The sequence below is a fragment of the Mobula birostris genome, chromosome 1 (assembly GCF_030028105.1).
Source record: "Mobula birostris isolate sMobBir1 chromosome 1, sMobBir1.hap1, whole genome shotgun sequence".
Taxonomy (NCBI): Eukaryota; Metazoa; Chordata; class Chondrichthyes; order Myliobatiformes; family Myliobatidae; genus Mobula; species Mobula birostris.
Window position 1 is genome coordinate 169027127 of NC_092370.1, and position 72089 is coordinate 169099215.

At 40.4% G+C, this 72089-nt stretch overlaps 1 protein-coding gene across 1 annotated transcript; it reads left to right on the forward strand.

Moving 5' to 3' along the window:
- The first annotated feature begins 14213 nt into the window (after positions 1-14213).
- synj2bp (synaptojanin 2 binding protein) lies at positions 14214-44265 on the forward strand. Its single transcript, XM_072265774.1, is given in 5 exon segments — positions 14214-14237; positions 14239-14380; positions 25396-25532; positions 33581-33676; positions 37383-44265. Coding segments are annotated over 5 exon segments (513 nt in total). The 3' UTR covers positions 37497-44265.
- The last annotated feature ends 27824 nt before the right edge of the window (positions 44266-72089 follow it).

A 72089-nucleotide genomic window follows, 5' to 3' on the forward strand; every position in this document is an offset into this window, starting at 1 on the left:
AGTTTTGCTATTCAAATTAAAATGTTATATCATATCCCAGAGCTGATCCACCTATTTCATTAACTGGCTTGTTGTTATTCAGTAATGCTACAACAGAAGTTCTCTAGTCTTCTGATGCCACTCTTATTGACTGAGAGGCCTGGAGAATCATTGGCAGAGCCTCTACAATGTTTTTGTTTCTTTTGACAGCCTGGGACAAATATCATCCTGAGCTAACTATTTTTGAAGAAATTACCGCCCTCATAATTCCCCTCTTATTACATTTATCCCTTCCAACATTTCACACTCTTCCCCTTAGTTACAACATTACCATTGCTGTTCTCCTCCTTTGGAAAGTGGGGGATAAAATATGCACAATCCATATAGTCCCTAATAGGCCACACTCTTCTCTAAGCTATTATCTTGCTCTTAATGTGCCTTAAAACTTCCTTTGATATTCCACACCAACATTTCTTCAGGTCCTTTGATTTCCTAATTTCCGTTTTAATTTCACTTCTATGCCTTCAGTGCTTTTTTGACCTTATGCAAATTTTGAGCTTTCATATCTATTATAAGCACTCTTTTGCATAATTCAATCCTCTCTACAATTCGTCATTTGGGGTTAGATTTGGCAAACCTTTTTTGTGAGGCTATGATTATCCAGAATGTCCTAATTTGCTTTCTGAAAGCCCCTCTCACCACTGTGATGTTATTTTTCCTGTTTCTCAACCACTTTTAATAAATCACTTCTTAGCTTTGTAATATTTGCCTTTCCTCCATTTAGAGCCTTTACTCCCATTTTATCTTTATGCTTTTCCATAATTATGCAAAACCTAACTGAATCATTCCTCCCGTAACAAAGGACATCCTGTCAACTGTCCAATTTTGTCTCCTAAAAAGTGCAGCACTAGAAATCCAAGGTGAGTTTAAACCTGTGAAATTCACATATGTGATTATTTCTGAGTGAAGGGGAGTCAATTATACTTCAAGTTGAGATACATGTTAACACATGTGAACTTTTCTTGGTGCCAAACACACAGATTTTTAAAAAATTTACTCATTTTTCAGGATCTGTACATTATTGGTAAGGCTTCTAGAACTACTACAGTTGTTTGGGTGATAGAAATTGAGGGTATAGAATGAGTGGTTGGAATATAACAGAGAAGTAAATGCTGCTCATTACCTGATTCTCCCTTATGTCCAGACATACCCATTGTTTCAGCCTGTGCTTACACCACTTTAACTCCATCCTTACTCCCCAGGCTCAGTCCCTTCTAACTTATAACCCTGTTACCTTGGACGCACTTTGCCACTTCAGCAATTTCTTGATCCCAAATGTTTCATCTTCCCTGTATACGTACAATCTTTCTCCATTCCCATACCACATTAAGTGGGTCTGATGGCCTCCTCTCCTTTCTTGAACAGAGGTAGCATCCTGGTAAACTTTTTTTGATCCCCTTCAAAACCCTCACATCCTTCCTGCAATGAGGGGAACAGAATTCAGAATCAGAATCATCGCTCTATGTCATGAAATCTGTCAACTTTTGCAGCAGCAGTACAATGCAATACATGATGAATATAGAAGAAGACTAAATTACAGGAAGTAGATATATGTACAGTATATCAAATAGTCAGTTAAAATAAGTGGTGCAAAAACAGAGAACAAAAATTCGCGAGGTACTGTTCAGGGGTTCAAGGTCCATTTAGAAATTAGATGCCAGAGAGGAAGAAGCAGTTCCCAAGTCACTGAGTGCGTGCCTTTAGCTTTCTGGACCTCTTCCTTACAGTAACAATGAGAAGGCAGCATGTCCTGGATGGTGAAGGTCCTTAATGATGGATGCCATGTTCCTGAGGCACCGCTCCTTGAAGATGTCTTGGATGCTGTGGAGGGTAGTACCCATGATGGAGCTGACTAATTTTACAACTTTCTGCAACTTACTTCAATCCTGTGCAGTAACACCTTCCCCCCATACCAGACAGTGATGCAGCCAATCAAAATGCTCTCCAGGTACATCTGTGAAAGTTTGCGTGTTTTAGATGACAAACCAAATCTCACCCTCCTAATGGAATATGGCCACTGTCTTGCTTTCTTTATAGCTGCATCAATATGCTGGTGTTCCCACCAGTAGTAGAGACCACACTTCGACCAGACGTTCTAATGTCAGAGAGTGCAAAGAGGCTCGTGGTGATAGGGGTAACAGTGCCACGGGAGACCCGATGCCAAGAGGCTCAGGAGAGGAAGTTTGTGAGGTACGAAGACCTGGTGGCGGATTGCAGACGGCAAGGCTGGCAGACGTGGAACTTCCCTGTCAAAGTGGAGGCAAGAGGATTTCCCGCCATGTCATGCTGGAAGATGATGGCAGCTTTAGGGATACAAGGGAGAACCAGGAAGAGAGCCGTTAACACCGTGGCCCAAGCAGCAGAGAGAGCGTCCAGTTGGCTTTGGCTGCAAAGGGACGATAGTAGTTGGATGTCTGACCATCAGGGATGGAAGACTGATCACCTTCTGCTGTCCCACCATCCCGAGGATGTTGTGGGTTTGGGGAAGAAACGTCTGAAGACGGATGGACCCGGCTAATGACTGGATGGTCCAGCAGCAGAAACATCACAGCTGTTTAAGGTAATGTTGTGACCAGATTAGCTCCTCCAAGATATTGATACCCAGGAACTTGAAATTGCTCACTCTCTCACTTCTGTTCCCTCTACAAGGATTGGTTTGTGTTCTCTCATTCTACCTTTTCTGAAGTCCACAATCAGCTCTTTGGTCTTACAGACATTGGGTGCAAGGTTGTTATTGTGACACCACTCAACTAGCTGGTATGGTTCACTCCTGTACGCTCTCTTGTCACCATCTGAGATTCTGCCAAAAACATCAGCAAATTTATAGATGGCATTTGAGCTATGCCTGGCCACACAGTCACAGGTGTAGAGAGAGTAGAGCAGTGGGCTGAACACACATCTCTGTGGTGCGCCAGTGTTGATTGTCAGTGAGGTGGAGATGTTATTTCTAATCCACATAAATTGTGGTCTTCCGATTAGGAAGTTGAGAATCCAATTGCAGAGGGAGAGACAGAGGCTCAGGTTCTTTAGCTTTTCCATCAGGACTGTATAGTGTTGAATGCTGAGCTATAGTCAATAAACAACATCCTGACATAGGTATTTGTATTGATCAGGTGATCCAAAACCACGCAGAGAGCCACTGAGATCCTGTCTGCTGTAATCTATTAGGCAATAGGCAAATTACAGTGGGTCCAGGTTTTTACTGAGACAGGAATGGATTCTAGACATGACCAACCTCTCAAAGCATTTCATCACTGTATACATGAATGCTACTGTACGATATTTGTCAAGGCAGCTCACACTGGTCTTCTTGGGCACTAGTATGCTTGTTCCTCTTTTGAAGCAGGTGGGAACTTCCGACCATAGCAATGAGACACTGAGAATGTCTTTGAATACCCCTGCTGGTTGGTCGGCACAAGTTTTCAGAGCCTTACCAGGTACTCCATTGGGACCTGCCGCTTTGCGAGCATTCACCTTCCTGAAAGACAGCTTAACATCGGCCTCTGCAAAAGAGATCACAGAATTACCGGATACTGCAGGATCCTCAGAGCTGTAGTTTTATTCTCCCTTTCAAAGCAAGCGTAAAAGGCGTTAAGCTCGTCTGGAAGTGAAGCATAGTTCTCATTTATGATGTTGGGTTCTGCTTTGCAGGAAATAATGGCCTGCAAACCCTGCCAGAGTTGACATGCATCTGATGTCACCTCTAACCGCTCTCGGAGTTGTTTCTTGAACTAGCCCTCTGCAAGACATATCTGGTTTTCTTGTATACACACGGGTCACTTCACTTAAATGCCACAGATCAAGCCCTCAGCAGACAACGAATCTCCTGGTTCATCCACAGCTTTTGGTTTGGGAATGTTCAGTAAGTTTTTGTAGGCACATGCTCATCCACACAGGTTTTAATGAAGTCAATAACAACTGCAGCATACTCATCCAGGTTCAAAGATGAATCCCTGAATACAGTACAGTGCACCAATTCAGAGCAGTCCTGTAGGCACTCCTGTGCTTCCCTTGTCCATACCTTCTTGATCCTCACTACTGGTGCTGCAGTCTTTTGTCTCAGCCTGTACTCAGGGAATAGAAGTACAGCCAGGTGATCAGACTTTCCAAATTGTGTTGTTTCCTCTGGTACTACAAGTTATCTGTTGCTAATAATTATTTAGTGACTTTATCAAGCTGGCCTGGTAAAAATCCCCCGAAATGTTGGGGAAGGCATCAGTATGTGCTGTTTCATGACTGTTGATTGAATTGTTCAGTTTGTTTAGAGCCTGTTTGACATTGGCCTGAGGTGGAATGTACACCGCTACCAAAATTATCGTTGAATTCTCCCATGGCAGATAAAATGGACAGTACTTGATTGTGAGATGTTCCAGATCTGGTGAACAGGATACCACAAGGAATTGATCATGAGGCATACACCTCCACCTCTGCTTTTGAGAGACTCAACAGGCCTATCTTGGTGGTATATGGTGAACTCGTCTATTCAAATTGTTGTGTCTGGCACGGAAGGGGTTAATCAAGATTCTGTGGAACAAGGGATGCAAGCAGTCCTAATATCTTTTTGATACAGCACCCTAGCTCCGAGATCATCAGTTTTATTTACCAGAGACTATACATTTGCCAGCTAGATAGTCAGTACTGGGAGTTGAAAATCTCATGTTTTTAAACACACCATTAGCCCAGCACGATGTCCCCATTTCCGCCGGAGGTATAAAGGAACAATATACTGACCATTGTCTGATCTATTTCCGTTGGTTTTGAACAGTCTATACTCCAAGTGCAACCTAACCAATTCTCATATAACTTTATAACAGAGTCATAGAAAAGTACAGCACAAAAACAGGCCCGTGGGCCCACCTAGTCCATGCCAAACCAATTAAACAGTCTACTCCCATCGACCTGCACCAGGACCATACCCCTCCATACACCTTTCATCCATGTACCTATCCAAACTTCTATTAAACATTGAAATCGGGCTCGTATGCACCACCTGGGCTGGCAACTTGTTCCACACTCTCACGACTCTTTAAATGAAAAAGTTTCCTCTCATGTTTCCCTTAAACTTTTCACCTTTCACCTTTAACCGAAGACCTCTAGTTGTAGTCCCACCCAACCTCAGTAGAAAAAGCCTGCTTGCACTTACCCTATTTATACCCTTTATAATATTGTATACCTTTATCAAATCTCCCTCAATCTTCTACATTCCAAGGAATAAAGTCCTAACCTATTCAATTTTTTTCTTATAACTGAGGTCCTCCAGACTTGGCAAATTCCTTGTAAATTTTCTCTGTACTCTTTCAACCTTATTTACATCTTTCCTGTAGGTAGGTGACCAAAACTGCACACAAAACTCCAAATAAGGCCTCATCAACGTGTTATACAACTTCAACACAACATTATGTCTCCTGTACTCAGTACTTTGATTTATGAAGGCTAATGTGCCAAAAGCTTTCTTTACAACCCTATCTACCTGTGATGCCACTTTCAATGAATTATGGACCTGTATTCCCAGATCCCTTTGTTCTACCACACTTCTCAGTGCCCTACCATTCTCTGTGTGAGACCTAACATGACTGGTCTTACCAAAGTGCAACACTTAACACTTGTCTATGGTAAATTCCGCTGCCATTTTATCAGCCCATTTTTCCAGCTGGTCCAGTTCCCACTGCAAGTTCTGATAGCCTTCCTGGCTGTCCACTACACCCCCAATCTTGGTGTCATCTTCAAATTTGCTGATCCAGTTAACCACATAATAATCCAGATCACTGATATAGGTAATAAACATCAATGGACTCAGCGCCAATCCCTGCGGCACTCCGCTAGTCACAGGCCTCCAGTCAGAGAGTCAACCATCTACAACCACTCTCTGGCTTCCCCCACAAAGCTAATGTCTAATCCAATTTACTATCTCATCTTGAATGACAAGCAATTGAAGATTCTTGACCAACCTCCCACGATGGGCCTTGCTAAAGTCCATGTAGACAAAATCCACGGCCTTGCCTTCATCAGCTTTCTGGTAACTTCCTCAATAAACTCTGTAAGATTGCTTAGACATGACCTACCACACACAAAGCCATGCTGAACTATCCCTAATCACTCCATGTCGATCCAAATACTCATAAATCCGGTCTCTTAGAATACCTTCCAATAATTTTGCCACTACTGATGCCAGGATGATTTAAATATCTCTGTTGGGGCCCTGCAATTTCTGCACTTGCCTCCCATAGTGTATGAGGGAACACCTCGTCAGGCCCTGGGGAACTATCCACCCTAGTTTGTCTCATGACAGCTTACACCTCCTCCTCTGTATGAGGTCTCTGCTGCTTTGTCTCACTTCTATAGACTCTGCGTCCCTCTCTTGAGTAAATACAAATGCAAAAAAAAAATCCTTTTAAAATATCCCCCATCTCTTTTGGCTTCATGCATGGATTACCATTCTGATCTTCCAGAGGACCAATTTTGTCCCTTGCAATCAGAATCAGAATCAGATTTATTATCATTGGCATATGTTGTGAGACTTGTTAACTTGGCAGCAGTAGCTCAATGCACTACATGATAATCCAGAAAGAAAACTAAATAAGTAAATCATTACAGTAAGTAATTGGACAAGGGGAGGCTTGTCAGCCTTGGACGGCAGCCCGCCAAGGAGAAGGAAAACTCTGATTTTTAATCTCCACTGCTTTGTGGCTATACCCACCCATGGGAAAGGCTTCGGGAGTAAACCCCGAGGAAGAAATCTGGAGCCGAGGTGCCTAGGTTTGATGTTTACAACTTCACTCTGGCAACCCCTGTGACGGCATTGGTGCCAAGCTGTATCGGCACTTGCCCTTCCCTTGGACTACATCAGTGAAATGGAGAGGGGGATCCCACTGCATGGGCAATAGCCAGTTCTTTAAATCTTTCCACCCAGGCTTGCATGCTGGAGTGGACACAGTCCACCAGAGGTGCAAACCCATGATCCCCTGGGATCAACGGCTGCCTGATATGTATTAAATAGATTATAAATAGTGAAAAACAGAAATAAACTATTTAAAAAGTATTCATGGGTTCAATATCCATTTAGGAATTGAAGGGGAAAAAGCTGTTCCTGAATCAGCGAGTGTGTGCCTTCAGGCTTCTGTACCTCCATCCTGATGATAACAATGGGAAGAGTGCATGTCCTGGGTGATGGAGGTCCTTAATAAGAGCAAAATCCTTGTGCTCTTAACATATCTGTAAAATCCCTTAGAATTCTACATCACCTTGTCTGCTAGGGCACATTGTGCCTTCTTTTAGCCCTCCTAATCTCTTTAAGTGTTCTCTTGCATTTCTTACACTCTATTAGTACTTCATGTGTTCCTAACTGCTTATACCTGCTATGTACCTCCTTTTCTCCTTAACCAGGGCCTCAGTATCTCTTGAAAACCAAGGCTTCCTACATCCATTACCTTTACCTTTTATTCTGAGTAGAACTATGCCATTTGCCTGCCTTACCACTCCATCAATCTGTGTAGCCAGTTTCAGGGAGCTATGGACCCCAAGCTCCCTCTGCATATTAGAACTGTTATGGGTCTAGCTTTCAATAGCCTCCTCCTCAATCACCATCAGCACAGATGCACCTCAAGGCTGTGTGCTTAGCCCCCTGCTCTACTCACTATATACGTACGACTGTGAGGTTAAGTGTGGCTCCAATGCCTTATTTAAGTTTGCTGACAACAGTGACAAATCAGCAGATAGGAAGGAGATGAAAAATCTGGCTGAATAGTGCCACAACAATAACCTTTCACCTAATGTCAGCAAAACTAAAGAGCTTATTATTGACTACAAGAGGGAGAAATTCATGAACCAGTCCTCATAAGGAGATCAGAGGTGGAAAGGGTTAGCAACTTTAAATTCCTCGGTGTTATCATTTCAGAGGATCTGTCCTGGGCGCAGCAAGTAAATGCCATTAGGAAGCAAGCAAAGCTTTTTGAGAAGTTTGCGAAGATTCAGAATGTCATCTAAAGCTTTGATCTATAGATGTGCAGTGGAGAGTATACTGACTGGCTGCATTACAGCCTTGTATGGAAACACTTGAACAGAAGAGCCTACAAAAAGTGGACACAGCCCAGTCCATTAGGAGTAAAGTCCTGCCCACAATTAAGCACATCTACATGGAACACTGTTGCAGGAAAGCAGCATCCATCATCAAGGACCCCACCACCCAGGCCATGCCCTCTTCTCACTGCTATTATCAGGAAGGAGATTCCAGACCCTCAGGTCCCGTACCACCAGGTTCTAGAACAGTTATTTCCCCACAACCATCTGGCCCTTGAACCAGAGGGGATAACTTCACTCACCTCAACAGTGAACTGATTCTACAACCTAGGAACTCACTTTCAAGGGCTCCACAACTCATGTTTTCAATATTTATTGCTTGTTTGGTTATTTTCTCTTTTTGTATTTGCAGTTTGTTGTCTTTTGTACATTGGTTGTTTGTCCGTCTTTGTTGTGTACAGCTTGTCATTGATCCTATTGTATTTCTTTATATTTACTGTAGGCGCCCACAAGAAAAAGAATCTCAGGGTGGTATATAATGACATACGAGGGGTGATTGATAAGTTCGTGGCCTAAAGTAGAAGGAGTCAATTTTAAAAATCCCAGCACATTTATTTTTCAATATAGTCCTCTCCTACATTTACACACTTAGTTCAGCGGTCGTGGAGCATATGGATCCCTTCTTTGTAGAAGTCGGCATCTTGGACCTCCAGAAAATGGTCCACAGAAGGTGTGATTGATAAGTTCATGGCCCAAGGTAGAAAGAAATGAGTTATTAACTTCAAACTTTCTGCATAATCACTCAAAGAGTTGAACTGCATGTGCATATAACGAGAGCTGTACACCTCATCTCCTTCTACATTAGGCCACGAACTTATCAATCACCCCTGATGTGGGCCACTTCTACAAAGAGGGGATCCGTATGCTCCATGACCACTGCACTAAGTGTGTAAATGTAGGAGGGGACTATGTTGAAAAATAAATGTGCCAGGTTTTCTAAAATTGACTCCTTCTACCTTAGGCCACTAACTTATCGGTCGGTCGTGGCTATCCCTCGAGGTCGAGGATGATGATCTTCATTCTGTTGATCTACTTATGGGCTCTCAAGTGGCTTATGAGTCCAATGTTGGCTTTGGAAGTTCTTCCACATTCAGGACAGGTAGTTCCAGATGGCAGATTGGGCTTTGGTTGTTGCTGCCTCTCTTTCCATTTTCTTCTCTTTTCTTCTAATTCTGCACATCTGTTGCCTTCTAAGGTTGTGTTCCTTCTCGGATGATGGCTTGCCAGAGTTTCCTGTCCTTGGCATTGGTTTCCCAATTGTTGATGTCGATGTTACATTTCTTCATGTTGGCTTTTAAAACGTGTTTGATTCTCTTCTGTTGTCTGCCTCTTTTACATTTGCCTTCTTTAGGCTGGGAGTAGAAGATTTGTTTTGGCAGACATTCGTCTTTCATCCAAGCAACATGACGGCTCCATCTTAGTTGGTTCTTGATGATGTAGGCTTCAATGTTTGTTGTTTTTGCTTCATTTAGCACACTGACATTGGTTCTTCTATGTTCCCAGCTGATATTTAAGATGTTTCGAAGACAGCATTGATGGAACTTTTCAAGTGCCTTCAGATGTCGTCGGTATGTTGTGCAGGTTTCTGATGCATACAGGAGCGTTGGGATTACCACTGCTTTGTACACTAACATTTTGGTGTCTGTTTGAATGTCACGATCATGAAAGACTCTTGTTTGCAGACGTCCAAAAGCAGTTCCAATGCATTTAAGATGATGTTGGATCTCGTCATTAAGGTCGACATTGGAGGAGAGGTGACTTCCAAGATACGGAAAGTGGTCCATGTTTTCCAGGGTTGTTTCGCCAAGTTGAATTGATGGTTCTATCCGATTTGTCTCAATTGGTGACAGTTGATAGATGATCTGACTCTTCTTGGAATTGATGGTAGGTCCAAGTTCCGTATATGCACGGTTGAAGGCAGTCAGAATCTGTTGTAGGTGGTTTTCTGAAAGAGCTGCAACACTGTTGTCATCTGCGTTTTGGAACTCGATGAGGGAACTCTTGGATGTCTTCATTTTGGATTTGAGACGGGCAATATTGAAAAGTCTGCCATCTGTTCTGCAGACAATTTCGATTCCTGGGGGTAGGTCGTCCTTGATAATGTGGGTGATTGTTGCAATGAAGGTGGTGAACAAAGTTGGGGCAATCAAGCATCCCTGTTTTACTCTTGATCTAACTTGAAAAAGCTCACAGTTACTGTTGTTGACCATGACTGTGGCAAGCATGCCATTGTGGAGGAGTCTCAGAATTTGAATGTACTTTTCAGGGCATCCATAGGTGGACAGGACTTCCCATAGGATTTCCCTTGATACTGAGTCAAAGGAACCGAGGTCGATGAATGCCATGTACAAAGGTTGAAGTTGTTCTTGACATTTTTCTTGCAGCTGTTGCATTGTGAAGATCATGTTGATTGCTCTGTGTGATGATCTAAAACCGGCTTGTGCCTCCGGAAGGATCTTCTCAGCTAAAGGCTTGAGCCGGTTATTCATGATGCAGGTGAGGATCTTTCCTGCTGTTGCTAACAGGGAAATTCCACGATAGTTTCTGCATTCGGATCGATTGCCTTTCCTTTTGTAGATGGTAATGATTGCTGAGCCTCTAAAGTCTGCTGGTACGTCTTCTTTTTTCCAGATCTTGATGAGAAGTTGATGCAGTTGATAATTAAGTGGGTTACCTCCAATTTTGTAGACCTCGGCTGGTAGTCCATCGAGTCCAGCAGCCTTATTGTTTTTCAAGGTTTTGATGGCTTCCTTGACTTCTTCAAACGTTGGTATTTTGCTTAGGGAGTCGTCAACGGGCTGTTTTGGAATGTTGTTAATCACATTCCTGTCAAATGAGACGGTTTGATTTAGAAGATCTTCAAAGTGCTCCCTCCATCTAGAATTGATGTCAGCATTGCTCTTCAGGATGGTTGAACCATCCTTGCTTTTGACAGGGGCTTGACCGTGCATGAGTGGGCCAAAAATAGCTTTAGTTGCGTTGAAAAAGCCTCGAGTGTCGTTGGCGTCTGCTAGTTGTTGGATTTCCTGAGCTTTCTTCCTCCACCATTGGTTTTTCAGATTTCGGGTGCTCTTCTGGACTGCAGCCTTGCATTCCTGATAGTGTTTCCTTTTGGTAGCCGATTGTTGGTCATTTTGTAAGGTAATGAAAGCTTTTCTTTTTTCGTCGATGAGTTGTTGGAGTAGTTTGTCATTATCATCGAACCAATCCTGATGTTTTTTTCATCTTGAACCCAACTGTTTCTTTGCAGGATGTGATGATAGTGTTCTTGAATTGATTCCAGTGTTCTTCTACAGATGGTGGGATTTGTTGAGGCAGTTGTTCTTAAAGATTTTGTAGGAACTTCTGCACATGGCTGATGTCTTGAAGGATGTCAAAGATAAATTAAATTAAAAGCGAACTTATCAATCACCCCTCGTATATGTACTTAGATAATAAATTAACTTTGAACTTTGAGACCTCCAGACAGAATTACTCCCATTGACTGTTATCCTGTCTTCTATTGGGATGGGTGTGGGGGGCAACTCTGAATCCAAACTGTCAATTCACCATTGATTCCGTGCATCTTAAGCTTCTGGATGAGTATCTCATAACAGACCTTGTTTGATGCTTTACTAAAATCCACGAGGACAACATCTGTAGCTCTATGTTCATCGCTGCCTCAAGACGCAACTTGCCCCACACAAAATTCTGCTGGCTGTCCCTAATTAGGCTATGCTTTTCCAAATACTCATAAATCCCATCCCTAAGAATCCACTTTGTAAACTTGTTACCACTGATGTGAGACTCTCTAGCTTACAGTATCCAGGATAATCCCTTTTTGAATAATTGAAAGTTAATTGCTCCCCAGTCTTATAGGACCTTGTCAATGGTAAAGGGAGGACACAAAGATCATGATCAAAGCCCCAGCAATCTCATCTCCTTCCTCTCTCAATAACCTGGGGTACATCTCCTCAGAACCTGTGGAATATCCACCTTAATGTTCTTTAAGAGACCCAACACTATCTCCTTACCTTGAAACGCCCTAGCCAATTGGAATATTTCACATTGATCCTGCATGTCCTTCTCTTCAGTAAATACTGAAACAAAGTACTCATTTAAGACCCCACCCACATTTTTGCCTCCAAGCACATTTCTGCTCCTTTATCCATGGTTATCGTCCTGCTGTTGATTTAGGTTTAGAATGCCTTGGGATTCTCTTTAAACTACTTGCCAAGGATTTTCTATGACTCTTCTTTCTATGGACTCACTTTTGTGAGCTTCAGTTATTTGCTTGCTTTTGTTGTTTGCACATTGGGTGTTTGACAATTTTTTTTTAAATGCTGTTTGATAGTCTTTTTTAAATGGGTTCTATTGTTTTTTAAAGAGAGGAATCTCAAGTTTGTATGTTGTATACATACCTTGATAATGAATGTACCTTGACTTTACTGGAACATTAATGACCTCTACTCTATGCAGTTGATCTTTGTTTAAAATTTTAGTGTGTTTTTTAATCAGTTCAACTAGTGTCAAAAATGCTTTGAAAATTACGTTTTCCCCTCAATTTCTCCTGTATGGGAGGTCTTTTGGTTCCTCAGCTGCAGGGCATGCAATATTTATGAAGCAAAGGAAATAATAGTTGTAAACCTATGTAAAGAGATCCCTTATGGCCATATGAGAATGGATCATTCAAATCCATTCTACTCTTTAATTTGATCTTAACTTATTCTTTGTCCGAATTCTATACTCCTTAACAGACTTGATTAATAAAGATGTGTAAATCTGTTCATCAATTTATCAATTGGCTTGAAACCTGGGCATTGAAGTGAGATTGGAAAGCTTCAGATATCCATTAAATTTTGAATAAACAAGGATTTTCGGAGTTTACTTTTGAACGTATGCCCTCAATATTCAGATATTCCATCAAAGGCAAGGATTTTATCTACCACTCTTTCATCATTTTAAACTCATCTTTTCATTTTCTACATTCAAGGATTTCAAGCCTAGCATATTAATTTATTTTGCTTCTTTTCAGAGCTCAAGCAATCAAGGCAGGGATGGCTTACAAGCCATTTTTAACTGGCATTAGAATACTGTATAGAGCAGCATAGCAAACTCAAGAGACACTTCAGCCTGCCAGGACTGGGCCAAACATGATACAGTACCAATTCAATCTAATCACGCACCTAGGTTACACCCCTCCACCCCCTGCCTGTTTAAGTGTCTCTCAAATGTGGCTATCATATCTGCTTCCTTGGGTATATTTAAAGTTGAGGTTCATAGGTACTTAATTAGTAAGGGTATAAAAGGTTGTGAGGAGAAGGGAGAAGAATTGAGCCGAGACGGAAAATAAATCAGCCATGATCGAATAGCAGAGCAGACTCAACGGGCTGAATGGACGAATTCCGCTCTTCTGTCTCATGGCCTCAGCTTCTGACACTCCAGAGAAAATAATACGGGGTTTTCCAACCTCTCCTTATAGCTAATACTTTCTTATTCAGCTATCCTCCTGGTGAACCTCCTCTGCACTACCCCAAAGCCTCCACGTCATTCCTGTGGTGGCGACGACCACATTGCTGGCAACACTTCAAACTGAGCATTTTCATGTCGACGTGATTCGCTAACTTTTTACACTCAATGGCCGATAAAGTCTTTACTTTATTTGCCACGTTCAGAGAACTCTGCATTTGCCGCTATTGATCTGTAGTGAGACACTCTCCTGAAATAAAGGAGGTATATTGTAGAAAGCACAGGTGTCATGTTGGTCAAATTCTATTTTATTGAGCTCCAGAAACAGAGTTCTCTCCAAGGAACGAAGTGCTTCTTTTGCCAATGTTCATCAGCCAACAAATCTGCCCTCTTCTCGCCCCTCAAAGGTATTACCGAAATCTTCATCGCAAGACAATGGGTGCGGTATTAAATTATAATGCGGACATTTCTGCTTTTCAAAACCAAATGATGCGCATTCGCAAACCACTATTGTCATGGGGTGCCGGTACGAGCCTGGACAACTGCACAGTGTAGGTACAGGTAGTCAGGAGCATGCGCGAACGGTGTTGCCGGACGGATGCTGAGTGCGCATGCGCACGTCGTGGGACTCCCTCCACCTCCAAGGACGCATGTGCGAGAAGGCTCGCTGGTTGGTTTCCGCTTGTGCGTGGCTTCGGCTCTGCGGTCGCGTTGGGTGGCTTTGCTCTTCCTGCGGGCTTTTCCTCAGGTGTCAGCATGAGCTGCACGCCTTACACCACCCTGACTGAGGAAATTAGTCTGAAGCGAGGCGCTTCAGGTAAACTCAACATTAGGGGTAATTGGCGTGTGGATGTGGGGGAAGGCAACGAGTGATGGGAAGGGGGCACTTGGAGGGCAAAGTACCTTTGTAGGGGAGGTGGATACTTAGGACGGTAGTTAATGTATTCGCCAGCAGTGAATGTGTGTCGGCAGGCAAGTGAGGATGTATGCAACTGAAAATTCATGAGGCTTGTGGGCAGTAGGTGCGTAGGTTTGGATGTGGTATGTAGATAAGAAAGGACGTGAGCATACAGGTAGTTGCTGCGGTCTTTATGGAATGGACGTCAAAAGGACGGAAGTAGTAATGCATTAAGGCTTTGATGGAACAAACTTTATGGAGTGTGATGAGGAATGAACAGGGTTCTTGCAGAGCAAGTTGCTCCTCATTTCAGATGGGACACCTACCTGAGGAGAAGGTATTAAAATAGATCTTGGAGCAGGTGCAAGCATTCCTGTTATGTCAGAAGTGCAATAAACAATCTGCAGGAGGAATTGAGTGAGTTGGGCAATATTTGTTGGGTGAGATGCAACAATATGACTGAAATGTGGAGACTCAATCCACTTAGTTCCTCATGAAGATTTTGTGGTTCTGGACTCTGGTGGTATACATTCTCTTGAGTCTTCATATCAAAAGTACATATTTGCTTCCAAAACAGAATAATAGTTGAACCTGGAGATCTACTATAAAGCAAAATGAAGATTGCAACTATTGAGGTGGTTAGGCAGCACCTTAAGAAAGACGAATAGCATTTTAGTCAATTCCCTATCACTAAAACTATGCATGTCAAGCTGAGTATTTCAAGCATTTTCTGGTTTGATTTCTCTATAACAATCTTGTCTATAATTTTATTCAGTTTAAAAAAAATAGCCTTTGATTTGGAGATCGGTGAGAAAGTTGACATAAATCACTTTTTATGAAACCTTTATATTTTTGAGGGTGCATTTTGATCTGCAGGCATTTAAACAAAAACATTGCATATTGATTCCTGGATCATCATCTGAAGCAGTTCTATCATGCTCAAAGATTTACTTTCACCGTGGTTTTGTTGGACTGAGGTTGTTGAAGATTCCTGTACATAATCTGCGACCAGTGGGATAGAAGTTGTTTAGTCTGATGGATGTGATGTTTGAGAGATGCTGTGGTCCTTTGCCAATTTACTTGGCCACCTTGTGTTCCTCCTGAAGAAATTAGAGCTGCTCAGTACTTTTCCAGATACTTCTATTTTAGAAATCCTCCAGAGTTAAGGGAGCATTTTTTTTCAAAGACACAAGCTGGAAAGCCGAGACAGCTTCTGGCTTATATAATGTAAACAATTTTTCCTTCTTGCATCTTTTCTGTCATATCCTCTGCTTCTAATAAGCTCCATGAAATTTTGGGGAAAACAATTTTTTTCTTTCCCTTGGCCTATCAGGCCACACTTCCACTGGCTCCTGTCTCATCCTCTAATTTCTTTCTTTTTTATTATTATTATATCTTCTACAATCTTGAATCTGTCTGCTACTCCTTTGTCCCCAGTCCTACTGAAATGTTGATGATCAAGTTGCCTGAACCCATAATATCTGCTAATATTGCTAATATTCCCTCTCAAAAAAATTCACCCTCCTCTATAAGTCCACCATTATCAACCACACAATAAATCTTAGCATCTTTTGTGCTTGCAGCCAACTATCCTAACTGCCACCTCCCTTTAATTTCAAGATCTTGATGGGGTTGTCATCTCCTTAAATGGATTTACAGTGTTTTTGAGATTCCCGTATCTCTCCCTCTTCGAGCAAGTTCCATCTCACTACAGCACCACTTATCAAGATGAATATGACATCCTTCATGATTACTTTGAAAATCTTCCTCTAGAGCAGGGATTCCCAACATTTTTTTATGCCATGGACCAATACCATTAAGCAAGGAGTCTTTGGACCCCACGTTGGGAATCCCTGCTCTAGAGGTTCTCCATCCTACTCTAGCCATACTAGTTGACCATCTTCTCCTCACCCAGCCCATCACGGTTGTTTAATTGTGTAGTACGAAAATATTGGAAGTCGTTGCTGCAACTAGCAAGGGGTTGGAGACAGTATGAGGTACTATGTATAAATTTTTGAGATATTTGTGGGGGAATATATCGAAGGCAGTTTGGGAAATAGTCAGAAAGAAAATCTCTGGGATGAAAAGCAACACACATCAAAGTTGCTGGTGAACGCAGCAGGCCAAGCAGCATCTGTAGGAAGAGGTGCAGTCGACGTTTCAGGCCGAGACCCTTCGTCAGGACTAACTGAAGGAAGAGTGAATAAGGGATTTGAAAGTTGGAGGGGGAAGGGGAGATCCTGTCCCATGATCCTCTCGTATCCCCTTTTGCCTATCACCTGTCCAGCTCTTGGCTCTATCCCTCCCCCTCCTGTCTTCTCCTATCATTTTGGATCTCCCCCTCCCCTCCCCCTCCCCCTCCAACTTTCAAATCCCTTACTCACTCTTCCTTCAGTTAGTCCTGATGAAGGGTCTCGGCCTGAAACGTCGACTGCACCTCTTCCTACAGATGCTGCTTGGCCTGCTGCGTTCACCAGCAACTTTGATGTGTGTTGCTTGAATTTCCAGCATCTGCAGAATTCCTGTTCTCTGGGATGAAAAGGTTGTTTTATAACAAAGGTTAAGCAGGGTGAATCTTTCCACATTTGAGTTGAAACTTTGATTTTTTTTTGGTATTCTCAAGCCCAGTTAGCTATGAAGCTCAGCCAATGTACAAATCTGAGTTTACAATTGATGAATAGTATTTTGGATGACAAGGAAATATTATTAGTTTTAGGCAAGCAGAGTTCAGAATCATGTTTATCATCAAAGGCATGTGTTGTGAAATGTCTTGTCTTAGCAGCAGCAATGCAATGCAATACATGATAATACAGAAAATAAAAATAAGTAAATCAATCACAGTAAGAATATATATGTATATTAAATAGATTAAAAATAGTGCAAAAATGGAACTAATATATATTACTAAAAAGAAGTGAGGTAGTGTTCATGGATTCAATGTCCATTTAGGAATTGTATGGCAGGGGGAAGAAGCTGTTCCTGAAGCGCTGAGTGTAAGCTTTCAGGCTTCTGTAACTGCTTCCTGATGGTAGCAATGAGAAGAGGGTATGCCCTGGGTGATGAAAGAAAGATTATCTATGGTTTTCGTGAATCACAGAACAGGCTTAAGTTCCCAAATGCAACTTTATTAGAGATGTATAAAATCTTACTTGGTTTAAAAATTATAAGTAGAGAGATGTCGTGTCGATAGGCAGATTATTTAGGAAAATGGTTCACTATTGTACTGACCATGGAATGATTGTTGTTGTCAGATGGGGTGGTTTGAAACTGCTGATGTCCTGGGATTCTCACATGGCAAAATCTCTGGAGTTTACCAAGAATGGTGTGAGAAACAGAAAGCATCAAGTGAGCAGCCAGTTCTGTGGGTGAAAATGTCTTTTTAAGAAAAATGGTAATAATAGTTTCCATATAACCCTTCTGGACCATTTCCACTGGTCCAAAATGTTGTATATAAGCCTATGTATCAACCATTGTAGGTGTTTATATCCTAATTTGTTCATGCTTGCTCCTGCCCGCAGACATAATTATCCAATCCCTATGTACTTACTTAATTTTTTCATTTTTTTTAACCCCTTTCCCAAATCTTTCCCTTTACTTGTGTTAATTCTCTATTTTCCAAAAGAAAACAAAAAAAAACAAACATTTAGACTAGGGGTACTTACGTTAGAAATAACTAATTCCATTACTTAGCCTAATAGGTTAGATTTACCACAGTACATAATTATCTATTTAAATGTTTATTTTCCTTTTATATCATCTCAATGTGTACTTAAGAATGTATAAATAATTGTAGTTTTATACATATAAAAAAATGGAAAAGGTTATATGTGTGAAAAAAGTACATGATATTTGTGAATTCCTTATCCAAATAAAAATAAAATTTAAAAAAAAAGAAGAAAATGTCTTTTTAATGTGAGAGGTCAGTGGAGAATGGCCAGGTTAGTTCAAGCTGACGGGAAGTGGCCAGTAACTCAAATAACCATGTCTTACAATAGTGGTGAGCAGAAGAGCATCTCGTAATGCACATGTTGAATCTTGAAGTAGATGGGCTACAGCAGCAGAAGACCATGATCATACACTCAATGGCCACTTTATTAGGTAAAGAACAAAGTGGCCATTCAGTGTGTATAAACAATCTGGATATGAATGTACAAAGCATGGTTAGTAAGTCTGCAGATATACTAAAATAGGTGTTTTAGATAGTGTAGAAGTCTATGAAGAATTACAGGGGATCTTGGATCAACAATGGATGTGGGCTAAGGATTGTCAAATGACTTTCAATCTAGATAAATGTGAGTTACTATATTTTGGGACCTCAAACAAGGAAAAGACTTGTACAATGATTGTAGTGCCCCGGGGACTGTTATTGAACAGAGAGATCTAGGAGTTCAGTTGCATAGTTTATTAAAAGTGGCAACACTGGTAGATAGGGTGGAAAAGAAAGTGTTTGGTACACTGTTTTCATCAATCAGGGCACTGAGTGTAACAGTTGGAAAGTAGTGATGCAGTTACATAAGATGTTGGTTAGACTGCACTTGGAGTATTATGTACAGTTTTGGTCACCCTGTTATAGGAAAGATCTTATTAAACTAGAAAGAGTGCAAAAGAGGTTTACCAGGATGTTACCTGCACATAGAGCCCTGAGTTACAAGAGGTTGCGTAGACTAGGACTTAATTCCCTGAAATGTAGGTGAACGAGGTGTGAGATGATAGAAGTACTTAAGATTACATAGTCTTTTCCCCAGGAAGGGTGTGCTTAAAAAAAAGAAAAAGAATTTCAGGATGTATATTGTATACATTTCTCTGACACTAAATGTACCTTTTGAAAACCTATTGAAAACAATTGGGTATAGTTTGAAGATCAGAGGTGAGAGATTTTAAAGAGACATCTTCACACAAAGAGCTTCCAGAAATAGTTGAGATGGGCACGTTAATGACATTTCCAAGACATATATAGATAAGTACAAATGTTTGTACATAGATAGGAGGGATTTAGAAGGTTATGGGCAGGTGGGACTAGCTCACAAAAAGGCAGTTGGCTTGGGCAGGTTGTCCAAAGGGCCTGTTTCATGACCCTGTGACTTCATGACACCAACTACTTGAGCTGTAGCAAATGATGCCTGGAAGGGATGTTTGTGCTTGCTCTCGGGTTGAGCTACGTATTCAGTTTTACCTTGCACCAAGCTTGCTTGCCTTCAACTTCGAATTTTTCTACTCTTACTTATTGTTATCAAAATCTTTATCCATGCCTTTATTGCTATCCTTTTCCCAATTTCTAATCTCTAAACTCAGACTTAACTCATGGGAATGGCCTCCCCAATTAATTAGAAACCCCAATGCAGAATCTCAGTGGAAGTTTCAGTCCTCCTAGTTTTGTTGTAAGGAACTTTTCAGAATTGGAAATCATAGTTAATATTTACCTTTTCAACAGGTCGTATTTTTTCCATAAACAAGGAATGTGTTCGAGCTAGCATTTGTAGTCTTATGACATTTTTGTACCTTATGTAAGATATGATGACCAAAGAAATATCGCTGGTTGTACAATGTATTTATAAAGCAAGTGGGAGAGAGAAGGAAAAAGCATAGGAAAAGACAAGAAAGAAAATGTTCTTCAATGTGTTTATTCTGTTTTATAAACCAAATGGAATTCACAGGCCAGGCTATATTACACATTTCATAGGCCTTTGAGCAACCTCAACTGATCCCCAATGGCTTTATGATTCTGATTCTGTTGAGTCAAATCACGTGACCTGTAAATGCTAAAATCCCCAGTAGAAAAACAGTTAGATAGTTTTCATCCTCATTCTTTAAGTACTGCTTGTAGAGTTTGCACGTAGTGTTTGTGCCACACTGACCACTGGGAAGCAAGCCAATGTATGATCAATGGCAGCCACAGTACAATAGCTTAAAAGCTGCTGTAGTTGGGAGTGGCAGTGGTTGTGCGGCAGAATGAAGGTCACAGCACTGTGCCAGTGTGAGTAGTTTTGGAGATGTAATGGTGCATTCAACAAATTGTCATCTGTCCTCCTAGAACATGGGAAACCAATAGAATTTTTTCAGAATTAGTAGTCAGTATTCACCTGTCAACATGTTGTGCTTTTTGCATGAACTTGGATTAGCATGAACATGGCTTGGATTATTCAAAGTTCAAAGTAAATTTATTATCAAAGTAAATTTCATTCATTTTCTTGCAGGCATTCACAGAACAAAGAAATACAATGGAGTCAATGATAAACAGGCAATTTGCAAAAGACCAACTGCAAATGCAAAAAAAAAAATAATACTGAGAACATGAGTTGTAGAGTCCTTGAAAGTAAGTGCGTAGGCTGTGGAATCAGTTCCGTGTTGAGGTGGTTCAGGAGCAAGAAATAGATGTTCTTTATAGCAGAATAGTCTGATGGGAAATTTAATTGAGTTAGGTTAAATTTTTCTTCTAGCAGCTTAGCATATTCAGAAGGAAAATTGAGGTAATTGCTATGGACAACTATCGCTTAGTTTTATCCTGATGGAGGAACAAATGAATGCTACTGCTACTGGTGGGATGTTCATATAACCATATAACAATTACAGCGCGGAAACAGGCCATCTAGGCCCTTCTAGTCGATGCTGAATATTCTATAGTGAAACACAGGGAGGCATTTGATTAGTCACTGACATTTTGCTTAGTTTGTCAACAGCAATTTTTGTTTCTGCCATGTATAACTGTTAATCTTAAAATGGTAAATTAAAGTGGCCTCTTCAAAAACAGTGATTTAGCAACCCTCAAAAAATGCTGGAGGCAGCATGTATAGAAATTAATAAACAGTCGATGTTTTGGGTCAAGACCCTTCTTCAGGGCCTTGACAGATGCTGTCTGATCTGCTGAATTCTTCCAGTTACTTTAGATTTCTAGCATCCGCAGAATTTTTTGTGTTTATGATTTAGCAACCCTATCATTCAGGTTCATTTTTGCATTTTTTCCTGGTGAATTAACGAACCACTAGTTGTTCCTTGGACATTTGAATCTCTAGTTTGTAAATAACTACCTCTGATCTATCACTATCTTTGGACTTTTAACTGGTTCCAGCACAGCTATCAATCACCTCATCTTCAGTAGCACAAGCAGCAAGCTTGTTGTGTGTGATTTCCCGAAATAGAAAATTTTAATTGGGGAAAGGTTGAATAGACTTGGAAAGGGGAAGACTTAATTGATGTGTGTAAGACTTATTTCCTTTAGTATCTCTTCTGGTGGTGCACTGGCATCCGCACCAGACTTTGGAGCGAGAGGTCCCGAGTTCAAGTTCGTCCAGCTCCTTGCACGAGTTCTTGCACAGTGCTGGGTTGAACAAGCAACTTGGCCTCATAAAACAGACACACAAAAAACGGCAAGGTCGCTGCCCAATGCGCCAAATTGGTGCAGGGAGAAAATGGGGTGAAAAAAACAATCATAGATTTATGGTAATTGTCTGGAATATTAAAAGGTAGATCAAGATTCTAACTATAGTGTGGAAGGGATCAATGAGCACAGCGTCCAAAAGAGTAGAAACGCTTTACCACTCTTAAAAATGCTTGGGTATACTGGAGGTATGATCTGCTGGGTTACACATAACATGCTGAAAGTTGGTATTAGCTTGAGCAGTTCTTTCAAAAGACATGGTCATATTTGCTTGAATGATCTTATTCTGTGTAGTGAAGTTTCTGATTTTATTCCATGAACATGACTGATTTTCGATCATAGTCACAAGGTTCGACACGGTGTGACTACTGTTCTGAGCTGCGTATATTTCATTGCAAGGAGTGTTGTAGGAAAGGCAGATGAGGTTTGGGCATGGATCAGCACATGAAATTATGACATTGTAGCTATTAGTGGCACTTGGTTGCAGGAGGGGCAGCACTGGCTGCTCAATGTTCTTGGAATTTATTGTTTTACATGTGATAGAGCAGAAGGGTTTAAAGGTGAAGGGATCACATTATTAGGGAAAATATCACATATTCCTCAGAAAGGGCAGGCACGAGAACTTGTACTGAGGCTATATGGGTGGAACTAAAGAATACAAAGGGGATGACCACATTAACGGAATTGTATTAAAAACCACCCAACTATCAGTGGGATTTACCTTCGTAGAAGAGCAAATTTGTAGACAGATCACAGATTGTTGCAAGAAACATGAGATTGTGATAGTAGATGCTTTTAACTTTCTACATATCGACTGGGAGTCCTATACTAATAAAGGGATGGACAGGATAGATTTTGTTTAAGTTTGTTCAAGAAAATTTCCTTTATTTAATACATAGAGAATGCAATACTAGATCTCCTATTAGGAAATGAGACAGGGCAGGTGACAGTTTTTGTGTAGGGGAACACTTTGCATCTAGTTATAATGCTATTAGTCAAGATAATTATGGAGAGGATAAGTGTAATTCTCTGGTTGAGATTCTAAATTGGGGAAAAGCCAATATTAATGGCAAGTGGGGATTGGGACAGCAAAAGTGTACTTGGTAAGTGGGAGGTCTTCAAAAGTGAAATTTTGAGAGTATGGAATTTGTATATTCCTGTCAGAATAACAAGCAAAGGTAACAGGTTTGAGGAATCTTGTTTTTTTGAGAGATATTGAGGCCCTCGTTAAGAAGAGGAAAGAGATGTATAGCAGGTATAGGCAAAATGCAAGAGAACACAAGAAAGAAATCAGGAGAGCTAAAAGAAGGCATGTGGTTGCTCTAGCAGACAAGGTGAAGGGAAATCTACAGATATCTTCTACAGATATAGTAAGAGCAAGAGGATAGCAAGAGACAAATTGGCCCTCTTGAAGATCAGAGTGGTCATTTATGCATGGAGCCGAAAGTGATGGGCAAGATTTTAAATGCTTTCTTTGTATCTGTATTTATTCGGCAGGTGGACATAGTCAATAGAAGCGAGGCAAAGCAGTAGTGAGGTCATGGGCTACATAGAGATTAAAGAGCAGGAGGTGTTTACTGTCTTGAGGCAAATTAGGGTGGATAAATCCCGAGGGCATGGTAAGGTTTCCAAAGATCCTGGGTGATGCTAGTGCAAAAATTGCAGGGATCCTAGCAGAGATACTTAAAACATGCTGAAGCATGGGTGAGGTGCTGAAAGATTGGAGGATAGCGAATGTTGTTCCTTTGTTTAAGAAAGGCTCTAAGACAGAAGTTCCCAACCTGGGGTCCATGGACCCCTCAGATAATGGTAGGGGTCCATGGCATAAAAATAGTTGGGAACTCCAGCTCTAAGAATAAGCTGGGAAATTAGAGGCTGGTGAGCCTGATATCAGTAGCGGGTCAGTTCTTGAAAGGTATTCTCAGGGACTGCATATGTAAGTATTTGGATAGGAATAGCCAACATGGCTGTTTGTATAGTAGGTTGTGTCTAACCAATCTTATAGAGTTTTTCGAGGAAGTTACCAGGAAAGTTGATGAAGGCAAAGCAATGGATGTTGTCTATAGGGACTTTAGCATGGCCTTTGACAAGATCCCGTATGGGAGGCTGGTCAAGAAGTTTTAGTTGCTTGGTATTTAGGGTGAGGAGGTAAATTGATTCCAACGTTGGCTTTGGAGGAAAAGCCAGAGAGTGGTGATAGATGGATCTCTCTCTGATTGGAGCGCTGTGACAAGTGGTGTACTAGAGGGATCAGTATGAGATGCATTGTTGTTTATCATCAGTATCAATGATCTGGATGATAATGTAGTAAACTGGATCAGCAAATTTGAGGATGACACCAGGATGGGGGTGTGATGGACAACAAGGAAGGCTATCAAAGCTGGCAATTGGATCTGAACCAGCTGAAAAAAGTGGGATGAAAATGGCAGATAGAAATTAATGCAGACAAATGTGAGGTGTTGCACTTTGGAAGGACAAACCAGGATAGGACTTACACGGTGAGTGCTAGGACACTGAGTAGTGTGGTAGAATAGATGGATCTGGGAATACTTATCCATAATTCTTTGAACATGACAACACAGTTAGATAGGGTTGCATTGGCTTACATAAATCAAAGTATTGAGTACAGGAGTTAGGATATTATGTTGAAGTAGTATAGGACATTGGTGAGGCCTAATTTGGCGTATTGTGTGTAGTTTTAGTCACCTACCTATAGGAAAGATGTCAATAAGATTGAAAGAGTGCAGAGAAAATTTACAAAGCTGATACCAAGCCCTGAGCACCTAAGTTATAGGGAAAGGTTGAGTAGATTTGGATTTTATTCTGTAGAGTGTAGGAGAATGAGGGGAGATTTGATAGATGCATACAAAATTATGAGGGATATAGATTGGGTAAAAGTAAGCAGGCTATTCCCACTGAGTTTAGGTGAGACTAGAACTAGAGGTCATGGATTAAGTATGAAAGATGAAATGTTTAAGGGGAGCATGAGGGGAAACTTCATTCAGAGGATGGTGAGAGTGTGGAATGAGCTGCCAGTGGAAGTGGTGAATGCAGGTTTGATTTCAACGTTTAAGAGAAATTTGGATATGTACAGTACATGGATAGGAGTGGTATGGAGGGCTATGGACTAGATGGGTTGAAAAGCGTTTTTGTGTGGTGCAGTGTTCTACGACTGTATGAGAGGAAAACAAGAGTGTTGTTAAGTTATGAGGGAATTCCGGAAGCTAGGCTTCAGGCTTCTAGAAGCATGTCTTGAGTGATGGAGCTTTGAAAATCTGGATCATACAGGAGAAAGTATCTGACTAAGAAATATCATGGACACATCCTTTTTGCTGTTCTAATTAGAATTTATTACGAGTGTGTTTGAAGTGCTTAAAATTAGGCTGATCTCACAATGTAAATGTCCTATTCCAAGTTGATCAAAAGGTATTGCTGTTCGGACTTTCATTGAAGATTTCAGAAGATACATTTCATTTCAGAAAACTTGTGCTATACTAGCTGTTGTTGATAAGGTATTTTTCTTTTAACTATGTTTATTTATGACCTTGCTCATTTGTAGGGTTGGGATTCAATATTATTGGAGGAACCGATTACCAGCCCAATTGTAAGGACAGTGCAATCTACGTGAGCAAAATTAAAGCTGATGGACCAGCAGGTCTTGATGGACGGTTAAAAGAAAAAGACCAAATCTTAGCAGTAAGACATCTGTTTTGAATACTCATTGGATATGAATTTAATCTTAAACAATGACAGATTCTCTGATATAACCTTGTAGTTAAAATCTTCATCCAAAGAACTAATCTGGTAATTCTCCACACCATCTTAAGGACCTTCACATGCTTCTTAAGTAACGGTAACCAGAACGGATAACAATACTCTGTTTCGTGTTACTTCTATGTATTTGTACTTAATATCTCTAGAGATTCTTGAAACTCAAGATTCCACATGCTTTGCTAGAAGTATGTCCTGCCAACTTCACATGTTTATGCCCATGGGTTGCTGGCTGCATATGTCCCTGTACACACCTTAGAACTGATGTCTGTGATATCTCTCTGCATCTTTTCCTGCAACATAAATCAGTTCATACTTCCTTTTATTAAATTTTATCTTCCATTTATCTGTCCATTCTTTTGGATTATGGTCTTGTCCTCGACAAATCTGAGCAGACCTTATCATTGGCAGATGGTGAAATTTTAATTTTTTCCAATGTCCGTCATATGAATTAGTCCTCTCAATGAGGACTGTTTACCATCCTTCATTTATGGGGGTGGGGGGAGGGAAGCAGTTAGCACAACATGATGATTTCTTGTAAAGCAATTTTATTTTTATGCAGGTAGATACTGACCCTTGTGTTCCAAGAGGCTCAGTTTTGTTAATCAGTCTGTTGTACTGTCCTTCCATAAAATCTATGTGGAGAATATCCACTGCATTCCCTTTCTTAACCTTCTATACAAAAAATTACATTTAGTTTAGGAGAACACAACCTTCCTTTCACAAATCCATGAAGGCACCCCTTAATTCAAACCTTTCAAAGCACTTTCTCAGGGTGGTACATTTGCCACCTTTCAACCTTCTATGCAAATAACATTGACATTTGTTTTGAGGGGCTTTGAGTACAGGAGAAAAGGTGTCTTTCTGCTACTATAAGGACCATAATGAGATACACACCAGGGTACGAAATGTTTCTTCATCCATCATCTTGTTAGCAAATGTACAGTCACTGGAGAACAAGATTGAGGACCTAAGGGCAACATTGCTGTATCAAAAAGTAACGAGGGATTCTTGCATTCTGTGTTTCATGGAGACATGGCTAACTCAAGAAATGCCAAATTCGGAATCAGACCCGAGGTCTGATGGAACGGACTGCTAATTTGGAGAAAGCAAAAGGTGGGGGTTTGTGTTTCATGATAAAGTCTTCGTAGTGCTTGGACACAGCAACTTTGTTGCATTCTTGTTCATCCAACCTGCAACATCTAATGATTAAGTGCCGACCATTCTACTTAACAACAGGGTTCTCCTCCACGATCCTAACCACAGTTTACATACCGCCAAAGGCTGATGTTCAGTAAGCACTTGAGGTTCTGAGTGCCACCATCAGCAACCAAGAAATGGCCTACCTGGATGACTTTCAAATCATTGTCAGGGACTTTAATGAAGAGTTCTCTGCCCAATTATCATAAACATATCACCTGTAGCACCAGGTATTACAACATACTTGACCACTTCTATACTTCCATAAGGGATACTTACCTTTTGATTTTTGGGATTGATCACATTTTGGGAAATCTGACCATTTGGCTTTCTTCCTCTGACCTGCAAACAGGCAGAGGATAAAGAGCAAGGCTCCAGAAGTAAGCACAACAAAGAGATAGTTGCAAGAGGCAGAGGAGCGGCTACAGGATTGCTTTGGGTCGGTGGATTGGGCCATGTTCGAGGCCACCTCAAAGACCTGAATGAATACATCACGGTTGTGATGAAGTTTATAAAAACACTTGTAGATGAGTATGCCCCTACAAAATCATTCAGCATCTTCCTCAGACTGAATCCCTAGTTGAACCATGATGTCTGTAATCTGTTGAGTGCCAGATCAATGGTGTTCAGGTCTGGCAACCAAGTAACATACAAGAGGTCCAGTTTCGATCTCTAGATAGCCATCTCGTATGTGAAATTGCAATTTCAGACTAAATTTGAATCACTGAAGAATGCTCAACAGCTGTGGTGGAGCTTGAATATAATCACCACTTACAAACCAAAGTGAAATGGAACAACATAGGTGACAAGGTTTTGCTCCCAGATGAGCTCAATGCTTTTTATGCTCACTTTAACTGTCAAAACATGGAGGCACTTTCACAAACCGCCATAACCCCAGATGACCCTGTGATTTTAGTCTCTGAAGCTGACTTAGGTGCAACCTTCTGGAGTGTGATCCCCCAGATTGGGTACCTGGCTGATACTGAAGACCTGTACTGATCAACTGGCTGGAGTGTTCACTTGTGTCTTTAACCTCTCGCATTGGCAGTCTGAGGTATCCACCTGCCTCAAGCAGGCTTCAATTATACCAGTGCCTAAAAAGAACGTGGTAACCTACTTTGGTGACTTTCGTCCAGTAGCACTTACATTCACTATGATGAAGTGCTTTCAGAGGTTGGTGATGAAACAGATTAACTTCTGCCTGAAAGGCAACTTGGATATGCTCCAATTTGCCAACCATCAAAACAGCTCAGCAGCAGATTGGCTCTTCATTGAACCCTGGAACTTCTGGACAGTAAAGATGCATACGTCAGGATGCCCTTCATTGATTACAGCTCTGCATTCAACACTATCATCCCCTCAGAATGAATCGATAAGCTTCAAAACCTAGGTCTCAATATATTCTTGTGCAACAAGGCGGTGTGCTTAGCCCCTTGCTGTACTTGTTTTATACTTATGACTCTGAGGCTAAGCACAGCTTCAAAGCTATATACAGTGGCATGCAAAAGTTAGGGCACCACTGGTCAAAATTTCTGTTACTGTGAATAGCTAAGCAAGTAAAAGATGAACTCATCTCCAAAAGTCATAAAGTAAAAGATGAAACATTTTTTTCAATATTTTAAGCAAGATTAGTGTATTATTTTTGTTTTGTACAATTTTAGAGTGGAAAGGAGCACCATGCAAAAGTCTGGGCACCCCAAGAGATTTGAGCTCTCAGATAACTTTTACCAAGGTCTCAGACCTTAATTAACTTGTTAGGGCTATGGCTTGCTCAGTCATCATTAGGAAAGGCCAGGTGATGCAAATTTCAAAGCTTTATAAATACCCTGACTCCTCAAACCTTGTCCCAACAATCAGCAGCCATGGGCTTCTCTAAGCAGCTGCCTAGCACTCTGAAAATTAAAATAAATGATGCCCACAAAGCAAGAGAAGGCTATAAGAAACTAGTAAAGCATTTTCAAGTAGCCATTTCCTCAGTTCGTAATGTAATTAAGAAATGGCAGTTAACAGGAAAGGTGGAGGTCAAGTTGAGGTCTGGAAGACCAAGAGATCTTTCTGAGAGAACTGCTCATAGGATTGCTAGAAAGACAAATCAAAACCCCCATTTGACTGCAAAGGACCTTCAGGAAGATTTAGCAGACTCCGGAGTGCTGGTGCACTGTTCTACTATGCAGCGACACCTGCACAAATATGACCTACATGGAAGAGTCATCAGAAGAAAACCTTTCCTGCATCCTCACCACAAAATTCAGCATCAGAAGTTTGCAAAGGAACATCTAAACAAGTCTGATGCATTTTGGAAACAAGCCCTGTGGACTGGTGAAGTTAAAATGGAAATTCTTGGTCGCAATGAGCAGAGGTATGTTTGGAGAAAAAGGGGTGCAGAATTTCATGAAAAGAACACCTCTCCAACTGTTAAACATGGTGGGGGGTGGATCAATCATGCTTTGGGCTTGTGTTGCAGCCAGTGGCACAGGGAACATTTCACTGGTAGAGGGAAGAATGAATTCAATTAAATATCAGCAAATTCTGGAAGCAAACATCACACCGTCTGTAAAAAAAAAAAGTTGAAGATGAAAGGAGGATGGCTTCTACAACAGGATAATGATCCTGAACATGATGGACTACCTCAAGAGGCGCAAGCTAAAGGTTGTGCCATGGCCCTCACAATCCCCCGACCTAAACATCATCGAGAATCTGTGGATAGACCTCAAAAGAGCAGTGCATGCAAGATGGCCCAAGAGTCTCACAGAACTAGAAGCCTTTTGCAAGGAAGAATGGGCGAAAATCCCCCAAATAAGAACTGAAAGACTCTTAGCTGGCTACAGAAAGTGTTTATAAGCTGTGATACTTGCCAAAGGAGGTGTTACTAAGTATTGACCATGCAGGGTGCCCAAACTTTTGCTTCAGGCCCTTTTCCTTTTTTGTTATTTAGAAACTGTAACAGATGGAAATAAAAAAGTAATCTTGCTTAAAATATTAAAGAAATGTGTCATCTTTACATTTATGCCTTTTGAAAATCAGGTCATCTTTTACTTGCTTAGCTATTCACAGTAACAGAAATTTTGACCAGGGGTGCCCAAAATTTTGCATGCCACTGTATAAGTTTGCTGATGATACCATTATTGTTGGCCAAATCAAAAGTGGTGACGAATCAGCATATAGGTGTGAGATTGACAATCTGGCTGATCGGTGCCACAACACCTTTCATTCAATGTCAGCAAGACCAAGGAGCTGATTATTGACTACAGTAGGAGGAAACCAAAAGTCATTGAGCCAGTCATCATCTGGGGATCAGAAGAGGAGAGCGTCAGTAACTCTAAGTTCCTCTGTGTTATCATTTCAGAGGATCTGTACTGGGTCCAGCAAATATGTGCCATTGTGAAGAAAGCACAACAATGCCTCTACTTTCTTGGGCGTTTGTGAAGACTTGGCATGTCATCTAAAACTTTGACAAACTTCTAATAAGTGTGTGATGGAGAGTATACTGACTGGTTGCATCAAGGCCTGGTGCGGGAAAACCAATACCCTTGAACAAAAAAGCCCACAGAAAGTGGATACAGCCCAGTCAATCACAAGTAAAAACCCCCCCACCATTGAGCGTATCTACAAGGAGCGCTGTCGCAGGAAAGCAGCATAAATCAAGGACCCCTGCCATCCATACCATGCTTTCTTCTCACTGCTGCTATCAGAAAAGAGGCACAGAAGGTCTCAGGACCCACACCACCAAGTTCAGGAACGGATATTACCCCTCAACCATCAGGCTCTTGAACCAGAGGGAATAACTTCACTCACCCCATCACTGAACTATTCCCACAGCCTATGGGATCATTTTCAAGGACTCTTCATTTTATGTTCTTGAGATTTATTGCTTATTTATTATTATTATTATTGTTTCTTTCTTTTTGCATTTGTACATTTGTTTTTTGCACATTGTTTGTCTGTCTTGTTGGGTGCAGTCTTTCATTGATTCTATCATGTTTCTTGTACTTACTGTGAATGCTCACAAGAAAATGAATCTCAGGATTGTATATGATGACATATATGTACTTTGATAATAAATTTACTTTTGAACTATTTGACTGTGCCATCTCATTCATCCTTCCAAAGGAAGAATGTCCTTGTAATAGTGGGAATGCAGGAAGATTTGCCACATTAATTGCTAGGATTGAGTAACTATCAGGTAATGAGGTAGTTGTTTGATAAAGCCCATGTTCAGTGGACCCGAGGGGAATGATGGAAGATCTTACTGAAACGTAAAGAATCTAGTTCATAAACTGGGCTACATGAACTAGTTGAAGGGGTTTCTTTCCCCTTGCTGGAGGATATTAGAGGGGGTAGTTTTAGAGCCTTTGGACCCAGTGTACAAGGCAAGACATTTAAGACTGAGAGGAAGAAGTTTCTGCACTGATGATGTAGAATCTTCCACCTCAGAGGGCTATAGAAGCCATGCTACTTATGGCATAAGGCGTCGAGGAATGAGGAGAATGGTAGTATGATGTGGACTATAGATCAGCCTTGATTATGTTCAGTGACTGAGCAGGCTCTCAGATTTAAATGCCCTGCCTCCTCTTATATTTCTCTGTGAGTGTTCTTCCAATTTAGATGTTTGACTTCCTTGCCATCCCCTGTTTAAGCCTTAAAATGATCATTCTTCAAATGCTTTCCCATTGCCATTTGGTTCACCTCATTCCACATTACCAGATCCAGCAATGTCCTTTCCTCAGTTGAGCTTAGAACATACTGGTTAAAATTCCTTTGAATACATATTGGGGATTATCCACTTCATATAACCTTTTAATCTTCTAGTTTAAGTTGGCGCTGGTGAAGCCCAGCGACTACTTACTGGCGGTAAACAAAACATAGAATACAACTAAATACATTATTAACAAAACTTTTCCTTGTAAAGTTTATGGTAAATGATCACCACAGAGGCAAGCAAAGGCGAGGCTGAGTTGAGGGTCGAAGTGTGTGGGTGCGAAGCATGTTCGAGGCAAAGTCAGGGCAAGTGGAGCCGAGCAAAGTCAGAGCAGAGGACAGGCAGATTCAAGGCCCGTCAATCTAAACCGAAAGCGAGGTTTGATTGATCTAAGCGCCAGGCAGATTTGGAAAGGTCAGGAACAGGCTGAAACGTGGTGGTGGGGTCCAGGCCCAGAGCGTATTGATGCAACAGGGCCCGGGTCTTAGTGTGAGGAACAACCCAATGTTTAGACAATTTAAACACCAGACCAGATGAATTGAAAAGGCAGGGTGTCAGGACAAGAGGTGAGGTTCGGGCCAGTTCTACTCATTCCCCTGTGACGTTTACTCAGTTCTGTGCTGTACTGAGGCTGAGGCTGTGGTCTGTTCTGGCTACTCCATGCTCTGTGTCTGAGGGCTCTTCTACGTTTACTTGGCTCTGCACTGAGCTGAGGCTGTGGCCAGCTCTAGCTGCTCCAGGCTTCATACCTATGGACTCATTTTCATTCTAAATGCTATTTACTTACTTCTGTTGTTTGCACAATTTTTTTTTCACTCTATACATTGCGTGTTTGGTCTTTTAAAATTTTTTTGGGGTTTCTTTGTTTTGTGGCTGCCTGTGAGGAGACTAATCTCAAGGTTTGTATAATGTATACATTCCTTAATAAAAGTACTTTGAACTTTAAACTTAATCTTAGCCTATTGATATTTGGGCAATTGCTGCTCTGTTGTACTTGCACGTCTCTACATCCCTGCAAGATTAATCAGAATCAGGTTTAATATCACTGCCAGATGTCGTGAAATTTGTTAACTTAGCGACAGCAGTACAATGCAATGCATTGTAATATAGGAAAAAACTAAATTACACCAAGTATATATATGCATATTAAATAGTTAAATTAAAAATAGTGCAAAAACAGAAATAATAAAAGGGTTCGTGGGTTCATTGTCCATTTAGGAATCAGATGGCAGAATGGAAGAAACTGTTTCTGAATCACTGAGTGTGTGCCTTTAGGCTTCTGTACCTCCTTCCTGATGGTAACAGTGTGAAGAAGGCAGGTCCTGGGTGATGGAGGTCCTTAATGATGGACGCCGCCTTTCTGAGACTCTGCTCCTTGAAAGTGTCTTGGATACGACAGCGGCTAGCTAATTTTACATCTTTCTATAACTTCATTTGATCCTGTGCAATAGTCCCCCCATACTAGACAGTGATGAAGCCTGCCAGAATGCTCTCCACAGTACATCTATAAAAGTTTCTGAGTGTCTTAGGAGTCGAATCAAATCTCCTCAAACTCCTAATGAAATATAGCTGCTGTCTTGCCGCCTTTATAGCCGCATAGGTATGTTGACCAGGTTAGATCTTCAGATAGCTTGACACCCAGGAACTTGAAATTGGTCACTCTTTCCAATTTTGATCCCTCTGAGGATAAGTTTGTGATCCCTCGTCCTACCTTTTCTGAAGTCCACAAACAGCTCTCAGTCTTACTGACGTTGAGTGCAAGGTTATTGCTGTGACAACACTCAACTAGCTGGTATATCTCACTCCTGAATGCCCTCTCATCTCTGGGATTCTGCCAATAATCGTTGTATCATCAGCAAATTTATAGATGGCATTTGAGCTATGCCTAGCCACACAGTAATGGGTATAGAGACAGTAGAGAGTGGACAAAGCATACATCCTTGAGATGCGCCAATGTTGATCATTAGCCGGGTTAATTAGTTGTATTAACCAGTCCATGACAACTTATTTTAGATTACATATAACATGTCCTAACTCCATCAGTAATGTAAAAATATTTCTTTTTATAAATTAGATCAATGGGCGAGAGCTTTCCAATGTGACTCATCAGGAGGCGGTGGAAATATTTAGAAATTCTGGTGATGTGGTGACACTGTTGGTTTTAAAAAAGGTAAAATGTGTGAATGTTAAGTCTGTATGTTGATCAGCCAACTTCCCTTTCCCAATTGCCTCAGATATTATTGCATTATTTTTAGGGGAATCCTGAAGGGCCATGTTCTATTTGAGCTTTTTGAAATGTGGATATTGTTTTGAAGATCCTACTGCCAAATAGCCATTTGGCTAGAATAATGTTGCATGAAAGGACTCACTTAAATTATTTTGTTAGTTTTGGCTTGGTTATATTAATCATTCTTTTGAGTCAGAAGTTTGTAAATTTAAATTGCACTGCAGATGTGTAAGCACTGTCACTTATACATAGTACAGATTAGTGAAACAAAGAACTTTGATACTCCACAGATCAGGTAGCATGACTGCAGAGAGGAAACAGTCAATACTTCAGTTCAGTGAACTTTTATTAGTTCCAGTAAAAGATCATTTGTTCTGGAGTGTAATATCTGATTTCTCCACAGATGCTGTCAGAGCTACTGAGTATTTCCAGCATTTGCAGTTCCCTGCATTTTAACCCTTGCAATGTCTTGTTTAGTATTTATAGTCAACCATGTTACTAAAGCATAAAAACAAGAGGTTCTCCAGATGCTGGAGTTACTTAAACAGATTGTTAAGTCCCTATCACATTGCTGTTCCTGTAGTTTATGCTGTATTTATCCTGGCCACTGTGTTTATAATTGAAATTGTATTTTAGTATACTTAAATGGTTATGCAGCTTGGAACATTCTAACATTGTGAAATCCACTATTTAAATGCAAATTCTTTGGAGTTGGTCCTTAAAAAGAATATCTTTCAGTGATGCACTGAATCATCCAAAGGCACAGTTGAGTGAGCAAACATCCTCATGGTTGGTGAATGCACACACATTAGTCCACTTTGTTGTGACTTTTTTCCTGAAGTGCAGATTCATAGTAAGATTTTAGAACTCAAGATCAAAAAATGAGATCCAAATCAGGCCTCCCACGTAAAGGTGGCCCCTGTTTTCCGAACATTCGCTTTACGACACCTCGCTGTTACGAAAGACCTACGTTAGTTACTTGTTTTCGCTAACAGCAGGTGTTTTCACTGTTACAAGAAAAAGCAGGGCGCGAAAAAAGGCAGCACGCGCCCGAACAGCCAAGCTCCTCCCCCGGAACTGCATTCTGGCATTGCTTAAACACATGCTTTATCTCGATTTATTTTGTGCATCTGTTAGCAAGATGAATTCTAAGGTATTGGAAAAGCCTAAAAGAGCTCTTAAGGGTGTTACGAGCTCTTAAAACTAGACATAATTAAGTGTTTCAATCGTAGTGAACGAAGTAAGGATATTGTCTGTGCGTTGAACTTGCCTGCGTCCACCATTCGCACTATTTATATGCAGAGAGAAAGAATTTTGAAAGCTGCCAATGTTTGTTGGTTCTGCTTGTAGCAAAGTGGTCTCTCTTAGTCGGCATCCAATAATGGATAAAATGGAAAGTCTATTGCTTGAGTGGATTGATGGGTGTACAGAGCGTGGTGTTCTGTTAAGTTTTCTTATACTTAAGGAGAAATCAGTCAGTCTTTTTAATAAGCTGAAACTGCACTGGATGATGGTGATGAAAGTGTTGCGAAAGTGGAATTTAAAGGTAGTCATGGGTGGTTTGATCAGTTTCTGAGGCGAGGGCAGCTTTATAGTTTAAGCAGTGGTCACCAACCTCCGGGCCGCGGACTAATACATTGCCGCGAAGAATGCAGGGGTGCAGCGGTAGTCAGAACGCAGCCAGAACATCTTTAAGAAAAAAGCCGAAATAAACAAGCTAATTAATTAGGTGCTGCCCGGCACGTAAATGTCGGCCCAGATCAGAGGCGATTGCTGTTTGCGTCAGGTGGTTATTCGTATAAGCAAGTGTTTAACTGTGATGAAACTGCAATTTATTGGAGTTTTCCCGATTCTGGTAAGTGAAACTACACTCTACATACATTATTTCTACTTTATATAGGCTGTGTATTTTTATGTGTTATTTGGTATGATTTGGCAGCTTCATAGCTTAAAGGTTACTGGAGAGAGTGTTTCTGTCGAGAGCGCTTGCGCCGTGTTTCTGTCGAGAGCGCTTCCATGAGATTTTCATTGTGCTAGACAGTGCTGCAGAAAAGTATTTCTACTTTATATAGGCTGTGTAATTATCATATCATTCCTGTTTTTACTATGTTACTGTTACTTTAGGTTTTATGTGTTATTTGGCATGATTTTGTAGGTTATTTTTTGGGTCTGGGAACGCTCAAAATCTTTTCCCATATTAAATGGTAATTGCTTATTCACTTTACAACATTCTGGCTTACAAACTGTTTCATAGGAACGCTGTACCTTCGGATAGCGGGGGAAACCTGTATTCTGCATTTTATTCTATTGCAGAAAATAAAAACTAGGACTAATTAAAATTGTGGGCTAATTGCTTTAATTTTTTAATTGACTTTTATTTTGATCCATCTTGCCAAACAATCTGGTTTTGGCTTCAGTGTCTTGCGGTAACTTCGTTAACTAGGGCACACAGATTATTCCCAATGTATTTCATTTCTTAAGGGAACACCATCTCAGGGTCAAAAATGATGAACCATAGCTGATTACAGATTGTGAAATAATACAGTCCCCATGTATTATACCACAGATGGGAAATTAGCAGCCAAGGAGAGTGGAACACTTCCACTTCCCTGCTAACAAATTCCCAGCAGTTTAGAGTGCACTAAGTAACTGAAGACAAAACAGTTGCATCTATTTTATTACTATGTGATACTTACTATCCACTGAACTAAGTTAATTTACCAACAAAAAAACTTCAAGTGCAGCCTGGTCCTCTGAGCAAAAACACCGACCTGGCTTTGCTTTTCATTAAATACTCTTAGTACTTTGGAATTGAAATCTTAAAGACATCACTGTTGAATTTTATTCACTTTTCATGGGTGTTTTCCAGCAGTAGTGCAGCATTTGTGATGGGCATGTGGCCAAATGGTTCAGGCATTCGTCTAGTGATCTGAAGGTCGCTAATTCGAGCCTCAGCTTTGGCAGTGTGTTTGTGTCCTTGAGCAAGACACTTAACCACACATTGCTCTAGTGTCTGTGCGAGGAGTGGCGCCCCACACAGACTTCCAATCTGCGCCTTGTAAGGCATGAAAATGCCCGATGTAGGCCTCTCATGGTCTGAGTCGACGTTCCCTCCCCTCCCAGTGCAGCAGTTAATGCCGCTGTCATAAAACTGCAGTAACCGAGTATTTGACTTCATACTGTGAAGACCTTACATGTTTTCCTTTTGACCATGTGGGTTTCCACTAAGTAATCTAGTTTCCTCCTGCATCTCAAAGACGGGAAATTGTTAACAGCCAAGGAGAGTGGAGCTCTTCCACTTCCCTGCTAACAAACTTCCAACAGTTTAGAGTGCACTATGTATGTTGGGAAGTTACTTATCACTGTAAATGCAGGAGAATTGGGGCATGATGGAGGGGGCTTGTTAATTAATGTGTGAGAAAGAATGAGCTATAGGGATGTATGTATGGAAATAGGACTGATGAATGTGCTTTGAGGGTTGGCATAGTTTCAGTGAGTCATATGTATAAAATGTGAAAGTTAATTGACATGTTAGCATCCGAATGGTAATTGACTTAAAGCTAAGGGTGATTAAATTGACCTTTGAAGATAGCCTTCAGTTTAGGGATCTTCTGAGAGTCTACTAATACATTTTATCTTTTTCTTTCAGGTAATCAAGAATAATCAAAGCAGCAAGTTAACTTTATCACCAGTAGTAATAGCAGTACTGGGTATTACAGTGTTGGCAACATGTATATATGTGAAATATCGCCGTAGTTTATGAAGATACAAACTTTTCTTTTCTTTTAAAGTAGGCCAAAAATTTCAATGTGCAACTTCACTGCTGCTTATTTGTGTGCCTAGCCAAATACTGACTTTGAAATTTATTAACTACCAGAGGATCTTAGAGAATGGAGACAGTAATCGAATTCCAGAATCATTTGTATCACAGAATTGCAGATAAGTTGCAATGATCTTTTAATAATATAGCAAATATGAAGCATGTTATAAATTACATACACTAAATAAATAAAGGCATCCGTTAGTCTTGCGAGACCATGGATCTGCGCCTGGAAAGTCTTCACTCTCCAGGGCGCAGGCCTGGGCAAGGTTGTATGGAAGACCAGCAGTTGCCCATGCTGCAAGTCTCCCCTCTCCAGAACACCGATGGTGTCCAAGGGAAGGGCAAGGGCCAATACAGCTTGGCACCAGTGTCATTGCAGTGTCAGTGACATTGCTCAAGGACACAACATACTGCCTCGGCTGGGGCTCGAACTCACGACCTTTGGGTCGCTAGTCAAATGCCTTAACCACTTGGCCACGTGCCCACACCATGACACACACTAAGTCCTCATTATTCACAAGGGGTAAGAGTGTGGACTTCTTGTTCATAACAAAAAAATTCATGGATGCCATTACAGAAAGCACTCCCTAAATATATGCAAATATATTCTAAAACCATTACCATGTATTAATGCACACAAAAGTTTCTAAATACCGAAAAAGAAATAATTATTTGCTAATAAAGTAATTTCAATAACAACAAGCATTGATTGGTTTGAAAAAAGCAAGGCGCAACTATGTAATCAAAGGCAGCTATGTAATCAAATATTAGGGAAGTACACAGTAAGGCGTACTTAACACAAGTTGTCACAAAACTGATTACTGTATATACAGATAATACTTGGTTCCTTAACAGGAACATGAATATAAGTATATCCAAAAAAATTAAGATGGAAATTGGGGTTAACTTTGTGCATATGTAGAAAATTAGAAGGTTCCAGTCCAAATGGTGCCAAGCTGCAATCTCCACCTGGCTCAGACTTAGTTGTTTTTTTAGGTTCATAGGGTTGTTTTTAGTGACAGAGAGGGGAGTTTGGAGTCAGGTTAGAGTTTAGGGACAGGGATGTAGGGGCATTAGATGTCAGGCCATAGTTTCTGCCTCCTCTCTGCATTGAAGGCCAGCAATGTGGACATGACGTCCGTGGATGGATGTTGGGCAAACAAACGCTGTGGATGAAGACCAGTGGGGATAAGGGCTGTTGACCCCGCCTGTGCTCCCTTCCAGGTCAGTGAGTCCCCCAGTGTTGGCCGGTACAGGGTTTGGAGGTCAAGGGGAAGGAGGCATGAAGGCTGATGACTCGCTAGCTGCATGGGTTGGCAAGTTTGGGGTTCGAGGCCTGGAATTTGGCATTCCATCATAGAATCTGGAGTTCGGGATCCTGACAATGACAAGACCAGGGGTCGGTACTCAAGATCAAAGCCTAAAAGTCAATCAGAAGTCAGGAAATCGAGGCCTGAAGGCTGATGTCCTGGGACTACAAGTACCCTGGGAAATTTTGAGGCCTGATATCTGTGAGTCTGCTGGAGGCCTGGATCAACTTGTTCTGGGGTTGGAGGACTGTCTCTGTTTGGTTGGGTGGATAAGTAGGAGGAAAGGGGCTTGTCTTGCTGCTGTTTCTGTTACTTGTGTCGTTCTGCTGAGCGCTATGGGCATGCTCTGTTGGCATCAGAATGTGCGGTGACACTTGCGGACTGCCCCTAGGACATCCTTAGCTAGCCAAAACAAAAGTATTTAATTGTATGCTTCAGTGTACATGTGATAAATAAATGAATCTGAATGTAATCCGCAGATGGTATCTTGTCAGATAATGAGGACTAAGTGTACTGAATTTTTTAAAAATGGGTTTGATAAAAATTAAGCAAGGGTGCTGTTTAAGGAAAAAATTTTAAGCTAAAAGACATGCAAAAAAGATCTTAGTAATTTGATCAAATTCAACGTGTACGTGCTACATCGAAGAAAAATTACTTCATTACATTCATTTTTATTACCTATATTCTTGACAGATGATATTCTCCAGGAATAGATTAGCTTTTTTAAAACTGCATGCATGCAGTTGAGAAGTGTATTGTTCATTATGTCACCTGCAGGAATATATTAGGATAAAATCTTATTTCACTAAATCTAGTAAATAGTGTACAGTTGCAAGAAAAAAATTTGTGAACCCTTTGTAATTACCTGGTTTTCTGTATTAATTGCTCATAAAATGTGATCTGATCTTCATTCAAGTCACAATGATACACAAACATGATCTGCCTAAATAATAGCGCACAAACAATTGTACTACTTCTTGTCAGTACTGAGTGCACCATTTAAACAATCACAGTTTAGGTTCAAAAAAGTATGTGGACCTCTGGGGTATTGGTTTCTACAAAAGCTATTTGGAATCAGGTGTTTCAATCAATGAGATGAGATTAGAGGTGTGGGTTGTAGAGGTGCCCTGCCCTATAAAAAAGACACCACAAAGTCAGGTTACTGACAAAGCTTGCTCTTCTCAAGAAAGATCTGTTGATGCGCACTATACCTTGATCAAATCAACTTTCAGAGGACATTGAAGAATTGTAGAGATGCATGAAGCTGGAAAAGGCCACACAAGCATTTGTAAAGACCTGAGTGTTCAGCAGTCAGGTAGAGAAACTAGCTACAAATGGAGGAAATTCAGTACTGTTGCTACTTTCCCTAGGAGTTGGCATCTTGCAAAGATCACACCAATAGTACAATATGCAATGCTGAAGGAGGTGAAAAAGAACCCAAAGATAACAGCAAAAGATTTGCAGGAATCTCTAGAACTCCACTATCATCAAAACACTGAACAAAATGGGTGTTCATTGAAAGACACCATGGAGGAAACCACTCCTCTCCAAAAAAAAAATACGTGGCAGCATGTCTCAAGTTTGCAAAAGACCACTTGGATGTTCCACAATGCTCTTGGGACAATGTTCTGTGGACAGATGAGACAAAAGTTGGATTTTTTGGCAGAAATGCACACTGCAATGTTTGGAGAGAAAAGTGCACTGCACACCAACACTGAAATCTCAGCCAACTGTGAAGCATGGTGGAAGGCGCATTATAGTTTGGGGCTGCTTTGCTGCCACAAGACCTGGACAGCTTGCAATCAGTGAGGGAACAAATAATTCAAAATTGTATCAAGACATTTTACAGGAGAATGTCAAGGTAGCGGTCCAACCCTTGAAGCTCAATAGAAGTTGGATGATGCAACGTCACAATGATACGAAACAGAAGAGTTAATCAGCAACAGGATAGTTTAAAAAGAAAAAAAAGTGTTTTGGAATGGCTGAGTCAGAGTCCAGACCTTAACCCAATTGAGATGCTGTAGCATGACTTGAAGAGAGCTGTTCATGCAAGTTTACCCAGAAATTTTGATGATCTGAAACAGCTTTGTATGGAGGAATGGTCTAAAATTCCTCCTTGCCATTGTGCAAATCTGGTCAGCAGCTACAAGAAATGTTTGGTGGATGTTATTGTTGCTAAAGGAGATTCTACCAATGATTAAATACAATGGTTCACTTACTTTGTCCATCCTGGACTGTGAATAATTATTTCAATAAAAACTTGAAAAATACAATTGTTTGTTAGTTTGGGCAGATTGTGTTTGTCTATTATCGTGACTTAGATGAACATTTTATGAATAATTAATGAAGAAAACCAGGTAATTACAAAAGGTTCACAAACTTTTTCTTGCAACTATATTTTAAAATCCTAAGATCATATGGATTAAAATGTGATAAAGCTTCTTTCACACAAGGTTTCAGTATGTTAACCAGGATAATTTATGAATTCATGCATTCTGTTGCTTTTTAAAAACTGAATTATCTTAAATATAAAACATTTGCATTGTTATTTAAGCACTTCCATCTTCATAAGCTTAATTACAACTGATTTGCTTAAATTCTGTAATTCTTTGTAAAGTGATTTGCTGACGTGTTGTTGAATACTGATCGGCTGATATATAATTTCCTTATGGAAGATTTTTCAAGAATTCAATGTAATGCTTACATTTAAGTGAACAGGATACAAATGTTTTAAATGCTATAATTGTTAAAAGATCATAGAATTGTATTAATAGAATATGACAAGAAATCTAATGCTGGCTTTATAACTTTATCTGGATACCTTAATGAAAAGTGACAATGTTACATCTCTGGTTTCAAAATGGTTTCTACAAGTAGATGGCAAATCAATATCTGGGAATATATCCTAAAAAAAGGGTCTTGGCCCAAAATGTGGACCATCTATTCTTTGCCATAGATGCTGCCTGACCTGATAGTCATACTTTATTGATCCCGTGGGAAATTGATTTTCGTTACAGTTGCCCCAACCAAGAGTAGAGTATAAATATAGCAATATAAACCTGTAAATAATTAAATAGTAATATGTAAATTATGCCAGGAAGTAAGTCCAGGACCAGCCTATTGGCTCAGGGTGTCTGACCCTCCAAGGGAGGAGCTGTAAAGTTTGATGGCCACAGGCAGGAATGACTTCCTATGATGCTCAGTGTTGCATCTTGGAGGAATGAGTCTCTGGCTGAATGTACTCCTGTGCCCAACCAGTACATTATGTAGTGGATGGGAGACATTGTCCAAGATGGCATGCAACTTGGACAGCATCCTCTTTCAGACACCACTGTGAGAGAGTCCAGTTCCATCCCCACAACATCACTGGCCTTACGAATGAGTTTGTTGATTCTGTTGGTGTCTGCTACCCTCAGCTTGCTGCCCCAGCACACAATAGTAAACATGATAGCACTGGCCACCACAGACTCGTAGAACATCCTCAGCATCGTCCGACAGATGTTAAAGGTTAACCTGCTGAGTTGTTCCAGCATTTTGTGTGTGTTCCTTTGGATTTTGAGCATCTGCAAACTTTCTCGTGTTTGTCAATATCTGGGAAGACTATATCTGCATTATCTTGATCAGTTTTTCTAAAAGACAATATTGGGCTAGTCCCTAGAAATCAGCTTTTACACATTAATATCACATTGGTTTTGTGACTTTTCCAGATATATTTGAGCAAACTCTGATTGCAGAACAATTGTAAATAATTAGTTTTATATTTAAGGTTTTATTTGAGAACTCTGGTCGAACTTCTTTTCAATGTGCTATTTGTCAAAGTTGGAAATAGGCTAGTAGAATTAACAAGTTTGCTTTAGTCTTTCCTCAGATGTTTGTCAATGAGCAATACTGAAATGATGAATTAAATTCATGGCCTTAATTGCTGTCTTAGTTGCAAGGTAAACAAGCTGAAGATATTCTTTGGACAGTATCCTGTTAAGTCTTACAATTAATTTGTAATTTAATGAAACTTAAACAATATTGTAATCCCTTTTCAAGAAATTCAGTCCAAAATGCATCTGCTTTAGGTCCTTTTAAAATTTGGATTTTCATAATTATCACTTAACTGTTAGCAATATACACTAATCATACTTAAAATAGAATTTGAAATTCTCAGTCAACACAATTTCTGAAGTAACTGACAAACATTTCAGGTCAGTGCTTAAGTGTTTCCAGATGAGCTGTGCAATTTCTGCTCTTTGTTTTATCACCCTTAAGGGAGTTTATTACTCTATGGGGAAATGGAAGGCATAAAAGATGCTTTGAATTTTCCATTACTATTTAAATGTGTCTGGACCAATCCACTGAAACTACTAGGTGCCACTTTGACAACCTTTTTTCCCCAAATTGGTAGGCAGGAGGCTATCTTGTTCTGCTTTGGCCTTTGTCTATTACTGCCATTAAATTTAAGGTACCTCATGAAAATATGCTGGAAAATACACTCCTTTTAAAATCCTTTTAATTGTTTAAAAAAAAGTATTCAAGTATTATACCAACTATTTAACTGGTGATATGATTTATAAAAGTCTTCATATGGCACTCAAATTAGAATAAATCCCCCCACATGGGGATACCTTACCTGCAATTGTACAGAGTTGACCAATAGAATCTACATTGTGCTTTTTGAGTTATGACATAAAAATGTTGACCCTTCCCCATGTCTGGCTCTTTAATCCATGTTGTTTGAATAACAAAGAGTTTTATTTATTATATTTAATTTCTAATTGAATTATTTGAGCTGTTTTAATAACAGCAGCAGGAAGTTTGCATAAACTTTTCCAAATATCTGCTATTCACAGTTACGTGTTGTTTACACATTTTTCTCGAGCAGGATCTTTTCCATAGAAGACAATCACAGATTCTGATTGTAGACATTTGAAAATGACAATCTGCCAGAGAAAACACAAACTGAACACTAAATTTGCTCTCAAATTTTGAACTTTGAATCAGAACATCTTATTTTCTACCTTGATCGGGTTTCTGATTCTTGGTCCTAAACATAATCTTTTATTATGTAACACTAAAGGTGGTAACCATTGTGGATGGGGATATCCCTGTATTTGCCCTTATATAAAGTGTTATCAAAGTTTCTGTGTTGAAGTATACATGAGACAATAAACAGTGTAATATACTGTAGATATACCCATCTTCATGTGCTAACACCATCATTGTTTGTGCTGGTGATGTTCTTTGATTTTTGTAGCATGTCAACATTTAAGAACAAAAGCAGTCTATCTTGCTTTGCAACTGTTAAACTTCCTTATAAGAACATTTTTTGTGTGGATCTAAAATATTTCAGAGGTATTTAAATTGAACAAAAAGTTGTAGCTTTTATGACTTAATAAATATTGCCACATGAACTGGAAAAGTATTTCAAACTGATGATACTTTCCATGTACAATTTTGAACAGAAAAGTTTTTCTATTTTAATATTTCTCATAGACTACAAACTCAGAATTGAGATATCATATTAATATCATTTTCAAGGTTAGTACGAGTTAGGTATCGATTCACTTATTTCTTCTTTTTAAAAATAATGCAGTGATATTACTGCCTATATTGACCAACTTTGTTAATGCAATTCATTCTTGTACTAGTACTGTGGGGATGATGAAATTTCTGCCTTTAATTAAGGAAGAGTTTCTTTATTTTTAAATGAGGTTTTATATCTATTTCAGTATAGCTTCACTTTTTCTATTAAAATGAAAATAAGGCTGCCAGAGCTGACTGTTTTAATTTATGTAGGCAATCAATGCTGATGAAACCACATCTTTTTTATTGATGTGTTGCCTTGATTCATAATCAAATGGCCTTTTTGATAATAAATTTTGTGTTTTTTTTATGAATGTAGTATGTGTGGGACTCAAGTGCTGCTAATTAACTGTGAAAATTGCATAATGATTCAAAGATAACATTTTTATGACTACAGTAATATTAACGAGCATCCTATGAAAGTCTCATCTACATTTTAACCAGTGTAGTCAAGTAGGCAAGAACAAGTAAAATCTTGCAAATTTTGATTGATGCAAAATAAAATGGTTATTTATGCATATTTTTGTCAAATTGATGCCTGAAAGAGAAAGATGCATAAAATTACTTGCTAAATATTTGCATTTTATTTAAGACACTTAGATTTATTAACTTGTGCCCTGCCAAGCAAGTGAAGTATGCCACTATCCTGTTCACATTCTTGGAGAATTCATACAATCTATACAGTTATATACAGCTTTGCCCAAAAGTTCTGTAATTAAATGTGTGAAGAGCAGCTTGCTTGTTGTTATTATTTACCTGGCTTTGCATAAAAGTAAAGCAATTCAATTATAAGAGCGTAAAAAAACAAGTCAGTGTTTGGATGTATTGATTTCATGATATGCATAAATCTTTAAGTACTGTTGGCTGGGATAAAGTTACCCAAGGCAAGACTTTTAGGCAATTGTGGCCGTTCAAAAATCATTCTAAACGGAATAATGGATTCTACATGCCTCGATGCCAAATACTGTAGCACATTTCTTTGCAATTAATTCATCTGAAGCTGGGTCATGCAGTTACTTGATTATTTGTTTCCTCGATAATGGAAGTAGATTAAGATAAAATTAGCTATATCAATTTCATCAGGATAATGGCCCCAATCATAGTAAGGCTAATATGCAGCCTGTGCTGAGGTGTCACCTGTTGGTTAAACTTGTTCTTACACTAAGTAGATCCCCTCCTGTGAGCTTCCTTACCAAAGCCAGCTGCAGTCTAATTGGCGGAGAACAGCACATCCTGCACAACTCAGCCTTCTGGTCATAATGCTGTAACACTAGCTAGCCCATGTGCCAGGCTTACCAGTTATGAAGGAGCTTAATCACACCTTCGAAATTATATTTAATTAAATTAAATCATTTATAGTAGAAAACACTAAAATGTAATTGTTTGTAGCTTAAATGTAAGTTATCTAGTACTTATTCTTCCTGCTTTGTTTCTTCTTTTTTTTGCAGTTTGTGGATAGATTTTTCAATTGCAAATGCTAGGAAGCTATAGAAACTCATCTTTCAGCACTGGATCTTCAAAGAGCAATGGTGTTCAGTTGTGAATGAGTTCAAACAGGTGGACGTGCCTAAATCCCACCCCTTTACATACAGCTATATACTGGCAATCTTTCCTGTGTGCTCTCCGTCTTAATGAAGGGTCTCAACCTGAAATGTTGACTGTTACCTAAACACAGAATAATCTACAGATGCTGGGGTCAAAGCAACACTCACAACAAGCTGGAGGAACTCAGCAGGTCGGGCAGCATCTGTGGAAACGATCAGTTGACGTTTCCACATATGCTGCCTGACCTGCTGAGTTCCTCCAGCTTGTTGTGAGTGTTGCTTTGACTGTTACCTTTTGCCTCCACCGCTGCTGCTTCACCCACTGAGTTCTTCCAGGGTTTTGTTTTTGTTGTAGATTGCAGCATTTGCAGTCATTTATTTCTCCAACATAACTGTTTTGGCGTAATCTGCTTACCTTTATATCAACAAATTAGTGTTGCCACCATTAACTCATCATTAAAGTGAGTTCACAAGAAAAATGTCTGCAAATGTCCACCATCTATTTTTTGATGTACCTCTGGCAAACAGAGAGACACTGATGATTGACAATAAAGCCATCACCAAGTGGAAAAGTCAAATTTCCTTCAAAGAAATGTTGAGGAAAAAATGAAAAAGGCCAATTGTAATTTTTAGACTTTACATGTAGCTGTTGCTAAATTTGCTAGTGACACTAAACAGGAAGGTAAGTTGTCAAGAGAGTGGAAAGGAGACAAAGGGATGTGAATAACTGAGTTGGAAAATGTGAAATTGACCATTTTAATACTGAAATGTTTGAAAAATATCTACAAGGTCAGAGATTATGGAGAAATCTGGATGCTGTAGCGTCTAAGTCATATCATACTGATAATACACATACAACAAATAATTGGGAAAGCTCCCAAAATGCTAGAAATTAACGTAAAAGTGGTGACGCTATGCTTCAGCAAAATAGGGCGTTAGTGAGACCACCTTTAGAGTACTGTGTGGATTGGTACCTCTGACTTTTGTCTGAAAAAAACTAATCTCTGAAGGTTGAGAGTTTTAATAGCTCTTGCTCCAAGAGTGATAGAAGCAAAAACTACATTTTTTCAAGGCAGGAGTAGAAAAGTTACCAAGGTAAAAGGCATGCAGAGTTTGAAGTATCAGTTTGATAATCATATAAAATGGAATAGGATTGAGAGGCCTCTTGCTACTTTAAATGTATCAATGGGCATAAGGTACCAAATTTCCAGAAGTACTTGGAGGAGCAAAAAGTGTCCAGTCATTTTAGATGTCTGTATTTGCTGATCTGTAAATTGAATTTTATTTTAATGCTTTGCTGGTCATTTAAAAAAATGTCTTCAGTGAGATACCACTCTTTGTATATACGAAAAGAATTAATTATCAGAGGTGTTCGTCAAGTTGACTTTCATGTAGCTTTCATAAGTTTAGTAATCCCTTTTAATGCAAACAGCTGAAGTAAAGTAACTGCATTTATAGACATATTAACACTCAGGTGTTTTGTTTGTCACATTCTTCCAAGAGTCATATTGCCCTGAGGTCCCTTGGGGAAGATGGCTTTTGTGCAACTTTGTTAAACTATATGTGATTGGGAAGAATGGAGGAGGTCAGTGCACCTGCAAAGAGAAAAAGTTGGATACCCATTTGTACCACGCATCTGATGGATTAGGTCTGACAAATACTGTGCAATCTGTAAAAGCTTCACAGGAGGTGGCACTCAGCCTGCAGGGCAGTGGAAGGCCTCTACCCCTCAGACAGAAGTGAATCAGAGCCTGTTTTCAAACAAAACTCAGCATGTAATATCAATACAGACAGAACTAAGATGTCCTAGGGAGAGAGAAGTAAATTAGTGACACTGGTTGAAACGGAAAATTAAAGATCTGAAGGTAATATTCTGAAAGTACCTAATGTCCAGACAGAATCAAGAAGAGAAACCTTGACCTAATAAACAATGAGGTCCATCTTCATAGCCTCCTCTCTATGGACGAAGGCAATAGCCATCCTGTTTCCACTAAAAGCAGGCAGAACAGTCCTGATTACAAAAAAAAACAGCTTCTGAAAGCATTGATAATGAGTTGAATTGTAATTGGCCCAAGGCTTTTGAGACTCTTTACAATTAATTTGACTAAAAGACTCTGAGAAGCTTTTTTAAAAAGTATCTGTTAAAGTCAAAAGGAGACTTGTGATACACGTCATGCTATGGGAATATCACTATCTTACAAAATCGTGAGGAGCTGGTAAAAAATGATTTAGTAGGATACAGAATGGTGATCGAAGTGCATGAAGAGACCTCTTCCTAAGAAATGCACAAAATGTTGAAGGAACTAAGCAAGTCAAGCAACCTGTTCAGAGAGGAAAACTGGGCATTTTGGGTTGAGACCTTTCATAAGAACTGTAAAAGAAGGGGAAGGAATACAGCTGGTATGTGATAGATAGGACCTGGTGAGAGGGAAGGTGGATGATTGGGAGGAGGTTGGATGACGCAAGAAGCTGGGAGGGGATTGGTGGAAGATGTAAAGGGCTGAAGAAAAATCAAATAGAGAAGACAGCGGATTATGGAAGAAAGGGAGGGAGGAGGCAAACCCGTAGGAGTTCATGTGAGAAAAGAACTCGTGAGAGGTCCCAGCGATGTTTGTGTTACTTAATATTTCCAGCATCTGCAGAATCTCTTGTGTTTATCTTCCTAGGAAGTTTATAATATTCTATGAAGAACTTAACATAAGTACATGAAGAGAGACTGAAAGGGAGAAGTTCAGTCACATCCTCGTCAGAAGTGAGCCAACGTGCACCGCCGTATATCAAAGGAGCAGCAGTAGAGAAAGTCGGCAGTTTTAAATTCCCGGGCTTTAGTGTATCAGATGATATTCTCTGGGCCCAGCATATCGATGCAATCACAAGGAAAGCAGTTCAGCATGTTTCCTTAGAAGTTAAGGAGTTTCAACATGTCACCAAACACTAACAAACTGCTCTAGATTTACTGTTGAAAGTATCCTGACTAGTTGTGTCATTGTCTGGTTTGTCAATCTGAGCATGCAGTGATGCAAGAAGCTGCAGAATAATGGGTTCTGCCCAAAACATCACGACCACATCCCTCCCCACTATCAATAGTTTCTACGTAATGTGGAGCTACCGTCGGGCAAGAGGTAGCGAAACCTTAAGTCCCACATCGCCAGATTCAAGAATAGCTGCTTTGCTTCAACCATTAGGGTTGCATCAGCTCTTCTTCAAGCTCTAATCACTACTGTATAATAGCACTATGATCACTGATCACTTTGCATTAAAAGAGGTTTTTTTTCTAATTCTGTTTTTCTAGTAAAAATTGTGAATAATTTATTTTTCTTATGAATGCTGCTTATCTACAGTAGATGTATATGCCTGTGATGCTGCTGCAAGTAAGATTTTCTTTGCATCTGTGAGTACATGTGCTTGTGCATCTGACAATAAATCTGACTTTGAACGTGAGAGCTCTCTAACTTGTCTTTTTTTTATTATTACCATGGATATGCTTGCAAAATGCTGACAAATGGGTCAAACATCAGAAATGTAAGTTACATTGCTCTATTATTTGAGAATGTACTGCATAATCAGCAACTCCAAGGCAGTTGGGAGGAAACCATTAAGATACTACACGAATTTTGTAAAAGTGTACGCTCGGAAATGAGTTTCAGAAAAATCACAGGTTTGACACAATCAGCAAAAGCAAACGATTCACATACTGCAAAATGTTCCATTGACAACAAATTAATAGAATTTATGTACCCTGTAGAGCTTGAGGTACTTAGGAGCCTAAATAGATTTATGTCATGAGAAGATGCATACCAAAAGGTGGATTAATGATTTTAAAAGAAAGAGAAACCCTTTTAAAAACAAATGGACTACACAACACATGGTTCCAAGACCACCTTTACATGATTCTCACAACAGCCTTCCAAAACCGTTTGAAAAACAGAATCAGGTTTATTATCACTGGTACATGTTGTGGAGTTTGTTGTTGATTTGTGACAGTAGTACAGTGCAAGACATAAAAATTACTATGTTACAAAAATATAAACAGTGCAAACCTGGAATAGTGAGATAGTGTTCATGGGTTTTTTTTTTTGGCAATTCCTGAAGCGTTAAGTTTGGGTCTTCTGGCTGCTGTACTTCCTCTCTGATGGTAATAATGAGAACAAGACATGTCCTGGATGGCAAGAGTCTTTAGTTGATGTTGCCTTCTCGTGGCACCAACTTTTGAAGATGCCCTTGATGGGGAGAATTGTGCCAGTGATGGACCTGGCTGGTCTATAAGCAGCCTCTTTTGAACCAGCATATTGGAGCCTTCGTACCAGGCAGTGATGCAACCACTCAGAATGCTCTCCTCTGCATCTGTAGAAATTTGTTAGGAGTATTTGCTGAAATAGCAGATCTCAAACTCCGAATGAAAAATCTCACATAAAATGCTGGAGGAGACCCACAGGTCAGGCAGCATCTATGAAGGGGAATAAACAGTCGATGTTTTGAACCAAGATCCTTTATTTCCCTCCATAGATGTGTCATAAGGAGGGGGCTAGGGATGGACCCAAGTGCAAGACACAGACACTGAAGTACTAGGGACAGGCTGAGGGCAAGGACTTGGACAGGAAAACCAGGAACCTGGAACAGGATTGGACAAGAGAGCTAGGAGCCCGGGCTGAGACTCCAAGCCAGAGACTGGACAAGGACCCAGTACCTGGGTCTTGCCTCTGGCTCGAACCCCAGAACCAGGCAAGGACGAGGCTTGGCAGGCAGGCAGGACGAGGCTGGAGTCTTCAGGCTTGAGGCTAGAGGCGAGGCTTGGCAGGAGGCAGGATGGACTCCGAGCCAGAGACTGGACAAGGACCCAATACCTGGGTCTTGCCTCTGGCTCGGACCCCAAAACTAGGCAAGGACGAGGCTTGGCAGGCAGGCAGGATGAGGCTGGAGTCTTCAGGCTTGAGGCTAGAGGTGAGGCTTGGCAGGAGGCAGGTAGCCGGAGTCTTCAGGCTAGAGGCGAGGCTTGGCAGGAGGCTGGAGTCTTCAGGCTTGAGGCTAGAGACTTGGCTTGGCTGGCAAGAGGCTAGAGGCTAGAGACTTGGCTTGGCTTGGCAATAGGCTAGAGGCTAGAGACTTGGCATGGCAAGAGGGTAGAGGCTGGAGTCTTCAGGCTTGAGGCAAGGCGAGGCAGGAGACTTGCGGTGAGGCTGGAGGCAGGGGACTTGAGGCGAGGTGAGGCTGGAGGCAGGGGACTTAAGGCAAGGCAAGGCTGGAGTCTTCAAGCTTGAGGCTAGGCAGGCTCCTCCGGGGCAGGGCGCAGTTCACCACCCGAGGGAGGCATGGAACAGGAAGGGACAGAACCAACTGCAGGTAATGGCGAGCCGGCCTGGCTTACCCGCCAGAGGCAAGGGACAGGAAGGAACAGAACCAGCCACAGGTAACGGCGAGTCGGCCTGGCTTACCCGATGGAGGCAAGGGACAGGAAGGGAGCTGGGTACAGGGTAGCTCCAGGACAAGACTGCAGGCATGACAAGGTGAGATTTACCAGCAAGACAAGGCAGTGATTCAGGCGAGGAAACAGAAGACAGAGCAAGGGATACAAGGAGTAAGGACAAGAACAATCCAGCAGCCATGTCCTGGTCTCTGAAGGTATTTATGCAGCCAGCCCCAAAGAGCATCAGCTGACTCAATTAGCTCAACAAGCCAGAAACAGGGTAAACAGGAAAACCTGGAGCAAGATTCGATGGACCAGACTGTGAAATGGAATACGGACTTCACGGACCGGACCATGACAAGATGTTGTCTAACTTGCTGAGATCCTTCAGCATTTTGTGTGTGTGTGTTGATTAAGATTTCCAGCATCTCTAGAATCTTTTGTATTTATGTATCCTAATGAAGTATATCTGTTGGCATGCCTTTGTCATGATTGCATCAGTGTGTTGGGCCCAGGATAGATCCTTTGAGGTGTTGATGTCCGGAAACTTGAACCTTCTCACCCTTTCTACCACTGAACCATCAAAGAGAACTTATGTGTTTTCTTCCACTTTCTCCTTCCTGAAATCCACAATCAATTCCTTCGTCTTACTGACATTGAGTACAAGGTTGTTGCTGAAACACCACTCAACCAGCTGATCTATCTCACTTCTGTGCACATCCTCATTGCCACCCAAGATTCTACCAAGGACAGTGGTGTCAATGGTGAATTTATAGATAGTGTTTGATCTGTGCATAGCCACATGGTCACGAGTGTAGAGAGAGTAGAGCAGTGGGATAAGCACCCATCTTTGAGGTGTACCTGTTTTGATTATCAGTGAGGAGGAGATGCTACTACTGATCTGCAGTGACTGTGGCCTCCCGATGACGAAGTCAAGGACCTTATTGCAACGGGAGGTACGAAGACCCAGATTTTGAAGTCTGTTGATTAGTACTGAGGGGATGATGGCACTGAATGCCAAGCTGTAATTGATAAACAGCAGCCTGTTTGTATTGCAGTTCTCCAGGTGGTCCAAGGCCAAGTGGAGAGCCAATGAGATTGGATCCGCTGTAGATCTATTGTGGTTGGCAAATTGCAGCAGGTCCAGGTCCTTGCTCAAACAAGCGATAGCTCTAGCTATGAAAAAACTCTCAAAGCATTTCATTACAGTAGATGTGAGTGCTACCAGAGAATAGTCAATGAGGCAGCTCAGCCTGCTCTTCTTGGACACTGATGCCCTTCTGCGGTAGATGGGAACGTCTTCCTGCAGCAATAAGAGGTTGAAGATGTCCTTGAATATTCTATCCAGTTGGTTGATGCAGATTTTCGATACCTGGCCAGGTACACTGTAGAGGTCTGACATCTTGCAAAGGTTCACCCTCTTGAAGGATGTTTTGATGTTGGCCTCTAAGACAGAGACTAAAGATTGCCAGATGTTGTGGGGATTTTCACAGGTAGAATGTTGATCTTCCCTTTCAAAGTGTGCATAAATGGCATTGATCTCATCAGATGTGAAGCATCACTGCTGTTTATGCTGCTGGGTTTCACCTTATAGGAAGTAATGCCCTGCAAACCCTACCACATCCAGTTGTGTCTCTAACTGCACACAGAACTGCCTTTTCATTCTCATGATCACCTTCCCTTTTTTGTATGTGGATTTCTTGCAAGCCTTCTGGATCTCTGTTCTTGGAACACCATAGATTTAGCCCTTAACAGTCTGAAAAGCTCCAGATTCAACAATGGCTTCTGGTTTGAGTATGTTTGGTACTTGCACAATTCATGCAGTGCATATAACAATGCATGTCTAGTGCCACTTAAGGGCAGCTCCTCTTGTAAAGAGGAAGTTTCATTATAATTACTAGAAACAATAGGAAGGTTCTTCAATCATGTATCATTTTACGTAATGGATTCAGTGGTGAGTGAACATGTACCAATTATTTTAAATGGAGTCACTCATAGAACCATAGAACCATAGAAACTACAGCATAGAAAGAAGCCTTTTGGCCCTTCTTGGCTGTGCCGAACCATTTTCTGCCTAGTCCCACTGACCTGCACACGGACCATATCCCTCCATACACCTCCCATCCATGTATCTGTCCATTTTATTCTTAAATGTTAAAAAAGAACCCGCATTTACCACCTCGTCTGGCAGCTCATTCCATACTCCCACCACTCTCTGTGTGAAGAAGCCCCCACTAATGTTCCCTTTAAACTTTTCCCCCCTCACCCTTAACCCATGTCCTCTGGTTTTTTTCTCCCCTTGCCTCAGTGGAAAAAGCCTGCTTGCATTCACTCTATCTATACCCATCATAATTTTATATACCTCTATCAAATCTCCCCTCATTCTTCTACGCTCCAGGGAATAAAGTCTTAACCTATTCAACCTTTCTCTGTAACTGAGTTTCTCAAGTCCCGGCAACATCCTTGTAAACCTTCTCTGCACTCTTTCAACCTTATTTATATCCTTCCTGTAATTTGGTGACCAAAACTGAACACAATACTCCAGATTCGGCCTCACCAATGCCTTATGCAATCTCATCATAACATTCCAGCTCTTGTACTCAATACTTTGATTAATAAAGGCCAATGTACCAAAAGCTCTCTTTACGTCCCTATCTATCTGTGACGCCACTTTTAGGAAATTTTGTATCTGTATTCAAAGATCCCTCTGTTCCACTGCACTCCTCAGTGCCTTACCATTAACCCTGTATGTTCTACGTTGGATTGTCCTTCCAATGTGCAATACCTCACACTTGTCAGTATTAAACTCCATCTGCCATTTTTTAGCCCATTTTTCCAGCTGATCCAAGTCCCTCTGCAGGCTCTGAAAACCTTCTTCACTGTCTACTACACCTCCAGTCTTTGTACCATCAGCAAACTTGCTGATCCAATTTACCACATTATCATCAAAATCATTGATATAGATGACAAATAACAATGGACCCAGCACTGATCCCTGTGGCACACCACTAGTCACAGGCCTCCACTCAGAGAAGCAATTCTCTACCACCAGTCTCTGGCTTCTTCCATCGAGCCAATGTCTAATCCAATTTACCACCTCTCCATGTATACTTAGCGACTGAATTTTCCTAGCTAACCTCCCATGCGGGACTTTGTCAAAGGTCTTACTGAAGTCCATGTAGACAATATCCACTGCCTTCCCTTCATCCACTTTCCTGGTAACCTCCTCGAAAAACTCCAATAGATTGGTCAAACATGACCTACCACGCAAAAAGCCATGTTGACTGTCCCTAATAAGTCCCAGTCTATCCAAATGCTTGTAGATTCTGTCTCTTAGTACTCCCTCCAATAACTTACCTACTACCGACGTTAAACTTACTGGCCTATAATTTCCCGGATTACTTTTCAATCCTTTTTTAAACAATGGAACAACATGAGCCACTCTCCAATCCTCCGGCACCTCACCTGTAGACAGCGACATTTTAAATATTTCAGCCAGGGCCCCTGCAATTTCAACACTAGTCTCCTTCAAGGTCCAAGGGAACACCCTGTCAGGTCCCGGGGATTTATCCACTTTAATTTTCCTCAAGACAGCAAGCACCTCCTCCTTTTCAATCTGTACAGTTTCCATGATCTCACTACTTGATTCCCTTAATTCTATAGACTTCATGGCAGTTTCCTTAGTAAATACAGACGCAAAAAACCTATTTAAGATCTCCCGCATTTCCTTTGGTTCCACACATAGCCGACCACTCTGATCTTCAAGAGGACCAATTTTATCCCTTACAATCCTTTTGCTCTTAATATACCTGTAAAAGCTCTTTGGATTATCCTTCACTTTGACTGCCAAGGCATAATAGGTTCTGTATCTACAGTGAAACGAGAAGTCTCCTAGACAACAGGTAGTGAGAGGGAATGCTGATGGATATCAGTGCTGAGAAATTTTACAGGTCAAAACTGAATGGAGTGGTAAGAGGTTTATTGATTTTGTTGGAGTTTTCAAGGTGAGTAACTGATCTTCAGCTGGCCTTTTCAACCAAATATAGCCCCAACGTTATCTACTAAAGGATGTTATTGCCTTTAATAGAATTGGCTTTATGAAACATTAGACATAATATTAAAGAGACAAATACATGTATCCAATAAACAGGGTAATTGATATTGGCTGCATAGAAATTTAAGGTAGTATGTTATTGCAGTCGTTATGCATTCCCACAGGATGCAAGCCACATTGATCGGACTAGGAATTGCTCATCTGAGATTGGGGCTTAATCTCATCCTTCAAATGTAGGTGATCTCTCACTGATGATCTATCGTCTGTAATGTGGCAGCTAATGACATCGCTGTTCACAAAAACAGATGGATGACAAAGAAAAATGCACATCGCTTAAAAACATGCTGATTACATGAAATTTCTGAGGAAGATCTGAATTGTGTATATTTCTTGTCAGAGAGCACACCATATTTTATAAATGCTGACACTGGAATTACTGACGTATGAAAGGCAGGAAGAGGCACTTATTCATAAAATAAACTCAATCCAAAGGCAGGTCCCATACCTCAGACCTTTATTGCCTGTGGCTTGGGAGATTGCCTGTGACTTGTACTTTCTGTAAAATCTGTTGTAAAATAAGATGGAAACAAGCTTGAATCTCTTGCAAATACTGGACATCACTGAAATATTGAGAGGATTAATTTAGAGGTGGAATCCTACCAAATACCAGTGAGTGGTGAAAGAAGCAGAGCTTTAGATCAGTGACCTTTTATTAGAACCTCTATGACTTGCTAAATATTACCAGCATATTCAGTTTTCAGCTCCAGTCTTTGGTGCTTTTGGGTTTTGAACCACTTCTGAACAGGAGGTAAATTAGGTCTTAGAATCGTCAGAGCAACAGAGGCAAGAAAATCTGCAGATGCTGGAAGTCCAAACCAACACACACAAGACGCTGGGGGAACTCTGCAGGTCAGGCAGCATCTATGGAAATAAGTAAGCAATTGATATTTCGGGCTGAGATCCTTCTTCAGGAGGTAATATTTAACTTGGAAGATTCTTTATGTCCACCCTGAATTTCCTGGGAGCTGGCAGACACTTATGTTTGCCACTTTCTTACCTGTTGGTCTGTACTTACCTAGAGTGGGTTCAGTAGTCCCTGCAGTCAGTTTCATCCCAAATGGCAAGGCTGTATGGTACACGGACACCTTGGTTCATAAATAGCAAGCCCCACCCACATAAATGCCCCAAGATGAATTAACTATCAACACCGTCAAAAGTTTGAATATTTTTAAATGTCTTGGTTATATTCTAAAAGAAAACATACTTAAAGTTAATTGATTAAATTGAGCTGCATTGCTTACCTCTCTCTTTCTTAGCTGCACTTGCACGTGGCCTGAACAGATTAGATATGGCAAAGTTATTTCCCATGGTAGGGGAGTCTAGGACAAGAGGGCACAACTTCAGGATTGAAGGACGTCCATTTAGAACAGAGATGCGGAGAAATTACTTTAGTCAGAGTGTGGTAAATCTGTGGATTTTGTTGCCATGAGTGGATGTGGAGGCCAAGTCTTTGGGTGTATATAGATAGGTTCCTGATTAGCCAGGGCATCAAAAGGTATGGGGAGAAGGCAGGGGAGTGGGGATGACTGGAAGAATTGGATCAGCCCATGATTGAATGGCAGAGCAGACTCAATGGGCTGAATGGCCTGCTTCTGCTCCTATATCTTATGTGTTAATGCATTGTGAAAAGATTTCCTATGAAAGAATACCTCAAAGAAAGAAATTCTTTCTTTGAAGTCTGTACCGAAAAGGCAGAGGTTACACCTGAAAAGTAATTCACTGATCAAACTCTCACAAGGTTCGTTGACTTTACCACAACCAAACCCACATGGTGTTGTCAGTGCTGTTTGTTATGGGGATCCCATCTCTTTCCCCTCAGTCTCTGCTGACTGGAAAGCTGCTGTAAGCACAATGGACGTCCAGAGAATGGCAAATGCCAGTACAGTCCTTGCAATAGTAGGTTAACTGGTTTATCTTTGACAATAGGGGAGATTTAAAAAACAATAACTGGAGGAAACATTTCTTAGTCATATGGAAAGAACTAGTTGCAAGGACAGTCAGAATCTTTTCCCAGGATAGAATTGTCAAACATCGAACGACATGCTTTAAAGGTTTTAGGGGTGCGGTGAGGGGTGAAAGGGTACCTGGAATACGTGGGTAGTAAGCAATTTGGATTAGTTTAAGAGGCTTTTAGGCATATGAAAATGAAGGGAATTGTGGATAGCATACAGGAGAAGGACATTTAGTATAAATTGGCATTGAGATTGGCACAACATCGTGGGCCATATGGCCTGCCCAGTGCTGTACTGTTTACTGTTGAAAAGTCTGAATTACCTGGCTTGGCTGATTGAAATTTTTGATGAGTAATGAAGAAAATTGATAAATACTATATGATTGATGTGTGGATTTCATGAGAAGTTGTACTGCACTAAAGGTGTCAACAGGAGTATCAGTTGAAATTGGCGAAGGGACTGAAAGAAGAGTGTTTCAGTAAATGGTTATTTAGATAAATTTTGATATGTGACATTTATGATGATTTAAAATTTGTAGATGAATAAAGCTTGGATTCTTGCTGATCTGTGCAGAGGGTGTTAATGGCTTTCAAGAGCACATTGACTGATGAAATGGGCAGACTAATTGCAGATCAAATTTAATGCTGAGAAGTATGCAGTGACACATTTTGGAAGAAGGAACAATATAGTCCAATTAGTAGATACTAAAGGGGATATAAGAATTGAGAGACTTGAATGTACGTGGGCATAAATGACTGTAAGTAGAAAGGCCACTTTGAGGAAGTGATAAATTATACTGTTGATCTAAGAGGAGAAACTTCAATTATAAGAATAAACTACTGAATGAGGATTATGGCTTCAATAATAAACATCTTTGGGTGTTGGATAAATAAAAGTAAAATATGCACAGTTATGGGGAAAATATAGGGGAGTGAGACTAACTGGATTGTTCACTGAAAGAGCAGAATGATCAGAATCATTTCTTTCTGTGCCATATCTCTAGATTCTGGAAAGGTGCAAATATAACTCCACTCTTTAAGAAGAGAGGGAGGCAGAAGAAAGAAAATTTTAGGCCAGTTAGCTTGAATTCAGTGGTTGACGAGATGTTGGAGTCCATCATTAAGGATGAAGTTACAGGATGGAGGCACATGATAAAGTAGGCCAAAGTCAGCATGGTGTTCTTACCGGGAAAACTTGCCTGACAAATCTGTTGAAATTCTTTGAGGAAATAACGGGCAGGAGAAACAAAGGGGAGACAGTGGATGTTGTTTACTTGGATTTTCAGAAAGTCTTTGAAAAGGTGCTATGTACGAGTATGATTAGCAAGATAAAAGCCTATGGTATTACAGGAAAGACACTCACAGGAATAGAAGATTGCTTGACTATCAGGAGGTAAAGAGTAGGAATAAATAGGGCCTTTTCTGATTGGCTGCTGGTGACTGGTGGTGTCCGCAGGGGTTAGTATTGCAACTGCTTCTTTTCACATTATATGTTAGTGACTTGCATTGATGGAATTGTTGGCTTTGTGACCAAGTTGTGGATGATACGAAGATAGGTGGAGGAGCAAGTAGTGTTGAGGAAGCAGGGAGTCTGCAGAGGGATGTGGACAGATTAGGGGAATGGGCAAAGAAGTGACAGATGGAATATAGTGTAGGGAAGTGTATGGTTAAATAATTTGTAAGAAGGAATAAAGGCATAGACTGTTTTCTAAGCAGGGAGAAAATTTAAAAAATCAGAGGTGCAAAGGGACTTTGGAGTCCTTGTGCAGGATTCCCTGAAGGTTAACTTGCAGGTTGAGTTGGTTGTAAGGAAGGCAAATGCAATTCTAGCATTCATTTCAAGCGGACTAGGATATAAAAGCTAAAATGTATCACTGAGACTTTATAAGGTATTTGTCAGACTGCACTTCGAGTACTGTGAGAAGTTTTGGGCCTCTTATCCAAAACAAAATGTGCTGGTATTAAAGAGGGTCCAGGAGAATAATTCTGGGAATGAAAGTGTTAACGTATAAAGAGCAGTTCATGGTTCTGGGCGTGTAATCGCTGGAGTTTAGAAGAGTGATGCGGAAGCTCTTTGAAACCTATTGAATACTAAAAAGCCAAGATAGAGTGACTGTGGATAGGATGTTTCCTCTGGTGAGGGGAATTCTGCGACCAGATGGCACAGCCTCAGAATAGAGGGACGTCCATTTAGAACAGAGATGAGGAGCAATTTCTTAAGCCAGAGGGTGGTTAATCTGTGGAATTCATTGCCACAGAGGTTGCGGAAGCCAAATCACTGGATATATTTAAAGTAAAGGTTGATAGTTTTTTTTATTATTCAGGGTGTCAAAGGTTTCAGTGAGATGGCAAGAGAATGGGGTTGAGATGGATAATAAATCAGCCATGATGGAATGGTGGAGAAATTCGATGCACCAAATGGCCTAATTCTTCTCCTCTGTCTTTTGGTCTTATGGTCTCATTGGTTAATTCTATTAAACTGTCAGGAATCATTTGACAAAATAATTTTCTACTGTGGGCTGGTACTTTAGCCCAACTATAACATTTTGTTTGTTCTCTTGAAAATAACAAACTTTTTGAAATGCAGTGGTATATAATTTAAACAATAATTATTCAGTGCTTGACAGTATTATTTGAGGCCTGCTTGACTTTATCTTTAGAATATGTATTTGGAACAGACTCTGATGTTATTGGAGTAGTTTTTTTAAAAGCAGGCTAGGGATGGTGCAGGAGTGTGTGCAACGTAAATGATTGTGGAATTCTGGGATAAGTACAATAAACCCAGATTTCTTTATTATCATCTGATCTCACCACCTGAATGTGCTCATCTTTGGTTGGGGAACATTATCTACAGGTTTCTGCCCTAAGACTGTCAAATAACTACCAGTCTGTGGAGCACAAGTTCTTGCAATTCTATGGGTATTTAAAGCAAGCCTTCACTGAGATTTCTGCACCATCTTCTGTTTACAGGAATGCACGTTTATATCCTTGGTACAAGCATATAAATACTACAGTCATAGTTGGTGGTGGTTGTCCGTTGTTTCTGACAGGAAACCTGTGTGGGAGAGATGTTAAAGTGGAAAAGCCCTTGCACTGGGGCAGTTCCCCCTCTTAACCTCAGAGGTCCGGGTCCAAGGTAATGAGCAAGCGTCACAAATGGGGTCTTCCTTGGTTGCAGTGGATGAACATAACTTCATCTTACCTCGTCATGCCTCTCACTCTCAATGAAGATTTGCAGGACCATCTTCGCGGCCGTTGAATCTCACTCTAGATCTCATCCTCCCAGTAAGCCGGAACTGGTTTCGCATGCTAGGACAGGCATGTCCCTATCTCACTAAGGGTATGAGGCCACTGGCTACACTGACCTGGTTTAGCCCACCTGTCTAAGCAGTGTACCGGAGGGGTGGGAGGGGATGGCCGCTGTTGCATGCAAACAGCTACGTGAAGCCACAGATGAGAGCTGAGTATCTGCTGGGCTCTAAGGTGAGCAATCTACCCTGGAATGGACATCATTAGTCCCTTCACCAGAAGTGCTACCCCTCCCTGGATGCCCCATACACTCCATAGTCATAATTAAGACATTTAGTAAATATTGTTATCTTTTTAAATAATTGAATAGCTTCTGTGCTGCCAAATTGTTGGAATGAAGCTTGGATCAGTGCCCTCAGACTTCCAAAATTATATCTACAGGTACGTACATACCTGAATGAATGGTTCTGGAAGTGATAATGGTGAAACCATTAGCGGATTGAACCACTGGAAGAACACAGAGTAACAGATCAAAATGTCAATCAATGTGCAATGCTAATTTAATATGAGAGTATTCTTTCACAACTCATTGCTTCCCTTTCTTATTCTCAAATGCAAATAAAAAGTCAATTTGTTTTTGCGCTTTCCAATTATATTGGAATTACCCACCAAGCTTTCATCAGAATCACTTCCAGTTCTTCAGCGATGATGAAAGTCATCAACCTGAAATCTCAGCCTTGTTTTTTTCCTCAAATGTAGTTCATTAATTAATGAACAAATGAAAATAGGTTAACCTGCAGAGGGAATTCCCCAACATGCAGAATTTAAAGGTGTCATTTCCCACTTAGAGTAGTTTCTGAGATAATTCCTTCTACTTGTTGCTATGACAATACTAAAAATATTACTTTCTCTAGATATTTCAACTGCAGGTCTATAATGGAAAAGTCGCAGATTGCACCTTCTGACCAGGAAATTCAAAGTCAAAAAGTCAAAGTTGAATTTATTGTTATATGCTCAAGAACACGTGCACACTTACAGCAACATCGCAGGTTCATAGCATCAGGTACATGTTGGATTGGACTGTATAATTGTTATTTTCTTGTAGTTTAATTTTCTTACGCTTGTTTGTATTTTCATATAATGACCTATGTACATATATATGTCCAGTGTGTTTCTTTGTGGTTGTAGTCATGTAGTTAACTGTCATCTATGGAAATGGGTCTATTGAGGAATATAGGGAAGCAAGAAGGGAGCTTAAGAAGGGGCTGAGAAGAGCAAGAAAGGGGCATGAGAAGGCCTTGGCGAGTAGGGTAAAGGAAAACCCCAAGGCATTCTACAATTATGTGAAGAACAGAAGGATGACAGGAGTGAAGGTAGGACCGATTAGAGATAAAGGTGGGAAGATGTGCCTGGAGGCTGTGGAAGTGAGCAAGGTCCTCAACGAATACTTCTCTTCGGTATTCACCATTGAGAGGGAACTTGATGATGGTGAGGACAATATGAGTGAGGTTGATGTTCTGGGGCATGTTGATATTAAGGGAGAGGAGGTGTTGGAGTTGTTAAAATACATTAGGATGGATAAGTCCCCGGGGCCTGACGGAATATTCCCCAGGCTGCTCCACGAAGTGAGGGAAGAGATTGCTGAGCTTCTGACTAGGATCTTTATGTCCTCGTTGTCCACAGGAATGGTACCGGAGGATTGGAGGGAGGCGAATGTTGTCCCCTTGTTCAAAAAAGGTAGTAGGGATAGTACAGGTAATTATAGACCAGTGAGCCTTACATCAGTGGTGGGAAAGCTGTTGGAAAAGATTCTTAGAGATAGGATCTATAGGCATTTAGAGAATCATGGTCTGATCGGGGACAGTTAGCATGGCTTTGTGAAGGGTAGATCGTGTCTAACAAGCCTGATAGAGTTCTTTGAGGAGGTGACCAGGCATATAGATGAGAGTAGTGCAGTGGATGTGATTGATATGGATTCTAGTAAGGCAATTGACAAGATTCCACACGGTAGGCTTATTCAGAAAGTCAGAAGGCATGGGATCCAGGGAAATTTGGTCAGGTGGATTCAGAATTGGCTTGCCTGCAGAAGGCAGAGGGTTGTGGTGGAGGGAGTGCATTCAGATTAGAGGATTGTGACTAGTGGTATCCCATAAGTATCTGTTCTGGGACCTCCACTTTTCATGATTTTTATTAACGACCTGGATATGGGGGTAGAAGGGTGGGTTGGCAAGTTTGCAGACAACACAAAGGTTGATGGTGTTGTAGATAGTGTAGAGGATTGTCAAAGATTGCAGAGAGACACTGATAGGATGCAGAAGTGGGCTGAGAAGTGGCAGATGGAGTTCAACCCGGAGAAGTGTGAAGTGGTACACTTTGGAAGGACAAACTCCAAGGCAGAGTACAAAGTAAATGGCAGGGTACTTGGTAGTGTGGAGGAGCAGAGGGATCTCGGGGTACATGTCCACAGATCCCTGAAAGTTGCCTCACAGGTGGATAGGGTAGTTAAGAAAGCTTATGGGCTGTTAGCTTTCATAAGTCGAGGGATAGAGTTTAAGAGTCACGATGTAATGATGCAGCTCTATAAAACTCTGATTAGGCCACACTTGGAGTACTGTATCTAGTTCTGGTCGCCTCACTATAGGAAGGATGTGGAAGCATTGGAAAGGGTACAGAGGAGATTTACCAGGATGCTGCCTGGTTTAGAGTGTATGCATTATGATCAGAGATTAAGGGAGCGGGGGCTTTACTCTTTGGAGAGAAGGAGGATGAGAGGAGACATGATAGAGGTGTACAAGATATTAAGAGGAATAGATAGGGTGGATAAGCACCTCTTCCCCAGGGCACCACTGCTCAATACAAGAGGATATGACTTTAAGGTAAGGGGTGGGAAGTTCAAGGGGGATATTAGAGGAAGGTTCTTTACTCAGAGAGTGGTTGGTGGTGGAATGCACTGCCTGAGTCAGTGGTGGAGGCAGATACACTAGTGAAGTTTAAGAAGACTACTGGACAGGTATATGGAGGAATTTAATGTGGGGGCTTATATGTGAGGTAGGGTTTGAGGGTTGGCACAACATTGTGGGCCAAAGGACCTGTACTGTGCTGTACTATTCTATGTTCCATGTTCTATGAAATCAATGGAATTAGCAAACTAATACAAGAAGACCAGACCATAATAGATCGATCTCTTTGTCTTTGTTTTTTCTTTTTTCTCTCCTTCTCTCTCTACCCCAGTCCCTCTCCCTCTCCCACTCTCCCCTTCCTTCCCTTCCTCCCTCATGCTTCTTTTTCCCTTTGTCTTCTTTGTTCTTACAACGCTTAATAAACTATCATAATCAACAAGTGTTATGCTTCAATCTTGACTTCCAAAGAACCTTGGATCAAAAACATCAAGATTCAACAACACAACATTAACAAGAAACATATATATATATATATATAAAAATATATAAATATAAATAAATATACAATTTTTCAGGAAAAAACACAATTAGAACAATAGAACACTTCATTGTAGTACAAAACGGTCATAGTGTTTCTGTAGTAGTGATTAGCAAACACATATATGAAAATTAGCAAAGGGCGGGCAGGCAGAATTATTCTTATAGGGAACTGCAACTTCAATATTCTGGAGCATTTATCTACCTGAGCATGGGTCCATATGTGAGGTGTCAGCACTGCAGAAAGGATGTCCTGACTGAACACTCAGCTACTAAAGACACAAATGAAACCTCAGAGTACAGCAAGATTTACATTGCCGGTGGCTGCCAAGGCAATCCGTAAATGAGACCATGCTATATCCCATATAGCAGTCAAAATGCTACCCTGCTGGCTGAAGCACGCCTAGTGGAAGCAGACTTACTTACAACAAAGGAGACTTCATGTGTCCTGGCTACACAGTCCCACTGTGATTGGCAAAAACCTTGGGTAGCTGGTTAGCAGGTACTGGCACTAGCAATTGCTTAAATAGCAAAAATAAATCTTTCTTTCCAAGAGAGGACAAAGAATACACCCCCCCACTTTTCATAATAATCTGTAACCATGGGGGCAACAGTCCGTTTACACTGTCAACAGGTAGACAGCAGAACAATGGATTGATTTTCCTCTGAAACCCAGTGGCAAAGGCAGCAGAGATCATGTCCAAGTTTTGCTGAAACGATGTTGCCTCCGCTAGTGGCCAACTGGAAAAGAAAGACTCAAATTCTACACAAAATCCTGGGCCAGATTGTTGTTGGATACGCTAACTGATTAAGGTCAGCGTTTTATAGGATGCTGCATCATCTCTCTTCTATAATATCTCTACTTAAGTTCCCAGCTAAATTGTTTATGGCAGAGCTCAGGTGGCTCCCATGGCCGGCAATCTGCCACGGATAGTATTCTTTCCATTTGCTCTGGCAGGCAGCTATTCGCAGCCTTTACCTTGCCAAATCTACATCTCTTCACTATGTCCTGTCAGTATCAGAAATGTTAGCCACAAGTGCAAAGTTGAGTGACAGCATGTTTTCATCATCATTGCCTTACCTTTCTTTGTTGGCAATTCTTGGTCATCTAAAGTGAAAAAAGAAGCAGGGAAAAGCAGTGTTGAAGACTAAAAATAAAAATAATAAGCGTAAACTTTTCGTGAATATCAGAAGGATGCAAGAAGGTGACTTGCCTTTGAGGGTACTTTACATTGGCCATGTGCTCAACAATGGTTGCTCTATAGATGTGCTGTACTTGGCTCCCAGTGTGAGCAATTGCTTGCTTAATAGAACTGTAAGTTCACATACAGATGTATTTTATGTGACCTTTGCAAATGATTCTTGAGTTTCTGACCAATAAACTTGGATGACCCATTTTTACCTAATAACACTAATATACAGTGGAATGCAAAAGTTTGGGCACCCCTGGTCAAAATTTCTGTTACTGTCAATAGCTAAGCGAGTAAAAGATGACCTGATATCCAAAAGGCATAAAGTTAAAAATGACACATTCCTTTGGTATTTTAAGCAAGGTTACTTTTTTATTTCCATCTTTTACAGTTTCAAAATAACAGAAAAGGAAAAGGGCCTGAAGCAAATGTTTGGGCACCCTGCATGGTCAATACTTAGTAACATTCCCTGTGACAAGTATCACAGTTTATAAATGCTTTCTGTAGCCAGCTAAGAGTCTTTGAATTCTTGTCTGGGGGATTTTCGCCCATTCTTCCTTGCAAAAGGCTTCCAGTTCTGTGAGATTCTTGGGCCGTCTTGATGCACTGCTCTTTTGAGATCTATCCGCAGATTTTCGATGATGTTTAGGTCAGGGGACTGTGAGGGCCATGGCAAAACCTTCAGCTTGCGCCTCTTGAGGTAGTCCATTGTGGATTTTGAGGTGTGTTTAGGATCAATATCCTGTTGTAGAAGCCATCCTCTTTTCACCTTCAGCTGTTTTACAGATGGTGTGATGTTTGCTTCCAGAATTTGCTGGTATTTAATTGAATTCATTCTTCCCTGTACCAGTAAATGTTCCCCGTGTCACTGGCTGCAACACAAGCCCAAAGCATGATCGATCCACCTCTGTGCTTAACAGTTGGAGAGGTGTTCTTTTCATGAAATTCTGCACCCTTTTATCTCCAAACATACCTTTGCTCATTGCGGCCAAAAAGTTCTATTTTAAGTTCATCAGTCCACAGGACTTGTTTCCAAAATGCATCAGGCTTGTTTAGATGTTCCTTTGCAAACTTCTGATGCTGAATTTTGTGATGAAGATGCAGGAAAGGTTTTCTTTTGATGACTCTTCCATGAAGGTCATATTTGTGCAGGTGTCGCTGCACAGTAGAACAGTGCACCACCACTCCAGAGTCTGCTCAATCTTCCTGAAGGTCTTTTGCAGTCAAACAGGGGTTTTGATTTGCCTTTCTAGCAATCCTACGAGCAGTTCCCTTGGAAAGTTTTCTTGGTCTTCCAGACCTCAACTTGACTTCCACCTTTCCTGTTAACTGCCATTTCTTAATTACATTACGAACTGAGGAAACGGTTACTTGAAAATGCTTTGCTATTTTCTTATAGCCTTCTCTTGCTTTGTGGGCATCATTTATTTTAATTTTCAGAGTGCTAGGCAGCTGCTTAGAGGAGCCCATGGCTGCTGATTGTTGGGACAAGGTTTGAGGAGTCAGGGTATTTATAAAGCTTTGAAATTTGCATCACCTGGCCTTTCCGAACGATGACTGTGAACAAGCCATAGCCCTAACAAGCTAATTAAGGTCTGAGACCTTGGTAAAAGTTATCTGAGAGCTCAAATCTCTTGGGGTGCCTGAACTTTTACATGGTGCTCCTTTCCTTTTTTTCACTCTAAAATTGTACAAAACAAAAATAATACACTAATCTTGCTTAAAATGTTGAAAAGAATGTTTCATCTTTAACTTTATGACTTTTGGAGTTCAGTTCATCTTCTACTCACTTAACTATTCACAGTAACAGAAATTTTGACCAGGGGTGCCCAAACTTTTGCATGCTACTGTATGTTTCAAAGAACTCCAATATATATCAACATACATAACACATCCTGAATTGATTTAAATGCACTGAATGCTGCAGGAATAGTTTTAATTTTGAATATAAATCTGAATAATGAGTTTTAATTATTGATGTGGAGCTATTTCTATCAATCCTTTCTTGTTCCTTCTGTCCTAATTATTAATTTAATTATCTTCTTTTGTCTAATGCCCATTGTACCATTCCTTGTCTCTTCTACTTTGAATACAGAAATAACTTGCGCATTAAGATTAAATACATAGTTAAAATTTAATGGCTAAGGAAGAAAAGTGTTACTGTTCTGTTGCCTGCTAAATATCTTAAAGCAAGAGGAGTTACTGCTGGTGCCATAGACAATGACCATGTAACCCATTAATGTCAGGAGATATACACATACTCAGGGCAGAAGGTCAATAATGTTTTCAAAAGTACCAAGTGTTTGTTGCTGCACTTATTGTGACAATGATAAACACGGACTATTTGCAAATAGTTACTGCCACGTGTACTTTATAGTTTCTACAATAGATCATTTTTCCAACTTTCTTTTTTCATAATTGCTAAATGCTTCCTCTGATTGTATTTCCATTCTGTGTATATACATATATATATATATATAATGTGTATTTCCTGGGCTCATTAGTACATAAGAAGCAATGTTCATTGCATCCGTAGAAAATCAGTTTGCCTTATAGTATCGATCATTCATGTATTGCTTCAATGCCAATCTGTTGGAAGTAATTTGCATCATAAAATATATACTTAAAATTTTTTCAAAAAAGTTTAAATTTCTACCCAAAGCTACCAGTTTATCCTTGGCAGCAACATGGGTCATTAGCACATCATTTGCTTTCTCCTTATCTAAAATATTATAGAAGCACACAGTTTTATTGCTTACCAGAAAGTCCCATTATGGTAAAAAAAATATTAACAGTCTCTGGGAAACAGAATTCTCTTCAGTTGAGCATGTTTTAAATGTGTAAATGTGGCAGCACAAAAGATAATATTGTGTGTGAAGTGATTGATTTTGGAAGAAATTAGAGACCAGCATCGGGTAGCGTGAAATAGGCCATAAATATTATGTAGACTTCTCCCAGTGTGGCTCATGGAAGTGAATAATTTTTTTATATGATAGTGGTGCTGATTGGGCGCTGCAATTTTTGTTTTTCTGTTGGACTGGGAAAGGTGATCAAGAATCAGGATGTCAGCTGTAAATGAGGAATGTTTCAAAGTATAACATTAGTATATGCCTGTCAATTGAGTGTAATCATGTTGCTAAGGTCTGACTGTATGTGATGACAGCTTCTCTGTCATTATCTACCACTGAATTAAGGATAAACATTCATGTCCAATTTTGTAAAAGATATAGTGCTACTCTTTTGTAAATCATTGGAATATTTGTTTAAAGAGGAACTGGGAACTATCCTTGTCAAAATTCTTCTGCCAACCAAGGAGATAAATTGGTCATTTGCCCAATTGATATGGCAGGAAGTGTTTTATGAGAAAGCCACTAACTGTAATTAAATACTTCATTGTATGCAAAATGTGCTGCAATCTTTGAGAGTCAGGATTACTACATCTATTTGTTTTTCAAAGTTATAATAGCATCAAATCAATTGGTATTTCCTTTCCATTTGTATGTTCCTGAAGCTGGTGTAATCAAGTCACTCAGTCCATTTCTAAAGGTCTTACTATAATAGAATTCCACACTTCTGTATTTTGAAAGGTTCTGCTCTGTCAATATGAAAATACAGTGCACTCCCCATGCATCTGCTCTGACAGATGGTGATATTGGTTTTGTGTAGCTAAAGTGTTGGCAGGATCTTCAAGTTCATTTTTTTTCTCAGCTTAGAAAGGAATTACTTTTCAGCTACATACTGACAGCAAATAAAAATGTTATTGCTTCTGCACAACCACAAAGTTGACGTCATACAGGGCAAATGTTATTCAGTCCTGAAACCACTATAGACTGTTTTCCATTTCTCTTGCTCCGTTTTTATCCTTTTCATGGGAATATTTAATGGTTTCGACAAGTACCAACTGGCCAGTTTTTAAAGCTGAGTAAAGGCTATCAGACTATGTGACCAAGAGCAAAAGGCAGTTGAGTTTAATCCCCACATAAGTGATGTTCACTTACATTGGACTGACTTCAGCATCTGTCCAAGGAACATTGCTTTCTCCTACAGACAGCTCTCTATGAGCACAATGATATTGAGACTGTGGAGATGTACTTTACTTATAGTAACAATATGGAATTTTTGTTTAAAACAAAATGGAAACTCTATTGTACCAGAGTGTTTTGCTAGTAGTGTTTATGCAACATTATACCAATGGACCTTAAGTATATGACAAGCTGCAGAAAGACAAACAGATCCGTTACTAGAAGAATGCCAGGTACATTGATTAAGCAGGGAAACAGAATGCATCCTGACCTTGAACTGATGCACCATAGCTAACACTTGGGCATAAAGAAGTGATTATGCTGTTTGTTTATTCAAAGTATTACTGGCTCTTGTCTGGCGATGGTCTTCCCTTGCAGCATGTAAAATAATTGTGTGTATGGTTGATCTGCTTTGGGTGGATCACTTGCACAAGTATAGGGGTGGTGGACTGCTTGTTGTTATTAATTTAGGAGGGCTTTCTTGTCAATAAGTTGCATACTATTCAAAATACATATTTGTATCAGAGTGTGGATAACGTAAGTATGATGGCACTGTATAAACACTATTTATTCTATCTTTTCTGTTTTGCTGTCTTGTATTTGGAATGAACAATCTGCTGGAGGAACTAAGTGGGTCAAGTAGTGTCTGTGGGGCAGAAAGAATACTTAGACCATAATGCCATAAGACATAGGAGCAGAATTAGGCCATTCAGCCAATCGGGCCTGCTCCACCATTCCATCATGATTGAACTCCTGCCTTTGACACCCTTTTGAATCAAGAGCCTATCAAACTCCTCTTTAAATATATCCAAAAACTTGGCCACAGTTGTGTGTGGCAATAAATTCCACTATAGGAAACACCCTTTTCATGTCCACTCGATCTAGGCCTTTCAATATTTGATAGGTTTCCCAACATCCATTCTTCTAAACTCCAGCATGTAAACTCCTGTCAAATACTCTTCATGGTTAATCCTTTCATTCCTGGGATCATTTTTCTGGACCCTCCCCAATGCTAGTACATCCTTTCTTAGGGAAGGGGCCCAAATCTGCTCACCATATTGCAAGTGTGGTCTGACCAATGCCTTGTAAAGCCTCAGGATTATATCCTTGCTCTTATACGCTAGCACTCTCAAAGTGAATGCTAACTTGTTGATGTGGTTCAAGACACCACAACAGGACCTGAAATGTCAACCGTTCCTTTCCCCCCACAAATGCTGCTTTACACATGTGTTCCTCCAACCATTCCATTGTTGCTTCAGATTCTAGGATCTACAGTCTCTTGTGTCTCTCTTGCATTTGGAATGGACTCCTTGATTCATTAACAGTCTCAAGCATCAAAACTAGTTTGATTGTGTAAGGATCGGAAAAAGAAAAAAGGAACATTCTCTAAAGACCATCAGACTATGCAAGAGCCAACTTCTTAATGAAAAAGTGTTTACCCCTGCTCCTATGTCCTATGTTCTTAAGGTCTTGTTCCTTCAACCCTCTTTTCCGGCAGCTCATGCGCAGATTTTTAGAGTGGTTTTGAGAGTGGCTTTGGATTAGGACCCCAGTGCAACTTTGAAAGTTATACCTCGAAGTGTGGTGTTGGAACGTCAACTTCAGAACGGAGCTAAGAGCATCCTGGAAAACATTCTTCTGCCAATATTAAGAACGTGTGGTTGCAAATATATGTACAATGTAATTTTGTTTATTGTGCTCCTTCACATTTAGATGTCTGAAGACACCTTATGAGAGTAACAGCGCAGAATGCTGGCAATGAAAATCTGCAGTTTCATATTAACTGCAGTTTGTCAGCAGCAAGACAGGCAGGTACGTACATATGTATATTAATAATATTCTGGTGGACCTGGACTATGTCCTCTCCAAGGTTAGTTGTAAATTTTACATCATCTCAAACTTCACAGATTATCCAAGGGGTTGAGAAATATTAAGTGGTTTATTAGTTTATTGAGGAGCAACGGTTACAGCATAACCCATTACAAATAAAACATTTACCAGACAGCTATATTTCTGATGGAGTAAGGATATGTCTTTTGTTTTGGCTTTATTGCTATCATTCTCTCTCCCTGAAGGACTCTTCATTCTGTCAGAAGTCATATTAAGGGATCAATCAAAACACAAAGTCCCCCTCTCCATCCCTACTCAGCTCAGTTTTCCTCTTTCTCACTTTGTAAGTCTGCTCTGGACCATACTTTTCTAAGTGCAAGTTGCAGTGGTTGAACTAAGCCCTTATACCAATCATCAGCTTAAGTATACAAAGTGAACATCTACACCTCTGTTGAATTCCAATTAACCCAGATGTCAGTCTTTGTGAATTGTTTTTCTGTTTATATTTTCATCAACAAGTGGACTTTCACCAGTTTCATAATAGTCCACATATTGGCCTTTTGTTCAAATTATGCTCTTAACCAGTTTATCTGGATGTACCATAGAGCAAAGTATTATTTCACTGTGATAAAGGCAGATGTTCCATTTGCCTCTTGATGCCTTTTTGTGTCTGTCCACTTTTCCACTGATCGTTGACCATGGATATCTAAATCTCCCTGCTCTGCCATTGGTTTTAGCTTCCACCATTCAGAAATTATTCTGATTTGCCTGTCTTAGGTCTCTCATTCCTCGCTGTTGACTATGGTTTTATGCTCTTACTTTAAATATCAATATCCCTAAGCATCATGCAACTTCCATCCACACTACTGACAATACCAGCTAACTTGTTGCCATCAAAATATATGCCTAAG